The following is a 72,089-nucleotide window of genomic DNA, read 5'->3' as shown; positions in this document are numbered from 1 at the left end:
CGGAGTCGCTAATCCAGCTCTGATACCAGATGTTGAATTTTTCATATACAAAGCAAAAATCCGGGAGCAAGACAAAACTGTTTATTCAAAAATCAAAATGGCTTACAAATAGCCTTACAGAAAAACAAAAATTCTTCTGTTTTACATTCCAGAAGACATGGTCTAAGGACTAAAAATAGTCCCGAAGGAATAATTTCTTCTAACAATTCTAACAACTTTAACAAAATTAGGGTTCACTCATACCTGTTCAAATCACGGGTCACTAATCAGGTTGTTTTTTTATGACATAAAAATCGTTCCAGTTTTTCATCTACCGGGTTAAAGCCGGGGTTAAAGCCGCTTAGTGTTATGGGGGCTACTTGGTCTATAATTGTTTGTTTGCATCATTAAAGAAGAACACCCATTGTAAAGACGAGTATGGCAGCTTTTATGAGACTTTACAATAAAGCAAATGAAGAAGACTAAATATTTTTCAAATTTGATCTCAAAGAAGATTATCACAAGTTGCAGAAACATGAAATAGAGTAGAAACCCTTCGTCATAGGTATACTGCAAAAGTAAAACTATGCAAGTCAGTGACATGAATAACTGAAAATGAATTTTCTCTGCTCAATAGCCCCATTAATGGGCTGCAGCATCCAGACATGAACAATTGCTTCTGCTTCTAAAAATCTTGTTTTCATCAGCTTACTTACTTCCAAGTTAAAGAATTCCATGACAGTTTCTTTCTAGTAGCAGAGAAGAATAATTACCACCAGGCAATGAGTGTGATCTTGTCATTCATTAATCTTTGAAGGGGGGTTTTCTACTATCTAAAACATTTAAGTAACTATGGCTTCAATCACTTGATATGCCAAGAAGAAGGTTGGACGATCATATTAGGTACCAAAGAGTAAGTACCCATTTATTTTAATATAAACTGTCGACAAACTGTTAGGATCTTCCCGAGCCATGAATCTTCTCACCCTTCTTCCTTCTCTTCCCTCCAGATTGGATGTTGACGCTGGGAGAGAAACTCTATTTCTTGAACGTGGAATGGTGATGACGGAATAGAGATGATTGAGCTATGAAGGAAGCTCGACTTGGACCTCTGAGGGAGAATCCGACCTAGACCTCTGAGGGAGAATCTAACCTGTCTAAACTAGATTTCTCAATGCTTAATCTTCATTCCTCTTGTCGTCCCCATAAATAGGTTTGGGGACGAAAATACAAGTTAGACCCGTGGGTCCATTGGTTCACGCCAATTTACATCCAGACCAAACCAAACCAAATTGAAATACATGAAAAGGGAAATAACATAATTTAATTCCTACGCCTGTTGATAACTCAGGATGCTATGGAGTCCATAACATCACCCCCTTCCTGAAGAAAGAGCTTGTCCTCAAGCTCGAAAGTGGGGTATAGAGCTCTAAAAGCGGCCAAGGGCCCCCTTGTAGTGTCAATGGGGTCAGCATCTGCCCACTGAACTAGTACTTCCCAATCACCCTGAATGTGAAGGGCCTGCAACACTTGCGCGAGAGTAGAAAGGACATGCCCCTCATGTAGTGGGGGAAGAGGGGTGTGCAGTAATGGGGAGTCTCCCTGGAAGGCCTTCAGTTGGGAGACATGAAACACATTGTGGATCTTGGCCTCAGGTGGAAGTTGCAAGCGGTAGGCGACTGTGCCAATGCAGTCCAACACCTGAAAGGGACCATAATATTTCGGAGAGAGCTTGTGGCGTTTGGAGGTTGTCAGTGAAAGCTGCCTATAATGTTGGAGAGGCAGCCATACATAATCACTTGGAGAAAAGAATATTTCCCAGTGTTTCTTATCATAATATAATTTCATAGTATTCTGAGCCTCCTGGAGATGAGTTCGTACCTCACTGAGCATGGTGTCCCTTTCTACTAAAGCCTGGTCCAAGGTGGCTACCTTGGATGCACCGGCATCATACGATAAAAGTTGAGGCGGATCTCTGCCATATACAAACCCCAACCATGAGCCTATTACACAATGCCATCTGCTTATTATAGATCACAAAGTCAATAATGGAGTTAAGATAAAAAGATAGAGAAGGACAAGAGTAATGAAGTTGCCCTTAAATAATTGAAAGACATCAATAATATCATGTGCAGTGGGCATTGGGAGGGTCAAATTTCCATTTTTTCAGGGTAAAGGTTTTGGGGAGAGGGACCCTTGAAACAGATGCCAACTTTGAGTAAAAAGCAAGCATCAAAGGAAAAGCATGGAGAACCCATTTTAAAAGCAGAGAAGCCTTATCTGGAGAAACCATTCAGGAATGAGAGTGAGGGTGGTCTTTCAACTTTATCAGAATTTGGAATATTGAGATGATACATGGTGGTTGGATCCTATTGTTTTCTTGAAGCAGTTTAGGCTGAGGTTGTAGATTCTACTAGCAAAGAGTTGCAGAAGACAAACAGAAGGAACTGCATAATCAAATGCCATAGGAAGGAAATCCACGACCTAGGAAACAAGATGAGAAGATGTAAAATCTAATCTAAGTAGCTTGGAGAAACTATCAAGAACATTGAACAATATTCAAGAATTAGTCAGCAGAGATGGCATATTATCAGAACAAGAAACCTTTTGAAAGACCAGTAAACAAATTCAACATTTGAAGAACTCAGATCACTATAAAGGAAGAAGATTCGGTTTTTTAACTAATACTTACAGGAACATGAGAATCCCTGGTGTTTCTCTTGGCATCGGTGGCAGAGAAGACAGTGTAAACAAGAACAAAGGTTCCCACACTCTCAGCACCAAGGCCATCACCTTTGGTGTAGCCATGGGCAACCACGTTGGCACCACCACCAGAAACCTCGTAAGGACTCTTTCCAAAGCCCTTGACAACTCCAGCACCACAGATTGCACCCAAGCATTGCATCACAATGAAGTAGAGGGCCCTGGTGAGGGAAAGTTTTCTTGCCAGGAAAGGCCCAAAGGTAACAGCAGGATTGATGTGTCCACCTGAAAGTAAGACAACTCAGAAGCATGAGATTCAAAATCAGAAAACCAAAACATTCCCATAGTAGTCATCTTGACCATTCCAATCCGGTACAAAATTATGAGGACAGAAACAAAAACGAAAGGAAAACTGATACAGAAGAACAACAAATATATTTAGCAGATTTTAAGCCATATAGCAGAAAAAAATGGCAGAATATAAAAGAAAAAAGACAGAAAGGACGAAGTTCTTCTCAGAAAGACACAAAAAAAGGAGAATTCTAGTTCGTTGGCAGAGAAATCGTCCCAACATTCAAAAGAAGAAAACAGAAAATAAAGAGAAATTTTTTTAAATTTATCCCAAGCAGAGAAAGAAAAAATCTGAAAAGAAAAAAACAATTTTTTACCTGAGATCCCAACTGTACAGTAGACCAAGGCAATTATTAATTATTTATTTACCCGTTAACTTGAATGATAATCAAAAGCATATTAGAATGAACTTATTTCGTATATTTGGTATATGCTTCATAGACTTCATACCTATATGTGGGAGTGGCCCACGTATGACATTCATGACCAGACAATTCAATCCTCAGGGGACAAATAACCTCGGCCCTATGACAGCATGTGTGACAAGGAAAACAACGAAAGGGTACCCTCACCAAAACCGCCTAATCCTTATCTTGGTTGCCACGTGTAGACTGTGATTGTCCTACGTCACCAAAGACATTTATCCACGTGTAAATTACCCTGTGGCTTGGATTGAGAGAGGAGAAATTGGGAAGTATATGGAAAGAGATTGCAAAGGTGTTTGGTGGGTAGATAATAATGAGAAAGGATTATCTAAAATTAATTAAGTATAAGAATAATGCTAAGAGATGATGGATTAATTTATGTGAAGATGATTTTTATTATATTTTAGGCTTTGAAATATCATAAAATTGAGGTGTTAGTTGTCACAGTAATTATAAAACTCAAAATAGCGGTATTGTGCAATCACGGGTCACGAATCAAAGAAGATTATCACATGTTGGTGCAGAAACTTGAAAGAGAGTAGAAACCCGTCGTCATATTGTTGGCCTTTAGATCCCTCTAAAGGTATGCCACAAATGTAAAACTATGCAAGTTAGTGACAGGAACAACTGATAATGAAGTTTCTCTGCTCAGCAGCCTCATTAATGAGCTGCAACATCTAGACAGGAACAACTGCTTCTGCTACTAGAAATCTTGTTTTCATCAGCTTACTTACTTCCAAGTTAAAGAATTCCATGACAGTTTCTTTTTAGTAGCAGTGAAGAACAATTACCATCTGTCAATGAGTGTGATCTTGCCGTTCATTAATCTTTGAAGAGGGGTTTTCTTCTATCTAAAATATTTCAGTAACTATGGCTTCAATCGCTTGATATGCCAAGAAGAAGATTGGACGATCATATTAGGTACCAAAGAGTAAGTACCCATTTATTTTAATATAAACTTTCAACAAGCTATTACACAACGCCATCTGCTTATTACAGATCACTACTACTACTACTACTAGTAGTGGTAGTAGATGACACAAGTAGATGATTAGGGTTCGTGATTCAGTGCCGCCATGGAAGTTCAGTTCAACAAGTGCCTTCAGGTCCTCCAAAATAGAAGTGTGGGGCAATATTGGCAACATCAACCGCATTGTATCTTAACTGATAGCATTCTGGTGTTGACGTTGTATCCTAACTTATGCTCCAATGGGGAGTGGTAGATTCCCTTCTGAAGGCTATAAAAGGCAGCTTATATGAGTAATACGAAGGTGAAAGACAGTTGCATGCAGTTCGTAGATGCTCCAAGTAATCTTATTCCAATTACACCAACACCACAATGCTATCAGTTAGGAGTGGCTGATGTTGCCACGATTGGCCCACACTTCTATTTTGGAGGACCTGGGGGCACTTGTTGAACTGCACTTCCATGGCGACACTGAATTACGAACCCTAATCATCTAGTAGTAGTAGTATTAGTGATCTAGAATTAGCAGATGACGTTGTATAATAGGCTCATGGTTGGGGTTTGTCGACAGTTTATATTAAAATAAATGGGTACTTACTCTTTGGTACCTAATATGATCTTCCAATCTTCTTCTTGGCATATCAAGCGATTGAAACCATAGTTATTGAAATATTTTAGATAGTCGAAACCCCATTTCACCACATTAAAACCTGAATCATTTCCAGATGGTGATGGATGGTGCGGTCATTGGTAATTGTTCTGCGCAGCTACTACAAAGAAACTGTCATGTAATTCTTTTAACTTGGAAGTAAGTAAACGGATGAAAACACGCTTTTTAGTAGTAGCAGTTGTTCCTGTCTGGATACTATAGCTCATAAATGGGACAGTTGAGCAGAGAAACTTCATTATCAGCGTGATTGAATTGATGTAACCATTGCTTTATAGTACAGTTCAGCCCAATATGACAAAGGATTTCTACTCTATATCAAGTTTCTGCAAGTTGTGATAAACTTCTTTGAGATCAAATGACCATGAATGGGTGGAGCTCAAGGATTAACACAGGCAAAGTGATGAAATATTCATTCTTCATTTGCTTTATTGTAAGTCTGAAAAAAGCTGCTATACTCGTCTTAAAAAGGGTGTTCTCGTGATCGGTTACCCTCTTCAATGATGCAAACAAACAATTACAGGTCTGGATGACCTTAATTAACCCATATAAAGTCAGTATGATGTCATATGCTAAAAAAACAAAGGGGAGGAGAATGAAGCTCTGCCTCTCGCATCTTTTGCCAGTATGAGCAAGAGAGCCCCCCCCCCCCCCCCCCCCCTTTGTACATTTACTTTGGTGGGGGTCCACAACAAAAAACATCTATTTTTGTCTACAAAAAATTGCCAAGAAAATTATAATTTTCCACTAAAACTATTCTTGTAATTTTCTTGCTGAGAATTTTTTTTCATAATAACCCGTTGACAAAAGGTAATTATGACCAAAACTAATTTTTTTGTCACTAAATAAACATGCTGAACAGGATTATGCAAGATATCAATAACCACATTGTTATCACAGAATAAGTTCATCTCATGGTTTGGGGCAAACCATTTTTTACTTAATAGTCTCAGAAGCCAGAGAAGCTCACGAAGACCCTTAACCATCCCGCGAAACTTGGCTTCAACACTTGATAATGCTGCCACCTTTTGCTTCTTACTTCTCTATGTAACTAGGTTCCCTCCAACAAATATAAAATAGACTGAGGTGGATCTTTTATCTGAGATATTCCTTGCCCAGTCAGCACCTGTATAACCTTCTACCCTTAGGTGGTTGTTTCTTGAGAATATAAGTCTTTTCCCGGGGGAAGACTTTAGGTACCGAAGAATTTGACTCACAACATTCATATGATCTTCACTTGGATAATGCATGAATTGGATTACTACACTTACTGCATAGGTGATGTCAGATTGTGTCTGGGAGAGATAAATAAGTTTCCCATCCAACCTCTAGTACCTTCCTTTATCTGCTGGCACTTGGTTTGGGTATCCTCCAAGCTTATGATTTTGGATTATTGGGGCATTTGCAGGCTTACACTCCAGTAGTCCAACTTCAGATAATAAATATAGGATATATTTTCATTGGAAAAGGAGTATGCCTTACTTAGATCTAGCAACTTCAATTTCCAGAAAATATTTGAGTCCTCCTAGATTTTTATCTCAAATTCCGTTGCTAGTTGTTCTTGAAGTCTTGCTATTTCTTTTGGGTCATATCTTGTAAAGATCACATCGTCTACATAAACTATTAAAGTTGTTACCTTTCCCTGTTAATGCTTTAAGAATAACGTATGATCTAAGTTACTTTGTTGAAAAGCATATTTCCTCCTTGCCAAACTCAATCACTCAAACCATGATCTAGCAGATTGCTACAAGCTATACAATGTTCGTTGTAGCTTGCACACCACCCTCGCATCCGAATTTGCCATATATCCCGGAGGAACATCTATGTAGATTTCTTCTTTAAGATCTCTACGGAGAAAAGTATTTTTAACATCAAGCTAGTGTAATGGCCAATCAAGGTTAGCTACAAGAGATAGCAATACCCTAACAATACTTAATTTTTCCACTGGTGAGAATGTCTTTTGATAGTTTATGCCATATGTTTGCGTGTATCCTTTTGCTACTAGGATGTCACATCATTAAATGACAAAAAAACCCACAATTTAAAATATAACATGGCAAACCACATCATCATCCATGTAATACCTTTTATCATTGATTTATAAATTTAATTTTTTTGAAAATACGTGGCGCGAGATGACATGACATGATGAGGTGTTAATATATTTAATGACGTGGTATCTTACATGGGTAATGACGGGCCATGATGGTGATGTGGCAGTTGACATGTCAATCGACTCACCAAGTGGTGATGTGTTATGATGATGTAGCGACGCGTAATTGGTCAAAGCCTACGTATCACCTTTGATTGTTCACATGTATAGTTGACTGGTCAAAGTTGGGTACTTTTCTAAATAAGTTCAAATGGTCGCCATTTATTTAATTAAGTTTTAAAAATTGGATAAAAACCTAAAAATCTCTAAAATAAATGGGTACTTACCCTTTGTACGTAATATGATCTTCCAATCTTCTTCTTGGCATATCAAGCGATTGCAGCCATAGTTACTGAAATATTTTAGATAGTAGAAAACCCCTAATATTAAGCCATTGATAATTGTTCTTCACTGCTACTACAAAGAAATTGTTATGGAATTCTTTAACTTGGAAGAAAGCTAATGAAAACAAGATTTTTAGTAGCCGAAGCAGTTGTTCCTGTCTGGATACTATAGGTCATTAATGGGGCAGTTGAGCAGAGAAACTTCATTATCAGTTGTTCCTGTCTCTGATTTGCATAGTTTTACATTGCAACATACCTCTAGAGGGATCTAAAGACCAACAATATGACTAAGGGTTTCTACTCTATTTCAAGTTTCTGCAACTTGTGATAATCTTCTTTGAGATCAAATGACAAAAATATTCAGTCTTCTTCATTTGCTTATCATAAGTTTCATAAAAGCTTCTATACTCGTCTTTAAAAAGGGTGTTCTTCTTCAATGATGCAAACAAACAATTACGGACCAAGAAGCTCCCATAACACTAAGCAGCTTTATCCTGGTAGATGAAAATCTGGAATGATTTTTATGTCATAAAAAGTAACTTGATTAGTGACCCGTGAATTGAACAGGTCTGAATGAACCCTAATTTACCAGGTTTGGCCGCCTATAGATCCATCTAAAGTCATTATGATGTCATACCCTAAAAAAACAATCTAGTCTTGACATGTCAATGCAAAATGGTCACCGGTGCACCATGTGCAAGACATGTTGATGCTAATGAACCACTTATCCATCTTGACGTTATGCCTTTGGTTACTTAAATTAAACTATTTACTTCTTAGCACATAAACAAAGTTCTTATACAAGTAGCACAACTCTATCATCTCAGTCACCATCACATAATATCCATTCACCACAATACCGCTATTTTGAGTTCTTTTATGTGCTTCGAGCTACTCAGTATTGATTCTTGTATCGTTGGTCATGTAGTTTGAGTAAATACGATGGCTGATGGGGCCTAAACGAATGATATAAATATAAATGTGTCTATTAACATGACCTTGGTATTGGGTCTATAAATATCAATGTGTCTATAGGATGGTTGCTCATATGTTTTGTCTGAAAAATTAATATTTAATCCTTCCAAAATCTAGGATCCCCTTCATAATTTTGATTGGGCCAGTTGAATCTGGTTTCCACACCATCCAAGAATATTAAGAAAAAAATTAATGTTTCATTATCAATATACGCTTCAATGATGGAGCCTTCAAGACAAGTTTTTTTTTCATACTATATTTTTCAACCTGTGTAGAAGACTATTTGAATCAAATAAGTTAGGACAAATATGACAAAAATAAGACACATGCAATTCTATGATAAGGAACTGCTAAGTATATCTGAATTGGGTACATCCACCAATATTGCACTAAACCATACATCAATACATCTTGTGAAGGTGAATTGCTAGAAGCACTATAACATCATAGAATGCAGGTGGAAAACATTTTCCAATTGATATAATATCATACCAATGACACTCTGTAGCGTGCTCAAGTCATCAACCCTTAGCGTCTTCGGACACTTCTCCTTAAAAAGTTATCCTAACTGAATGATAAGAGTCATCACATTATTTGGTAGACAATAAGCATGCAATAGGAGACTATGTCAATGTCAACCTATAGTTTGGTCAATCCTCTTTTATTATATCAATTAGTTCATTGGTTATGCTCATGTTATGTTCATATTATTTAATTTTTTTCATCTAAACTATTAATTATTTATCTTTATAAGTTTATGTTATGTTAAATAAGTGTAGTGTGCTCATGTCATAATCATCATTCTAATTTCATTATCAGGCTAATTATTAGTTGTTTATGTTTATGAGTGTATTATGTGCATGTGTATGCTCATGTTCTTTTGTCTTAATTATATATTTCTTATGTTTATCGATGAATATTATACATGTTATAATCACATTATGCACAAATTATGAATAATTTTAAGTCTTAGCTGAGCATGATAGACACATAATCCTTCTTCACACAATCCATACAATGGTCTCATCCTACCACCCCTAGCTCCACAAAAAGATCCTCTTGCGTATTTACCATTGCACAACACTCTGATTATAATTTAATTTAATAAAATTATTTTGTATCAAATAAATAAATAAAATTAAAGAAAAATAAAGCCTTGCATAGCATGTTGAATATAATTCAATTTGATAAAAAATTCAGCATCAAAGAGACATAAAATTAAAATTAAACACTAAACTACATTACAATACGCTAATTACTCAAATCTCTCTCTCTCTCTCTCTCCCCTCCGTCCCCCCCTCCCCTCCCCTCCCCTCTCTCTCGGCTTGAACCACCCGACTGTTTGTGTTAAAATATCTCTTTCCTGGAAGGAAAGGGGAGGCCGCCACCCTTCCCTCCCCTTCTTTGTGTTGACAATGGAAGAACCCCACCTCCCAAGGTCTCCTCCCTTATTGATGCCCATATTGTGCAACGAGTGAGGGAATCATATGACCCAGTCATGACCAGGTTGGATCAGTTGTTTCATCAATTGAATCAAACAAAATGACTTGGCCAACTAGAATTTGACCATGTTTCGGTCTCATGTGTTATTGAGTCAAACATAAGGCATAGTCCAATTCAACTAGTTCAACTAGGTGGTCTAGTGTGGGTTTTGTAATGTCGAACTCTACTTATGGTGGAGTAGATCAAGAGGAAATAGATATTACTTTATATTGAATAAGTAAAATTCCTAATATGCCTAGGTTTACTATAAAAGTAGATAAACAATGCTGATAAGCTATTTTAATGCGTGAAGGATGAAATCACTAGAAATCGGTTGCCATCTTTAATTCCCTAGAAAATAAAGCAAATGTGGTCAATTAAAAAATGGTCTGCTACACTAATCTCAACTCGACTTACCAATGAAGTAGATTTTGAAACTAATCTTGATCCAATACAAAAAGGAAACAACAAGCCTGATTTCCTTTCTTTTCTCACTTGTTCAGCAACAATGGAAAAGTTTGTGTTTAAAACTCATTCATTTACTACATTGATTATATGAAGTAGCTTAATGATGCAAAATAACACAAGATATTTAGGTAGTATTCGAATAGGTTTTACTTCAATGAAATCATTTACAATAAGCACCAAGTCGTTACTAGTTTCTCATATGCAAAATTTTGTAAATTGTGTCAGCTAGACAATTAGGGACCTAGAAGTTGTTGCCACACCAAGTGTGGTTTTTCCCAATAGGTTGTTGGGATTCCTATGCTAAGAAATTCTACTTTTTGAGGAGCCCACGATAGAATATTCTTTAATGTGTGTCACCCACAATTCAAGATCTATCCCAATTCAACAGTTGGGTGTAATCTAATTCTTATGCATGAATAAGTAGCTTTCTAGTAATCTTATTCTTATACATAGATAAGTGGTTTTTCAATCTTTAACTATATGTTTTAGTGTGGAAAGTAGACTCTGAATTAAACTTTCAAAAAGGCACATCATGCTTGTTGACTTTTTTTGCATCTTAGAAGTTAAGATTGTGGAATTTAGGATCTCATGAAAGGAAATTTTGATCAACAAGGAAGAAGAAGAAGAAGAGAGAAAGAGAGGAGAAGAAGAAGGACTTGGAAGGAGAAAGTTTGGATTAAGGGAAAAGAGGTTTGCGTCAAATTAAAAATGAGGGCTGAATGAATTTGTGGAAAGAGAGGAGAGTGCTTCGATGCTCTACTTCTTAGCCAATGCCTTTATATATAGTCTTTACAATGCCCTGAGGGCTACAACTTGTTGAAATAAAAGACATAAAAATAACACATATTTACACCTCTATGTCATCTTTAAGTGAAGTATCATAATTCACACATGTGCAACTCCTTTGACGTGTGAGTTTCTTGCCTTGAGCTTGTGGCTTGAGCCCATCTTCCAACACTCCCCCTCAAGCTGGAGGAGAAAAGACATAAAAAATACCCAGCTTGCCACATATAAATGATAGGATTTTAGATGTAACGGGTTTAGTGAGAATATCAACTACTTGCTCTTGAGATGACACATGTTTGAGAGAGATTATTCCTGCTTGAAACTTCTCCCGTATAAAATGACAATCCACCTCAATATGTTTAGTTCTTTCATGAAAAACTAGATTTGAAGTAATATGAATGGATGCTTGATTATCACAATGCAGATCTATGGACCCTTTTTTATAAAAACCTAGTTTGATAAGAAAGGTCTTAACCCATAAAATTTCACTAACGGTATGGGCCATAGCTCTGTATTCGGCTTCGGCGCTAGATCTTGCAACCATATTTTGCTTCTTACTTTTCCATGTAACCAAGTTTCCTCTAACCAGAGTATAATATCCTGATGTAGATTTTCTATCATCAGGTGATCCAGCCCAATCTGCATCTGAGAAGCCTTCTATGTTGAAGTGCCCATGTTTTTTATACATCAATCATCTACGTAATATTCTCTCTAAAGCCTGCCAGTGGGTAATTTGTGGTTTGTGCATGAATTGACTCACCACACTTACAGCATATGATATGTCTGGCATAGTTACCGTGAGATAAATCAGTTTTCCCACGAGTCTTTGATATTTGCAAATATCAATATCATCTTCATTTGTGGCACATAATTTTACATTTGTATCCATAGGTGTGTCAACTGGTCTACAACCCTTCATTCATGTTTCTTCAAGGAGATCCAAGACATATTTCCTTTGAGATAATATTATCCCATGTTTGGATCGAAGAACTTCTATACCCAAAAAATATTTAAGCATACCAAGGTCTTTAGTCTTGAATTCCTGACATATCATCTTCTTCACCTCTTGTATGCTCAAAGCATCATCATTGGTTAAGATAATATCATCCGCATATATAGCCAATAATATTTTCCATTTGACCATATCTTTATAGTATACGGAATGATCAACCAAACACCGATGAAAACCAAACCGCAGAATTGTTTGACTAAATTTATCAAACCACACCCGAGGGGACTGCTTAAGCCCATATAAAGATTTTTTTAACCGGCGTACTAACTCCCCATCAACCACATAACCAGGTGGTTGGACCATATAAATTTCCTCACTTATATCACCATTTAAAAAATTATTTTTAACATCCAATTGATAGACGGGCCATGATGAGTTAGCAACAATAGACAAGATGATGCGTACCGAATTCAATTTTGCAACAGGAGAGAAGGTCTCCTCATAATCTATCCCATGGCACTGCGTATAACCCTTAGCAATGAGTCGAGCTTTAAGACGAGCAACCGAGCCATCCGGATTATGTTTTACCGAAAAAACCCATCTACAACCAACCGGTCTTTTACCTTTCAGGAGTGATGTTAAAGACCAGGTTTGATTTTCGTATAAGGTGTGCATTTCTTCATCCATAGCCGTCTTCCATCCTGGATGCCTCAGAGCCTCCTGATACGACTGTGGAATTGAAGTAGAAGAAAGAGACGCAAGGAACTGAAAACACTCGGAAGACAAGCGATGGTGAGACATAAAATTTGAGATAGGAAGTGAAGTAGTACAAGAGCGACGTTCCTTTCTTAAAGCAACAGGTCGAGTATCAAATTCAGGCCCATACATAGGAGGAGAAGGACTTACCTCTGGTGGATTCGACAACTCCACAGGTGAAGGTATGGCCGGTGCATCAGGGGATGGGTTAACTTCAAGATTAAAAGGCACAAGCGGACACAGAGTAGTAGAAGGACAAGTCCATCCTGGAGGAGCAACATGGGAGGAGTAGAAGGAGGTGTCCTCAAAGAAAGTCACATCCCTAGAGATAAACATCCTCTTAAGGGTAAGATTGTAACAGACATAACCTTTCTGGGTGCAAGAGTACCCCCAAAAATGCACCTCATAGACCGAGGATCAAGTTTATTTTTATGTGGGGATGTAACATGAACAAAACACGTACATCCAAACACTTTCAAACGAAGAGAAAAAGGATCTTCACCTTTAAATAACATAGAGTAAGGAGTTTTATGATGAAGGACTGATGAAGGTAACCTATTAATAAGAAAGCATGTTGTAAGTATAGCATGAGGCCAATAGAAATAGGGTACCTTCATGGAGTAGAGGAGGCCCCGATCAACTTCAAGAAGATGACGATTCTTCCTTTCAGCAACACCATTTTGTTAAGGAGTATAGGCATATGATGTTTGATGAATAAGCCCATTACTCTCACAAAATGATTTGAATTCATGAGACATGTATTCCTTAGCATTATCAGATCTAAGGATTTGAATTTTCTTCCCAAATTGTGTCAAGACCATAACATGAAAATTTTTAAACAAAGGAAGAATTTTTGAACGCTCTTTAAATAAATATAACCAAGTGACTCGAGTAAAATCATCAAAAAAAATGACAAAATATTTAACTTGGAAAATATTTGAGACACATAACGATCCCCATATATCAGAATGTATTAGCTCAAAAGGAGCAGTAGTTGTAGTTGTAAGACGAGGAAAACATGTACTCCTAATATGTTTACTTAATTGACAAACCTCACAACTGAAATTAGAAAGTTCTTTTAAGGACGAAAGCAAAGAACGAAGTGAAGGGGTAGACGGATGACCAAGTCGGTTGTACCAAAGTTGGGTCTCGGACGTAGTGGATAATAATGCAGCTAATGGTGGAAGAGTGAAGTAGTACAAACCCCCCTTTTCATGGTTGCCACCAATCACGTGCTTCGTAGTGAGATCCTGAAATATACAAGAAGACGGTGAGAAGTGATAGAGCAACTTAAATGTTTGGTTAATTGACTAACCGAGAGAAAATTTAAAGGAAATTGAGGAACAAACAAAACATCTTGAAGGGGAATAGATGAGGTAAGAGAGGAGGAACCTTTGCCAAGGACCTTGGTTTGGGTACCATTAGCAATAGTAACAAATTTATGAGGATAACAAGGAGACAAGGACTGCAACAAGTGTTTGTTACCTGATAGATGTTCGGAGGCCCCGAAGTCGATGATCCAAGAGGAAGAGGAAGAAGAGGAAGAAAACATATCTGAGGCAATAGTTGTAGCAGTAGATGATGAGGCAATAGATGATTCCATGAAGGACTTCATTTTCTGAAATGCAACATAGTTTTCAGCAGTAAGAGTCACATTTCCGGAGGATGATTCAGCCTTATCTTCTTGTTTCTCAACGCTAACAGAGACTGGGTTAGCCGTGGCCCAATCAAGCTTGCCATGAAGTTTCCAGCATGTTGCCACAAGGTGGTTCTGACCACCACAGTAAGTGCAAATTCGAGGCTCAGTACGGGAAGAATTCAGACCCGTTCTACCACCTCTATTTTCAACCCCTCTCAAAGTTTGACCCCCTCTCATATTTCTGCCCCGTCCTCGGTATGAGGAAGATGTACCCCGATTTCCGGAGAACATCGCCGATGGGGCATCAATAGGAGAAGGAGGGGATGTATCCGGTATCCGAAGTAATGTAGTACTAATGTCATCGAAGGATGGAAGAGCGGAAGAACTTAGAAGCTGAGTTTTGGCAACCTCAAGGTAAGGTTTAATATTCGATAAGCAAATGGCTACTGCCAAAGCTTCTCGTTGTCGTTCTTGAACGGCAATATCAGCGGAGTATGGCCGAGCTAGTTTCCATTCTTGGAGAAGGCCTCGAAACCATGCTAAAAATTCGTGAATATTATCTCCATGTCTTGTATGCAGCATATTTTGTAAGACATAATATATTTTTTGTAATGACACAGTACTTGAGTAGAGCTTAGCACAAGTGTCCCATATGTCCTTGGCGGTTTCCAAGTGAACCACATTGTTGGCCACATGCTCTTCTATGCTATTGATGAGCCAACTTATCACCATGTTATCATGCTTAACCCACTTGTGGTAGGTCTCATCTTCTTCATCAATCGGAGGAGGAAATTTAATAACGTGGCTTAAGAGGTCACGAGTAATAAGAACCCTCCGAACCGATTGTGACCAGCTCATGTAATTGGAGAGACCTCTAAGTGGAATTGTAGTAATACGGAGTATATCACTCTTATTACTATTGTGTCCACTCTCCATGATGAGACAAATCAAATGTGGAGGTCAAGGGAAGGGGCCTTCTTCAAAGAACAATTACTCAATGTAATTTGAAGGACCCTTGGACAAAATCAGTCACCAAAAAAGAGAACAAGAACCAATTTCTTTCACGAGAGCAAGCACCAAATTATCAACAAATTTGTGCCTTTAGCAAGTGAATAACATCCAGCCATCACTCAACTCCTCTTGTATTCTTAAAAACAAAGAGAAGAAGGTAGATGCAACCGATTAGGCCTTAATCCAAACTCCAACACAAACCGAGAGATAGAGAAAATATTTAGAGAAGATTTAAAGGCAAATCAAGATACTTGGAAGAAATTTATCTTCAACTCATGGGATACTTCAACGCAAAAAAAATTTAATTGTTGAAGTTCAAAAGGAACTACAAAGGGTAAATGGCTGCTGGAATGTCACCAAACATATAGTGGGCATCCAACAACATAACACAAACCCATGAGCAACATTAAGTAGGAAAAGTTACAGGAACATGTGCTGGAATTCTACCTCAAATGAGATTGATCCAAGTTACATAAAGGTAATTGAATCTCACCCATCAATCTTAATAAGACGCAAACAGCAAATGATCTTGATTACGTTTGTAATTGATTTACAAGAAGATCATGATTATGACATCAATTTAGTCATAAAAATAAATCTTCACAACATATAAAGATTTATCTTGACTTGATGGGATTCAAAGTTCAAGAAGTAGAAAAAACAGTAAAGAGGAGTATGTAAATAAGGAACGGAAATAAAATGTAAATAAGAAGAGAATGAACTTATCTCTTCATGACTAAACTCCTTCTTTTACAAATTCTTGAATAGAATCCATAATAACTTCATCAAGAGAGATCCTAAACTCCTTGCTCTGATACCATGTGGAATTTAGGATCTCATGAAAGGAACTTTAGATCAACGAGGAAGAAAAAGAAGAAGAGAGAAGGAGAGGAGAAGAAGAAGGATGTGGAAGGAGAGAGTTTGGATTAAGGGAAAAGAGGTTTGCGTCAAAGTGAAAATGAGGGTTGGACGAATTTGTGGAAAGAGAGGAGAGTGCTTCAATGCTCTACCTCTTAGCCAATGCCTTTATTTATAGTCTTTACAATGCCCTTAGGGCTACAACTTGTTGAAATAAAAGACATAAAAATAACACATATTTACACCTCTATGCCATCTTTAAGTGAAGTATCATAATTCACACATGTGCAACTCCTTTGACGTGTGAGTTTCTTGCCTTGAGTTTGTAGGCTTGAGCCCATCTTCCAACAAAGATTATTGTTTTCTTCTTCAGTATTGCCCCATTGTGTTGACTTAGTAAATCTAATTGGTTTTAAATTGGAAAAGACTGTTGGTACAAAGGCAAAGATAATGATGGACATGGAGATAAACTCTATATACGAAAGCCCAAGTCAGGTTCTTATATACTCTAAGTTGTTAATTTCTCTAGATCTGATATAGATAATTTTTATTACTGGGATAGTGTTTTTTAGTGCTTAAAATATTACTTATATCTTCCATTGATTAATTTATTATATACATCGTAAACTGTTCTAATGGGATTTATGGCTCCATGTGAAGCAATTGATGGTTACCTACCGATTACTAAAAAAGTATGAATGAGATCTCATATACTCTATGTATAATATTATTAATAATCACCACCAAGAGATGATAGTCATAATAATTGAATATTTTAAGGCAATAATCGAGCTCCAGGCTCATTAGTAATATTCACTTGGAGTTAGAACAAATTGGTGTTGAATGCTCAATATGTAGAAGTGGCCATTCAATTATTCTAACACTACATTGAGGTAAAATACTGAATTTATCAATACTAGTATTTTGGTTGTCAATGCTTAGAGTCAAATATTTCAGCCTTTCACATTAAAGCAAAATCGATCATCTCATCAAGAAATAATAAAATAGGAACTAGGGTAATCTAAAATGTAGAACTTGTATTCTTAATAACCCATAAGTAAGATTAGTCTCATGAATAAAACTATGCCATCCAAGAGAAAGGATTTCATTATGGGACAAATCTAACTATTGACTCGCTACTTCAAAAGATTTTGATCATTTGGAAGATATTGAAATATCAATGGCTAATGAGAACTACTGCTACTCTTCATTACTAACTGATGCTGGATAATTTGCATTAAGAATACCTACTAACCAATGGTATCATCCCCCTACATGCACAAATGCTTAACCAGAGTAATACACATATCATTGAACAATATGTAGAGTAAACTTCATGTCTTTTGTATGTACCATGTAGTGCAAGATTTATTAATAACATTGACATTAAATTTTGTATCAACATCATCAACATGAGCCAACGATAGTAGATCCTTGTCTAATTCCATATAATATTGTGTTTTTAAAACATCTTGAGGATGGACTAACAATCTGCAAAAGAATTATAAACCACCTAAAAACCTCGTGTGTACTTTATATTGATTGTTTTCACGTGTACCTTGATCACTTCATGTGAATGTAAATTGTAGAATTATTTTTGCATTTTGATATTAAAAGGTAAATATACTCATGGAATTAAAGAAAAATAGTTAAAATTAAGAACAAAAGTTAACAAACTTATTTACCCCCGACTTTCTAGGTTTGTTCCTCACCAATCTTAACAGGTCAGTACCTTGGGTCACGCAAACTTGTGGCTCCAAATAGGAGTTTTCATTATGCATATGATATTTGGTATTATAATCTTTCTTGTTGCACCTTCCATTGGGAAAGATTGTGGTATTGATGATGATGTTTTTTACGCTAACATGTTTTACTTCTTCCATTTTAATAAATTTGGGTAGTATGCTTGACTTCTTTCCACAAAATCCCATCATCAAAACTTCTTCATTCATGCAATTTTATTGTACTCTTCAATCTTTTCATTAATTTTGTGATGCTCCTTGGTTTCCTTCTAGATTTGATCATGAATATTTAACCCAAGGCCTTACATTAAGAAACATGTGCATATTAGTGTTAAACTAGATCTAATTCTCTTCTTTCTTGTTAGTGAATTACTCATGGTTTTTTCCCTATTCTATATCTCTTTAAGAAAAAATTGTGGTGCATATGAGAAACTCAAGCATCATATAGTGAAAATTAATGTTGTTGTAGAGCAGGTTTTGAAAAGTTTTACATGACTCTCACAGAAGAAATTCCATAAAGCAGTAATTAATATAGTAGAATCTTGCAGGAGACTCATGGGAGGATGTCTCAAAGAAGCGTTTAAGTTAAAAAGGTATTTTCGTTATTTTAGTCTTCTATTTATGTTTAGTTGTTTAATTATAATCAGACTTATCTTCACGATTATCTTCCTAAACCAGAGTATGAACTACCTTAAGATGGAAAAAGAATATGGGCAACATTTACCTAATCTTTTTTAATAAAACAACATAGGGTCCACCCTCATTCCACTCCTAGTAATGAAGTCATGGTGGTCTAACCAAAAGTTTTAAATTACATAGACACACAACAAACTCCCCTGCACACATACACAAATAAAAAAATAAAAAAATATACGTTAAATTCTAAAAATTATTTAGTAATAGTATTTTTCACATGCTAAATTAATTTTCGTAAATTTTTATTCATATAAGGAATATTTTTATTTACTATGAAACTCTTCAGTAGTCTAATAATTTAAAGCATATTTTCTTAATTTAAATTACTTTATATGATGTTTATGTTGAAATTTATAGTAATTTTATATTATAAATAAAATCCTCTTCCTTTTTTATTTTTATGTAAAGAAAATATATATTACTTAGATATTCATTATTATTTCTTTTTAGTTAAAACTTATCTTTCGTTTCGTTGTATCTTTCATGTTTCGACACCCACCAACCTTTGTACAACGCAAACCCATTAATGGATAATTTTCAACACCCAAAATTATAATTTTTTCGTAAAAAAAAAAATAATATTAAATATCTTTAAATATATTTTATGAATTAAACTTCACAACTAAAATTTTATTAATAAAAAAATAATCATTTTATTACTTGTGATTTTCTTATCAATGCACTCATGTTGAGCATGGGTTGGTTTGTGAGTTTCTAATTATAATAAAAATAAATAATAATAATAATAATATAAAAATCTTAATGTAAAAAAATCATTTCTCTTTCATATGAGAAATATTAAGAAAAAAACTCATCTAAATTACAATATCTCCAATCATTTTTATAATTATTGTGACAACTGACACCTCAATTTTATGATATTTCAAAGCCTAAAATATAAAAAATTCATCTTCACATAAATTAATCCATCATCGCTTAGCATTATTCTTATCCTTAATTAATTTTAGATAATCGTCTCTCCTTATTATCTACCCACCAAACGCCTTTGCGATCTCTCTCCAGATTCTTCCAAATTTCTTCTGCCTCAATCCAAGCCATATGGCAATCTACACGTGGGTAAACGTCTTTGCTAACGTAGGACAATCACAGTACACGTGGCAACCAAGATGAGGATTAGGTAGTTTTGGTGAGGTGTAGCAAATTAGGGTTCCCTTTCGTTGCTTTCCTTTTCACATTTGTTGTCATAGGGCTCACTTAGAGGTTATTTGTCCCTTGTAGGTTGAATTGTCTAGTCATGAATGTCATAACTGGGCCACTCCCATATGGGGTTAGTGCACCTTTGGTTCAATTTCAAGTTCAAATTCAAATTCAAGTGAATGATCTAATTAAAGTTCAAGTGAAAGTTGGTGTTAGTGAGGACGAGTTCAAGTGCAATGGAAAATAATTTTCAATGTTAGTGCCCAAAAATGAAAAATATAACCAAAACAAAAGAATGAGTAACTTGTTATAATATACTTAAAAAGAACATATATACCCAAATATATAATTAACCAAAACAAACATGGTTACTACACTAATAAACAATTTAATTTAGAATTAAAATGTACTAATATACTATTTAATTAAATAATACATTATATTAATTAATGATTGAAATTTATTGTACATTAATACAATAATTACATGTGACAATTAATTGTCCACTGATTAATTATATAAATAAAAAAATAAAAAGTAAAAATAACATAAATGAATATAATAAATAAAATTATTTATTTATTAATAACATAAGATATATTTTAAAATAAAATAATAATAATTAAACAAACGTAATTGATCAAATGCTAACTTTAATAATATTTTAATTACCACTCTTAAATCACTAATTTAATAGAGTAATAAAAATGAATATAATAATAATATATATTATTTTATAAATAAAACATGATATATTTTTACATATTATTAATTAATAATATATTTCCAGTAAATTTAAAACCATTGGTTAAATTAATTATAAAATGGGATAATTAAACCAAAATAATTGATCAAATACTTACTTTAATAATAATTTAATTACCACTATCAAATCACTAATTTAATACATTAATTAAAAAATGAATATAATGAAAAAATAAAAATATTATTTTATTAATAACACAACATGGATTTTTACGTAGTATTAATTAATAATATATTTCCACAAAATTAAAAATGATTAGTTTAATTAATTATAAAAATAGGATAATTAAACCACAATAATTGATCAAATGCTTACTTTAACAATATTTTAATTACCAGTCTTAAATATATAATTTAATATAGTAATAAAATTAATGAATATAATAAATAAATAGATATATTATTTTATTGATAGATTATTAATAACATATATATAATTAAAAATTAAAAAACATGCTTGATAATGAACCGATTTACTCGTAATAGTCCATAATTTGCAGCATAAAAGCAAACGTTTATGCCTTGGAAGATAACAATGAGTTCATGCCTTTAATATTATAATCATCAAGTCACTAGTTTAGTACATGTGAACGACAAGATACATGTTCAAAAGCAATAAGATACAACAATCAATAATCATTCCACATGCGAGTCGCTAAGGCATCTTGGTATTGTGCAGCTCATGCGGATTGTAATACACGTTGCCTCCAAATATTTGTTGATTGGTTGTCTTCATCCATAAGACTATTGCTATCGTCGCTATCTTCATCACTATTTACACCTAATTCAACCTCATCACCTCCTACACCAAACTCATCACCCGAATCATCATCTTTCGTTTCAAACATATCATTGTAATCCTCTCTACGTATATAATTATGTAATATGCAACAAACAGTTATAATTTTTATCTGGATCTTATAAGAAATTGAGCGCCTTTAAATATTTGAAATCAATCTTTTAAAGCACCAAAATTCGCTCAATAGTATTCCTCAAATATGGGTGCCTTCGGTTGAATAATTCTTCCGGTAAACTTTTTGAAATTTAACAAGAGATTTGTCTAGTGTCTTTTTCATATACAATGGACCACCAATCCCACAAGAACATGGTACATGTCTATTGCAATAGCAGAGATAGTATCTTCCAATGGCGAACAAAATACTTGTGAATGCAAACATAATTGCAATCTTTTCTTCGTATGTCATAATATCTATGGAAACCAACAAATACAATCGCCACAATCACAATTACAACTACAAAAATAGTTCATGTTTCTTCCTAAAAGTCATAAACACAAACACACCCCTATCTTCAATCATAACCTATTTTCAATCACACCTCTACACAACCATATCCATTCACACATCTATTTTCATCCACATTCCCACACTCCTACCTTCAATCACAACCTACACAATCATATCCATTCACACCCATATTGTCCACATCCATACTCATCCACTATATTCATCCACACAATAACAACACAACAATCATGAAAAAAATCTCAACCATAATGACATTTATAAAAGATCAATGATAAGTCTTACAATGTCATAATTCAAAAATCATCATTAAAATAAAAAACACTCATCCCAAAGTAGATAGTGCACTTAAAAATCCTTACTAAAATTAACGATAACAAAATTTAAGCCACTCGAGTTGGTCTTCCACGATCATCTTCATAAACATGACTTTCTTATTTGGCATCTCCAACCATTCAAGCATGCGATACTTCAACTCTATCGGCAGGTCTGAGATTTTCAAGAGAGCTTCGTACCAATCACTGTTGGTATTCACATCTTTAGACTTGATGACATCCCTAAATGCCTCAAAAATATCCTTCATTGCATCAATGAATTTGCTAGTGTCATCAGTGGACATTTCAGTTCTCTTTCTATGACGAGTTGAAGGTGACGAATTACCTCTTCGAGACTGCTCAGATGGCGACTTATTCCTGCTAAGGAATGGCGATGGAGTATCCTTACCTACATCAACATCCTCAAGCTCGTCCATTAGTGCCCGTTCTGGCTCACGGAGGAGATCATCGCCTAGATCTACGCAAATTTGACTTGTTGTCCCTGTGGCTATTGAGTTTCCTGCTACCAAAGCCAATTTGTTGTAAAGTGGGCACCCTTCACGTCTATACTTCTCAACTTCTCTATGCTCCTACAAGAAAAAAATATTTTTTAGATGTCTTATAATAGAGTTCTAGTAATGCAAAAAAAAATACAAAATATTTTGTCGTAAAACATGATTTACTGACCTTGATGTAGTCTTGCCATATAGAATGACAAGTAGTAACTCGTTGTGTAGTTGCATCCCAGTCAAACCCACTAGTGTTGAGACAACTCGTTACTGTTTGGTAAGTTTTCTTCCATGATTTTGTTCGATTCTTGAGCTACTCACAAGTTTTTTTTATTGACTATGTATTGGCATAGTCCATATACACCTCATCCTTCCAAACCCCATTGGGCAACTTGTTCCCCGTATTGACCTGCTCAACCAAGAGATCGAGCATTTTTCTGTCTTCTTCGAAGGTCCAAATGTCATATGATCGATCGTTTTTTTTTGTCTTCTTCCAGCCATATATAATCTAAATCTGAGATAGTCCTCATGAAAAAAAAAAAAAAACTTAATCAGACAACCTTAACCTGTCGTAGTAACTAGGGACACATGGAAACACAAAAAACATTGAAAAAAAATACCACGTAGTGGATATTTATAACACCCGAATCTCCTCGTCACATGGAAAGATCATTTCATAGCACTTCAAAATTATTCAACAACAATGCTATAACATTTAAAAATTAATCAAACTAATTCCATTACAGATGAGTAAAACAATGCAAAAACACACTCATCAAGTCACTAAAGACCCCTTGGTAGAGCCCCATATGACTTTGCCGCCACTACGAACCATACCTCATCAGTGATGGGGGTCATGTTTCGTTGGCTAATGGACACACTTATAGGCGACTCAGCCTAGTTTGAATTGGACTCAACCCATCCTCCATTACACAACATACCCTAAACCCTAATCCCAGAAAATACACCGTACTAAACCCTAGCCTCTTCAAAACCCTAAACCCTAATTTTAATTAACCCTAACCCTAATTCCAGAAAGTAAACCATACTAAACCAATACCCTCAACACTAAAAACCTTAAGCTCCAAACCCTAAACCCTAACCTCTCGGAAACCCCAAACTCTAAAGCCCTGAACCCTAATTTCTATTAACCCTACCTTAAGACTGAGAACCCTAAAAACAATTACCATAAACCATTAACCCAAAACCCTAAATACCCTTAACCATACCCTAAACCCAAAATTATACCCTATAAAGACAAAATTAAACCCTAAATACCATAAACCCTAACCCTAAATCCCAAAATTATGTAGTAATTAAACAATCAATACAGATATCACATACATAAATTAAAATTAAATCAAATACAACAGTAAGTTAATAAAAAAAATTAGGGTTTAGGGTTACCTTCTGAAATTTGGGGAAAACTGAAGCCCAATGGGAAAATTAAGGGAAATCGAAGTAGAATTGAAGAAATTGACGCCAAAATGGGGAAAATTGAAGGAAATCAAAACCAAAATAGGAAAAATCGAAGAAAATCAGAAGGATTTTTAGTGGAAAAGAGAGTGAGAAACGAGAGAAGGAAGCAAAAGAGAGGTAGAGGGGAGAGGGGAGGAAGGTCGGAGAGGGAGAGCAACGTTGTTGTGGGCCGAGAGCAAGAGGGAGATGAGAGAGAAAATTTCGCCGAGAGCGAGAGCGAGAGGTTGTAGCACGATGGGAGGCCGAAAGTGAAAGGGAGAAGGAGACAGTGCCGAGTGGGAGAAGAAAGCGGGAGCGAGAGGAAGAAAAAAATTTGGGAGGAAGCAAATAGTCGCGAAAGGCAGAAACTTGCGTCCCAACAAGTTCAAGCAGATGAATTAGGAATTTAGGTGGGAATCCTGATTCAGCCACTTAACACTATAGCCACTTCAAGTGAATGATTTGCTTCCCCCCCCCCCCCCCCCCCCCCCCCCCCCCTCCCCCCCCCCCCCCCCCCCCCACACACACACACACACACACTGGCCCTTGAGAAAAGTAGAGGTCACTACTTATATCGATTATTTTAAAATAAATAATTTAATGTAAAGCTTGTAAAGCTTAATATCTTATTTTAATATTAGTATTCAGTAAAATTAAAGTTATATTATATAGTATTCATATTTTATGGAGGGGAAACCCAATGCAGAATTATTTCAGTGGCAGTGCTGCTCATCTCACCTTTCGACAAAAATATTTTCACTCATAGACCAAGTTTAAGTATCTTGGTTATTATCATCAAAATTAGGATACTTGGAGGAGTCTTGAGCCTCAATTTCAATACCCTCTTGCCTTCTTCTAGGGAAGGAGAGGGGTAGTGTGTTGCCCCTTTTGTGAGACATATTCTTTTTTTATGGATTATGACATCACAATGACTTTAGATGGGTGAGTAGGCAGCCAAACCTGGTTAAATTGGGTTCATTTGGACCTGTACATGAGAGTTGAAGAAAAACTCAAGAACTTATTTGAATAAAGCCCAAATATCTTTCTGTGTCCATTGCCACTATTTCATAGAATTGGACTTAGTTTGGCACTTGACAAGTTGAAGAAGGCATAATGCAGGACCTATCCAAATACAAATTTTTTTAAAGAGTAGAAACTCGTTATAGAGAAACATCATATTAGGTACCAAAAAGTAAGTACCCATTTCTTTTAATATAAACTTTCGACAAACAATAACCATGAGGCTAGTGCACAACACCAAGATTACTACTGCTACTATTACTACTACTACTAGATGACACTGTATTTATAGTAGTAGGAAGGTGTTTATAATGACTACAATGCCCTTAGGGTTACATACTTCAAAAGAAAAAAAATATAAGAGGACATGCACCAGCTTGCATAATTATAATTTTGTGTCATCTCTATATAAGTTCTCCTTCTTTACAAGACATGACACCCCCACAAACAAAGTCTTCCAAAGCCCTCAATTATTAATCTCATCCAATAGAATCTATTTGCATTCATTGCATGCACCAAACTGAAGTGACATGGTTGAAAGCAAACCCAAGAGGTGTAAAGTTAATATTCGAGTTGGGACTTTGGATCTGCATAAAATCTGTCTCGCTCAGTTTAATGAAAACTATTTTCCTAAGTCACTACTGTTTAATTCTGTCATAAAGAACTGTTTTATTCATATAATTATGTTAAAACATCACTTGTTTTTTTATAAAACCAGTGACCACCTTTGAATGAGAGATTCGTCCCGTGACTGGTATTTTTGCATTTTGGTACATTCTGTCATATCCATGGCCGATGCGGAATACTAATGTTTGTTACCAACCAATGCTGGTAATCTGTATAAGCAAAAAGAGTCAACAGGCAGCACCAGGTAATATGTCATTTTATTTTGATGTTTTGTTCGTGTTTTGAAGAAAGACGAAAAGTTTCTTCGTAATTGTTTTGCTACCAAATCAATACTCTGTCTAATGGTACTAATGATGCCCGATTCTCTCATACTTATAGGAAGGAGCAGAGACTCCGTCGCCACGGCTCGTCTGCTGAATATTAGTTTATTCACGTTGCTGCTCATTTTGGCTTTCGTTTCCCACGGCTTCTGTGAGGTTTTCGATGTATCTGTGGAAGAGTATGTGAAGATGAAGAAATACCTTGCGTCTGTGAACAAGCCCCCGGTGACGACGATCACGGTGAAATTTTTAAATGCACGCTGTCTATTATAGCTTTCAAATGTTTAGTTACTTTTTCTGAAGGTTAATGCATTCAATTTCATTATGTGGAAATAGACCAAGGCTGGAGATGTTTTCGATTGTGTTGATATAAACAAGCAACCATCTCTGGATCATCCTTTACTCAGAAACCACACGGTGCAGGTACAAGTTTTTCTACCACTTTTTTCCACTCTCCAGCCAAGAGAAAGCAAGGTGGCCCCTACTATGGAACTCAAGTGACAATAAACGTATGGAAGCAAGTGATTAATACCCAAAACTATGAAGTATTCAGTCTCGCCCAGTTACAGGTTGCCAATCGTGGTCCTGTACTTAACACTGTTGAAGTCGGATGGCATGTAAGTAACAATTGTGCTAATCTACTCTATCATATAGGAGAGTCCTAAAAAAGCTTCCATTGATCTTTCAGTAAAGATCATTCACTGTTACCATCAACTAATGTCTCTATGGTGTGACAGGCGAATGATTACGGACCCGGAAGCTGCTATAACACTAGGTGTGGGTTCCTCCAAAGTAGACCCAAAAATAACTCCTGGAATGATATTGCCTAAGGTCTCTACATACTATGGAACTCAAGAGGAAATCACCGTTTCCGTGTATAAGAATGACACCTCTGGAGATTGATGACTCGGGTATGAAGACAGTAATGGTTATGTACCAGTGGGGTACTGACCAAATATTCTCTTCAACTCTCTAGCTAAAGATTCAAACAGGATCACTTGGGGAGGAGAAACAGCTTCTTTTGTTTTCCCTCACACAACTTATGTTCCAAAGGGGAGTGGTAGTTTCCCCTTTGGAACATAAGTAGCATATGAGTAATATGAAGGTGATAGACAGTAGCATGCAGTTCGTAAAAGCCCCAAGTAATTTTATTCCAATTATACCAACACCACAATGTTATAAATTAGGAAACAACGCGGCCGATGTTGCCACGATTGGCCAACACTTCTATTTTGGAGGACATGGGGGCACGTTTTGAAGCCCTAATCATCTACTAGTGTCATCTACTACTAGTAGTAGTAGTAGTGATCTCTAATAAGCCTCGTGGTTGTTGTGCACTAGTTGTTAAGTTATGGAGCCTAATCAACGCCTTACACTGAATCAGTACGCGGATCTACCTTTGCGGTAAGGTTGTCGTAGGGGTTGGAAGGGGGGGCGGGGAGCCCCCAAAAGGTCTATGAAATGACTATTATTTCATTAAGGCATTTTACGATTATTATTATTACTCTCGTTAGTTTGGAATTAGAGCATTTAATTTCTAACACTAGCTTCATGGTACCTAATATGATGTTTCTCTATATCAAGTCTCTACTCTTTGAAAATTTTTGTATTTGGATAGTTTCTACAGCATGCCTTCTGCAACTAATAGAGCCAGGTGCCAAACTATGTCCAATTTTGTGAAATCATGCATTTATTTGATACTATATTTATTATTGAAGTTGACATGGCAATGGAAACATAAAGATATTTGGGTTTAATTTGAATGAGGAGTTTTTCTTCAACTCTTAGGTTTGGCGGCCTACTGATCCATCTAAAGTCATTGTGATGTCATAATCCAAAAAAATAAAAAAATATATGTCTCATGAAAGGGGGCAAAACACTACCGCTCTCCTTCCCTAGAAGAAGGCAAGAGGGTATTGGAATTAAGCCTAAAGTCTCCTCTAAGTATCCTAATTTTGATGATAATAACCAAGATACTTAAACTTGGTCTATGAGTAAAAATATTTTTGTAAAAAACAAAGACATTTATGCCATTTTTTGGAAAAGGAGTCGACTCTCTATGAAGGAGTCGTGCCCATTAGTAGGCAGAAATAAAAAATGAGTCAAACACGAGTTACAGAAAGCTTCTTATAAGGTACCAGAGGGAGTAATTTAATGGTCTTCTTATAAGGATGGGACAAGGGTGTAAATAAAGACAATGATGTATGTTTGCTTGTCTTCTTTATTTTTTAGAGCTTTTAGCCCTAAGGGCATTGTAGTCATTTCAAAGTTCCTTCATGAACGATAAATAGAGGCTTAAGGCATAGGGTAAATCATTAAGTCTCCCTTCTTCCCTATCAAATTCATCCTTAGACTTTTCTCTCTCTCTTCATCTCTTTAGTCGTATCTCTCTCTTTTTTCTCCCTTCTTCCTTCTTCCACTCATTTCTTCTCCTCTTCTTCTTTCTCCCTTCTTCCTTCTTCCTTCTTCCTCTCATTTCTTCTCCTCTTCTTCTTTCTCCCTTCTCCCTTCTTCCTCTCATTTTTTCTTCTCTTCTTCTTTCTCTCCTCTCTCACCACCTTGGTTGAGGACTTTGTCATGGGATTCTAAATCCAACATTGTCAAAGCCAGTTGGAAGAGAGAGGTTTGGTAAAAATGTCAACAAGTTGGTTGACTGAGGGAATATGATGAACTTGAAGACATCTCATTCTTACTTTCTCGTGAACAAAATGATAGTCTATGCTAATATGTTTACTGCAACAGAGAAAAATATGGTTGTGGCAAAGTAAGTAACACATAAATTGTCCCATAGAAGAGTTGGAGGTCAAGTTGAGTAAATGTGCACATCTTTTAGATGATACTAATGCCAAGTGATTCAGCACATGTAGAAGACATGGCTCTGTATTCGGCTTCAGTAGTGGAGCGAGATACTGTGGGTTATTTCTTTGCAAACCAAGAGACAAGGTTGGGTGGTGGTTAGTGGGCAATTACCTCAATCTACATCAGAAAAGGCAAGGATATCTAGTGATGAGGGTTTTGAAAAGACTAACCCATAGTCTATGGTACCTTTAAGATATTGAAGAATTTTTTTAGCTAGTCTAAAGTGGAAAGTAGTGGGGGAATGCATAAATTGGGCTACAAGATTGATGGAGTAAAATATATTAGATTGTGTTAATGTTAAATATTGAAGGGCTCCTATAAGACTTCAATAGTGAGTAAGGTAAGAGTAAGGGAAACTTTGAAAATCAAGTTTTGTGTTAGTGGCAAGAGGAGTTGTCACATGTGCGCATGATTTCATCCCTACTTGAGTTAAAATATCTTTTAAGTATTGAGCTTGATAAAAAAAAATATTGGCGGGCCTTCTACGAAGTTGAAATATCACTTAGTGCTGTTTCAAAAGTTTGAAGAAGCGAGGGTTTTCCCGATGAGAATAATGTCATCTACATATAAGAAATATTTTAGAGTCCGCCGATCTATTTTATTATTTTTATATTTTTAAATATCATATATTTTAGTCTATCTTGGGAAAATATTTAAAAATTTTAACTCTTTAGTAATTAAGAAATTACTATCACGTCATCAATTAATATTTTTAAAATATATAATTACAATAAATAAATAAAATATATAAAACATTGATTTATAGTTTATTTTTCGTCTCTCATCTATTGGACAGGGTTTAGGGTTTAGGGTTTTTGACTTTTGTGAAATTATATTTATCCATATCTATTCCACTAAATTAGAGACATGTGGTGAATAGATTAATGCACATACAGGAAAAGAATGTTATTACATGTCCAATTGTAAACAAAGCTCTAAAACAAAACAACTAGTAAAATAGGAATTAAAAAAATAATATGGAATAAGACTGAAGAGACATTATAGACATTCAAATCTACATAAATTGCCACCTTCCACAAAAGATGCCTGATTCTGCAAATAATCCTTGATTTAATCTTTAAGATTCTAACTAATCTCTTTCATTTAAAAGAATAATTTTCTTCAAAAATGTTTAAGATATGATGCAAATTAATCATTTATAGGCCACAAATCAGTGCATTTTCATCTACTACATATATTTACTCAACCTTCCAGGTTCCTTCAAGCACAATCTAAAGCATCCTTTGCTCACGCTTTTCCTTTAATTTCGATGTTGATGCTTGGTAGTTACCCAGTCAAATAAATACGAGGAAGAAAAGTGTGTGCTCTTCTTCTTCTCTTTGTTTACTTTCATATCTTCTTCGACATTTTCAGAAACTCACTTTGCTGCTCAGCGAGATGTCTTCTAAGTAGCAGTTTCGTGCTTCTTTCTCTAATGTTTGGATATCATCGACGAAATCATCTAAGCTCAATCCAATTTTTATTTGTATTTTTCTATGAAATGGCATCTAATCAAGTGTTGATCCATACACAACTCTAAAATAATTTGTGGGATCATAAGTTCTTTTCACATATTAAAGTTAGAAGTAAAACTAAAGTAGAGTCGGTATTGAGCCAAACCGATTCACAAGCCGCTTGAGCTCCACTCGTGCTCAAACTTGGAATAAGGCTTATCAAGTATAAAAAGCTAAGCTCAAGATTTTACGATCTAGGCTTGTTAGTTTGTAAGTCAATTCGTTAGCATACTTTTTTTTTATGAAAATACTTTTTATCCTAATTGTTATCGATAATTGCCTCTTTAGTTGATTGATGATTGCTCTTATTTACCTCAAACCTCTAAAAAGACCGATCATTCAGCCCTTTAGGGTTCCTCAACATCCGATGTTACTGATTGTCAATGGAATAAATGCTATTGATAGAGAAATTTACTCTTTACTGTTAGGTTTATTAAATTGACTGTTATACATTAATATGCTTCATTGCAAAGTCTTAGACTCATCTACAATAATGTGCAGTTAAATGGTACTAAGCTTATCACCAAATTCTTTATATTCATTTTTTTTTAATTTATGAAAAAGAGAAAACCTTCATTGACTTGTTTTAATCAGACATGAACCAATATTTATAATAGAGGAAAATAGTAGATTCCAATTACAATTAAACTACCCTTGTCCCAATTACACCCAAACTCTAACACTTAAAGATAAGTCCTAGCATAATTAAATAACTCAATATAAATAGAAGACTGACATCACTAAACTACCTTTAATCTTGAACTCTTCTATGAGACCTGCTTTCATAATAATTTTGGTTATGTAAGACTTTTTATTATGTTAGACTCATCATGCCACTTCACGTGATCATGGTGGGTCCCACCAGCTCGTGTGATCATGGTGGATCCATATCTTGCGGGTTTGGGCTCATCTTCCAACACACTTAGATATGTGGGTTTTCCTTGGTCATGTGGGCTTGGGCTTATCTTCCAACACACACCCTCAAGCTGGGGGTGAGAGAATATCATGAACTCCCAGCTTGCTACAAATGGTGTATAGGATCTTCTCGTATACAATGGCAGTCTTCCATATCTACCAACCCCTCCCCCCCTCACGCTGGTAGTCTCTTCCACGAGGCGTAACTGGCATAAGATAAGTGAGAGTAAATCGCTCTAAGTCGTATGACATCGTTCCATACTCTAGTCATAACCCATGCTAGATGTAGGACACACTCCTATCTTTTATAGGTAGTGGGTCTAGACGCAGTGCTAAAAAATATAATAAAACTCCTCCATCACCGTGTCCCTTCACATGACACTGACTCTCAAGTGATAGGAGTAATAAATGCAAATTAAGGGGGTAATGGTTAATTACCCAAAAGATAATATTTTGGGACACATGAAATAGTCTGCAGTGAGTCCATCAGTAAATGAGGAAGTAGAACAAAATAGTAAGGTGCAATCAAGTAATAATCCAAGATAATAATTTAGCAAGAGATAGAGAATCGAGTGATGCTTCCAAATTCAAAAAAAAATTCCACCAAATTCGAGTTTAATTCAGCAGATTATGCAGCTCAAGGATTAAGCTGGCTTGCTAAACTCTTGTGCTTCCAACAATAATAGTAATGAGACTCGCACAATGGGCTCTGGCCTCTTCATATTCTCAACACGAAGGTAGTGGTAAGTTGCTGAAGATTAATGCATGTGACCATTTAGTTACTGATTTACCAACAGTAAATATTCTCGATAGAAGCAACGTGCTTATGCAACAACGATTTACTGAGACAAACTTGGCCAGAAAACTCTACTGATTTATTGATTATGCGGCAATGTGACCAGCTTGGTTAGCTATTCTCAATAGCAGCAATGTGATTCTGTAGTAACATGACCAACTTGGTCAGAAGAAATAAAAAATGAAACTTAGGAGATTAGTGGACTTAGGAGTCAAGTTCTAAAATAGAAATGGAAAAAAAACTTCCTTGAATTAAAACTACTTGCGGTAGATTACTGGATCATGAAACTGATTGAACTTCGGTCATGCAAGGACTCTTCATACCACAACAACCTTTTAGGAATAGCAACAACGTCTGTCTAGACTTGTCTTATGCCATTCAAGGACTCTTCATGCAGTAGCATCAACGATTGTCGAGACTTGTCTTCTACTGTTCAAGGATTCTTCATGCAGCAACAACGACCACGTCTCAAAGATGAAACCACCGGTGACCAATAGAACAAAAACACTGGATTATCTGGAAGATCATATGAGACAGACCCAAAAACTAACAACGTGTATTTGTTTCTACTTGTCCTCCTTGACTCCATCTCATTCAAAGACAATTAAAGTTCGTAGATGCAAAATAATCTATATTCTTCGAATGCAAATTTATCCTTAAATATATATCAGATTGACATGAAATTTTCTCTTTCATAAACTAGACTTAAATACCTTTCATCCAAGTATAATTTCTCTTCATAAAATATACTTCTTTTGAGATAAATAATCTCATAGATTTCAATCTCTGTAATCTGGCCGAACTAAGTACTCTTTCTTCTTTTGCCAGCATGACCATTAACTCTTCCAAGATCAATATCTCCATATAAAAAACTCATATAGAGAATTGGTTGAATAGGTAAGAAAATAGACTTATAGATATTTTTTTATATATAATTCTTCATATAAAGTCTAGTTCTTGATAGTATAAAATAGCTCAAGAGTTGAAGTTTTTTGTTGTTGCTCGAACCTCTCTTGCAGTCTGACCTTTGCTGCTTAAAATATCAATTTATTTTTTTATAAAATTCTATTTCCAAAATTCTTTTTGGTTTGGAAAGTAGAGTCGAATATCTTTTTCGTCAATATATAATATGCAATATTAAAATTTTAGTATAGAGGTGAAAACGCAAAGAAAACAACGGATATAGAGATTGAATAGAGAAAAAAATTGATACAAACCTAAACTGCTAGAGATAATAGATAAAAAAAAGGACCACATTATCTTTGTGGGTTAACCGATTCAACTCACAGAACCTACTTTGATACCATGTTGAATTTATGGTAAAAAAAAAAAACTTCATTGACTTGTTTTAATCAGAGTACACGAACCCCTATTTATAATAGAGGAAAGTAGTAAAGTCCAATTATAATTAAACTACCTTTGTCCCAATTACACCCAAGCTCTAACACTTAAACTAAGTCCTACCATAATTACATAACTCAATATAAATAGAAGACTAACATAACTAAAATACCTTTCAACTGAAACTCTTCTGTGAGACCTGCTTCTATAATAATTTTGCCTCTGTAAGACTTCTTATTGTGTAAGACTCATCATGCCACCTCATCTGATCATGGTGGGTCCCACCAACATGTGTGTTAATGTTGGGTCCATATCTTATGGGCTTGGGTCAATCTTCCAACACACTTGGATATGTGGGTCTTCCTTGGTCGTGTGGGCTTGGGCCCATCTTCAATAATTTTTGTATTGTTTTTTTTGTAGTTTTAAATGTATGATGAGCTTGAATCCGGCTCAAGCTCGAGTTTAAACTCATTTAGAACTTTCAAACTCGAGCTCTAGTTCAAAGTTTTAAGGTCAAACTAAACTCAAACTTACACAGGTTTGAACTTGACTCAACATGATGCCACCCCTAAACAGAAGGATGAAACACTATCCATTTGACTGAAACATGTCAAAGGCAAGGTGAAGGAATAACATAACAAAAAAAGGTCCACCCTTTTATTTGGATTGAGCTCTGATAACTTTTCGTGTAAACTCACATACCCCTAATTATTAGAGAAAACTTAGCTCACAGGTACTCCTAGGAACATCTCCATCATGTACATTTTTTTTTGGGTTTATCCTATTTTGCGATCAAAGCAACTTAAAAATAAAGAAAAAATTGAATGATATTGTTAAAATTCACTCTCAACTTATTCACCCAATAAAAAAACTATGAAATTCAAAAAACAAAATCATGAATGGGTAGCTCAATGCATGCAAATGTGATATAGTTATTAGCAATAAACAATTTATTTCAATTTGGATAGCTGATATGTATGATGTATCGGATGACCCATATCTTGTTTTAAAGTAGGCATAAGAGAACCTAAGGGTGAGTTCAATGGACAACTCGTTTCAATTTGACCCTGGTAGCGAGGGATTTTCCCTTACATTTCAAGAAGCAGGGACAAGATTGACAAAAAAGAAAAAAAGAAACTTAATTTTTTTCTCTTTCTTTGTTAACCCAAATAGAAGACAACCATATTAATGCTACCGACCTTGAATAAGACCCAAATAACCTTTATATTCCATTGATGTGTTCTTTAACAAGGTTCAAGGAAACTCTAATTAAAGGGGTTAATTATTCTTATATTCCTTAAACATGACATATAACCTCCAGTTTTTTATTAATTGCTACATATCTTATAGTATCACATAAATTACCTTTTTCAATGATCAATTATCGCTAATTTTGATTAGATAATTCTAAGTTTGACATATGAAAAAAACAAAAAAAATAACACATAGAGACATAGAAGAATGACTCCAACTCTCGGATCTAACTTGACCCATATGAAATTAATTTGGGTTGAGTTGCTCAAATTAGTTTGGTAAGTCAGGAAAATTGTTGAAATGAGCTGTAAATTATGTAATTTGTTACTGTAATTATAGGAAACGATTTGTTTCCTTGATTTGTTCCTGATTTTAAGATCAAAATTGGATTTTAATTAGGATGTAAATGTATTATAAAAAGTCTCATTGAGCAGAATAGAAATCATCAGAAAATTCTTTGTATGTGTTATTGCTTTAGTTACTCCGTTTGACATGGTATCAGAGCGAGAGATGTCGTCTGTCGTCGTCGTAGACGAAGAAGCTGTCCTATAGCCGAAGACTAGAGTAACAACTTTGTTGCCGGAGGAGAAAAAAATAGAGCTCTGCTCTGCCGTCACCTTGAACGAAGAAGACGGTGTACGTTTTATATCTTCTCCTTCAGTCGTCGCATAACACCACCGAATTCTGCCACCCGAACTCCGTGGGAACCCACCAAACCGTTGCAGAACCGCTATCGAAGCACCGGTCAGCTTTCCGGAGCATCATCAGCCCGACGAAGAGGAAGAGCTTCCTTTGTTGTAGCCATGAACAGAATCTCCGTCACAGAAGACCGGCGGAAGCTCCAAAAGCTGTCGACGCTGAGCCACCGCTCGGCCTCCCAGCAAACCAGAAGGATCACTGTGGTCGCCGAAGGAAGCTGACGACCTCTGTTTTCTCTGTGACTGCCGACGGTCCCGTCTAAACCTCATCATCGATTATCGCCAATGACCACCGACGACTGCACCACCAACCCCATTGTTGTTGTCGACCACCACACCGAAGAAAGCCGATGCTACTGCTGCCGAAGAAGAAGATGCCGACTCGATTAAATTTTTCCTAAGTTAGGAAAATTTAATAGAATGCTGGCCCGCGCTTGTTCTGGACCCAAAATCGGACCAGAACCAAACTGAATCGGACTCGAACTGGACCACAATTGTACCAGACCAGAACCGAATCGGACCAGTCAATACTGAATCGGACCACAATCAGACTGGACCTGAACCGGACCAGATCGAACCAAACTGGACCGGATCAAACCGAATTTCTAGACCGGACCAAAAAAATCCGAATCAACCTAGAGACTGACAATGGATAACTATCGTCAAATATTTGTAAAAGCTAACAACTGGATATGCACTCACCGCAGGGAAAAAGGGCATTCACAACAACGTTGTTACGAGATTATTGGTTATTAAGAGTGGTGGGACTTCTCAGAAACACCTCAAAAAAAGATTGCTGGGGAAAAACTACTGCCTACTGCAAATGTTGCCCATCCAGGTATTATCGGTAAAGCATTAATATTCTCTGCATATTCTAATAATAGAACTTGGATTCTTGATACAGGTGCATCTGATCACATGATGAGGGATTCCAATCAGTTAACATTTGTCCTACCTTCTCCTCAATCTGTTATTTCCACCGCCAATGGTAGTACCTCTCTTATTACTGGGGAAGGGTCAATTATCTTGTCGAATAATTTACATTAGATATTGTCCTTGTTGTTCCATCTCTTGAATACAATCGGTTGTTTGTTAGCTAAATTACTTCAACTCTTGCTTGTACTGGATTTTCATTGTGAAACTTGTGAACTGGCTAAGAGTCACCGTATCTCTTATTTACTGAGTTTGTATAAGAGTTCTGAACCTTTTGAGTTTATTCATTCTGATGTTTGGGGTCTTGCAAAGGTTCCCTCTATTTCTCGAGTTCGGTATTTTGTAACATTTATTGATGAATGCTCTAGAATGACTTGGGTATCCCTGCTGATAAAAAAGAGTGATGTGTGGCTAGCTTTACAGAAATTTCATCAAATGGTACACACTCAGTACCAGAAGCAGATTCGTGTTTTGCAATCTGACAATGGTATTGAGTTTGTCGATACTTCTCTTGGTAATTTTTTGAAAAATCATGGAATTGGTCATCAAACCTCGTGTACCTATACTCCCCAACAAAATGGATTTGCAAAGAGGAAGAATAGACAAATTTTGGAAGTAGTGTGTGCCTCTCTCAATGGCATGAACATGCCTCGGTTTTATTGGGGTGAAGCTGTCAAATCTGTTGCCTACCTTATCAATCGAACACCTTCTCAAGTTATAGACTTTCAAACTCCTAAAAAAAAAACTGCACTCCCTATTTTCCATTCCCCATCTTCTGAATCTTGAACCTCGGGTTTTTGGGTGTACTGTATATGTTCATATCCCAAAAGTCTTGCGAAATAAACTTGATCCATGTGCCAAATGATGTGTTTTTTGTTGGCTATTCTGATTTTCAAAAAGGATATCAGTGCTATGATCCACACACCCGAAAGCTCCATGTAATTCTAGATGCCTCATTCCATGAATTACAACCTTATAACTCGGGGGGGGGGGGGGGGGGGGGTGTCTCTCGAAATTCTCTTCAGGGGGAGAGCTCAAGTGAAGAGAATGTTCAACAAGAGAATAGCGGAGAGGCTGAGTTTACTGGGTTAGAAGCAGTGAATGGATTTCTTCACCAACTAGGACATCATGATGTGCAACAAGACTGTGCTCCCAACCATGAAGCCGAGAGTGAATCATTAATTTCTCTTGAAGAATCCTCAGAGTTGCCTCTGTTTGCACCATCAACTGAAGAATCAACCTAGAATGTTCCTCCTCAAGTAAATACCAAACTTGTGTTTGAAGAATCTATTGAAACATGTGTTCCTACAAAAAATATAACTCCTAGATATCCACAAAGATTGAATAGGGGAATTCTAAAGAAACAGTATGAACCTGATCTTGAAGCCAAGACAAAATACTCAATCAACAACTATGTGTCCTCCCATAGGTTGAGTAAATCATATGCTTTTACTATTGATCAATTATCCAGGGTTTCTATTCTTAGTAATGTGCAGGATGCATTGGCTGATCAAAAATGGAAAAAGGCGATGAATGAAGAGATGAAAGCTCTACAAAAGAATGCCACTTGGGAACTTGTTTCACAGCCTAAAGAAGTGAAGACAATTGGATGTCGATGGGTGTTCACGGTGAAACTCAAACCGGATGGATGTATTGAAAGATATAAAGCTCGACTAGTTGCAAAGGGATATACGCAAAGGTATGAGATAGACTATCAGGATACTTTTGCACCAGTAGTTAAGATCAATTCAATTCGCATTCTTATATCTATAGCAGCAAATCGAGACTGGCCTCTGCAACAATTTGATGTTAAAAATGCATTTCTCAATGGAGATTTAGAAGGAGAAGTCTACATGGAGCTACCACCCGGAGTTAAAATTAGTTCTCTAGGTCAAGGTAAAGTCTGTAAATTGAAGAAGTCATTGTACAGGTTGAAACAATCACCTAGAGCATGGTTTGGAAGATTCTTGACTACAATGAAGGAGTTTGGCTATAAGTAAAGTAACTTAGATCATACTTTGTTTATAAAATTCAAAGAAGGAAAATTAACGGTTTTAATTGTATATGTTGATGATATGGTCTTGACAGAAGATGACCCTTGTAAAATGCAAGCTTTACAGGAGTATTTAACCACTAAATTCGAAATGAAGGATCTCGAACAACTTAAATATTTTTTGGGAATTGAAGTGGCAAGATCGAAACATGGAGTCTTCCTTTCACAACGAAAATATGTGTTGGATCTTCTAGCCGAAACCGGAATGCTTGATTGTAATCTAGTAGAGACACCCATAGAAATGAATCATAACCTCGAAATTCTCCCAGATCAAAACCCAACAGACAAAGGGCGTTATCAACGATTAGTTGGAAGATTAATCTACTTATCACACACAAGACCAGGCGTAGGATATGTAGTGAGCGTTGTGAGTCAGTTCATGCATGCACCAAGTGAAGCCTCTGTTTGCACCATCAACTGAAGAATCAACCTAGAATGTTCCTCCTCAAGTAAATACCAAACTTGTGTTTGAAGAATCTATTGAAACATGTGTTCCTACAAAAAATATAACTCCTAGATATCCACAAAGATTGAATAGGGGAATTCTAAAGAAACAGTATGAACCTGATCTTGAAGCCAAGACAAAATACTCAATCAACAACTATGTGTCCTCCCATAGGTTGAGTAAATCATATGCTTTTACTATTGATCAATTATCCAGGGTTTCTATTCTTAGTAATGTGCAGGATGCATTGGCTGATCAAAAATGGAAAAAGGCGATGAATGAAGAGATGAAAGCTCTACAAAAGAATGCCACTTGGGAACTTGTTTCACAGCCTAAAGAAGTGAAGACAATTGGATGTCGATGGGTGTTCACGGTGAAACTCAAACCGGATGGATGTATTGAAAGATATAAAGCTCGACTAGTTGCAAAGGGATATACGCAAAGGTATGAGATAGACTATCAGGATACTTTTGCACCAGTAGTTAAGATCAATTCAATTCGCATTCTTATATCTATAGCAGCAAATCGAGACTGGCCTCTGCAACAATTTGATGTTAAAAATGCATTTCTCAATGGAGATTTAGAAGGAGAAGTCTACATGGAGCTACCACCCGGAGTTAAAATTAGTTCTCTAGGTCAAGGTAAAGTCTGTAAATTGAAGAAGTCATTGTACAGGTTGAAACAATCACCTAGAGCATGGTTTGGAAGATTCTTGACTACAATGAAGGAGTTTGGCTATAAGTAAAGTAACTTAGATCATACTTTGTTTATAAAATTCAAAGAAGGAAAATTAACGGTTTTAATTGTATATGTTGATGATATGGTCTTGACAGAAGATGACCCTTGTAAAATGCAAGCTTTACAGGAGTATTTAACCACTAAATTCGAAATGAAGGATCTCGAACAACTTAAATATTTTTTGGGAATTGAAGTGGCAAGATCGAAACATGGAGTCTTCCTTTCACAACGAAAATATGTGTTGGATCTTCTAGCCGAAACCGGAATGCTTGATTGTAATCTAGTAGAGACACCCATAGAAATGAATCATAACCTCGAAATTCTCCCAGATCAAAACCCAACAGACAAAGGGCGTTATCAACGATTAGTTGGAAGATTAATCTACTTATCACACACAAGACCAGGCGTAGGATATGTAGTGAGCGTTGTGAGTCAGTTCATGCATGCACCAAGTGAAGAACATATGGAAGCAGTCTATCGGATCTTGAGATACTTAAAGAGTGCTCCAGGAAAGCTTTGTTATTAGGAAAAAAAAGGGTGTCACTAACATTGAAGGATACACAGATTCTGATTGGGCAGGAGATCAGACAACCAGAAGATCCACGTCTGGTTACTTTACTTTTGTGGAAGGCAATTTTGTCACGTGGAGAAGCAAAAAATAGAAGGTTGTATCAAGATCAAGTGCTTAAGCTGAATTTCGAGGCATGACTCATGGTGTATGCGAATTGTTATGGATAAGAAATATCCTGATGGACTTAGGGATTGAATATGCTAAATCTATGAATCTCAATTGTGATAATAAGGCAGCCATCAAAATTGCGAAAAATCCGGTTCAACATGATCGCACTAAATATGTTGAAGTTGATCGCTATTTCATCAAGAAAAACTTTTATGCAAAGATTATACAATTTTCTTTTATTCCATCCGAGAGTCAGTTGGCTGATATACTCACGAAAGGAGTATCAGGGAAAGTATTTCATGGTATCATTGACAAGTTGGGCATGATCAACATCTATGCACCAACTTGAGGGGGAGTGTTGAAATGAGCTATAAATTATGTAATTTTTTACCGTAATTATAGGAAACGATTTGTTTCCTTGATTTGTTCCTGATTTTAAGATCTAAATTGGATCTTAATAAGGTTGTAAATGTATTATAAAAAGCCTCAATGAGGAGAAGAATAGAAATCATCGAAAAATTCTTTGTATGTGTTATTGCTTTGATTACTCCGTTTGACAAAACTCAGAAAAAAATGTGAGGAGTGAGTCCGACCCCTTACTCAACCCAGCCCCTCTCTAATCCAAGTCGAGTTAGACAATCCAATGTAAAAGTATTTTTGCCTTTTAATCGTATTGAAGTTAGAAATAAACCTTTCTTTCAAAAGGATTGAAAGTATGAATCATAATCAAACCCGACTAAAGCTTAGTCAAGGTTAGGGTGACGGAAGAAGAGAGAAGTGAAGGACCATTATCAAGTTAATCTTTTTGAGAGTTTCTTCATCCAATATTTATGATCAAAGTAATTAGTCAATAGTGATAAATTGAGGGGATGTGCTTAATATTAATATTCAACTTATGACCCCAATCAAAAGATTAAGGGTCTGCTTGGAACTCCATGAAAAAATAAAATAAAAAAATAAGAATTTGACCATTATTATTCCAAAAAATAGTTAATGAAAATAAGAATTTGATCATTATCTCGTTTTTACTAATTATTTTTTGAAATAATAATGGTCAAATTGTTATTTTCTTTTCTTTTATTTTCTTTTCTAGGGTTCCTAACATACCCTAAGGAAATTCAGAATTTGATTTGTCATGAATGGGCGCATCTCAATTTCTACGAATTTGATGTAGTTATTACTAATGCTTTAGTTATCCACAACTTATCCAATACGAAAAACTATTTGGTACGAAACGGCTATCTCAAAGGTTTGATCATGATCAATGGTTATCTGATCAGGTGGTTGAGATAACCGTTTATCATTATCAGTCGTTCGTATATTTCGCTCGAAATAGTCTTTTGTATTGGATCAGCCCTCTTAGTTATCAAATAACCAATTAATATAGCTTAATTATTTTGATGCATAAATTAAAAAGATCCATTCAGCTTAGTGATTGATTTTCCCTTTACACCCATGGAACAAGGACAGATTAACCCAGAAAGTTTAATCTCCGGAAAGGTGGCCATCTTCATTGCGGATATTGCTTCTCCACTTCTCCAAGTTGAAGATCAAATATACAAGATCAGTTTTAATAATCAAACTGAGACTAACCCAAATCCCATTATCTAGGAAAGAAATCAAAGCTGAAGAAACAGGAACCGAACTTTAAGCAACAAATATCAAACACAGAAATCCCAGTATTCGGACTTCATGCTAAAGGATGATAGTATCTGTAGATGCCAAAGAAGGTGTTGGTGATAGCCAGACAAATCGCCAAAATTCCAGCCGCTAATGAAACTATCGCCCACGGATTGCCGAAGTAGTCCCGATTCAGCTTCGCCCTCCACATATTCCATGGAGTCTTGTAGTATTTCATTATATCTCTGGTTAATTTCTGATACTTGTCCTTGGCATCTGATTCAACTATCAGTCCCTTGGACATCATGTTGAACATCAAAGCGATGTTCTTTTCACTGCCCAACCCATGATCGATAATCCCACTTTGATGCAGAATCTCCACGTCCTCGGCAGTGTTCACGATGAAATCCATAAAAGCAGCGTAGAAGGTGAAGCATTTCCCGAGTGCAGGGTTGGCTTGTTCGAACGCTATCAAGTTTCTCAGGAAGGTGTTTGTGTAATTGTCAACAAGAACGTGTGAGATTTCCATCACTCCGTTCTCGAATTTTATGTCCAGGAAGTTACCTCCCTTGCGTCTCTTGAATTTGATGCCTGCGTCTTGGAGCCTCTTTGCACTTGGGACGGTCGGTAATGGCCTTAGGCGATGGGAGCGGTGGTCGTCGAAGGGGTGCTTTTGCTTGACGAGAGGGAGTAGAGAGCGAGAGGAGTCGAAATTCCTTACTGGGTCGTTACCCTGATCGGATGTTACCATGAAATGGGAGTGAACTAAGTGGAGCAAGTGAAGGTGACTGGATTCTTCTGGGTGGAAGGATTTCTTGTCCTTGTCTCTGTGAATGGACGATTCCGCTTTGCTGATTGTATAATACGGGGTTTTGAAGAAGTTCACAGAGAGACTAACCAGAGAAACAGAGGAGATCGTTTTGGCGAAAGAATTGAATAATTGAAGTAAGACGAAGAAGGGGAGCTGGTTCTCTGCCAGGAGCAAATCCCTGGCTACACATCTCAGAATCCATTCAGAAGAAGAAGCAAATATGAGGTCTGTCTCGTATAATTTCTTCTCTTCCACGTGAGACTTCCTCTCCTGTGATTTGAGGAACAGCTCCAGAATGAAGCAACCATCGAGCACCAGCATCTCCCCAAACTCGTCTTCCCCAATAGGAATGTCCTCGGAGTAGCACCTCCTCGCTGATTTCTTCAATTCCTGCACACTGTTGAGGATTTCATCCAAGGTCAAACCCTCGTTCCGAGAGCAGAAGTCACGGAGATACTTCCACTTCTTCTTCTCCATCGCTAGCAACCTCTTGTTTTCCCGGTGGTAAGGACCGATGGAGAGTATCTCAGGCTCGTAAGCTTCCTCATTTGTACGGCGTATGATATGAGGCACCCGGACGATGGTGGGTAGCTCCGGATGTGACTGCTCCGCATTTGAGGAGCTGTATTTGTTTTTCATGGCAATCATCCATGACCCATCGTCGCCTTCTCCAGTACTCATCTTCGAATGCACAGCTTGCTCGAATGGTGGCTTCAGATGAAATTACAGTAGAATAAGCCCAGAATGCATTGAGAAACCAAGTGGAATCGGAGGCCTATGTATAAAAAAATGGACTCGATCGACCTATCCGGAAGAGTAGTTGAACAAGGACAGCCATCTTTATGAAATCAGTAAATGAGCAACATGGCCGGCACAAAAACCTTTCTTCTTCTAGTTTTTTAGTGGACTAAAAGTTCAGCATAAAACCTCTTCTTTTCTTACAAAGGAAATTTGAATCGACAGAAAATCCCTAATGAAAGAATCAAATAATCTTTCACTAGCCTATAAATAAGTTTGTATTAATTGTAAAATTCATTTTGATTCAATAAAATTTGTCCCTCTCTCTTTTGGTATGTGGATTAGATTCGCAAGGCTTAACCACGTAAAATTGGTTTGTACTTTTTGTTTCTTTTATCTTCAATTTCATGTTCACATCACATGGTGTCAAAGCCAAATGTTTGATTTTGGCTAGTTTTTGTTTCGCATAATTTTTGTGTATTTTCTATTATGTTGTTTTTCATTCAAATTGATTTATGCATTAGATAGATCATCCTACAACGAGCATTTTATTTCTTGTTTCATCAAATCTATTGAGAAATGGTCTATAAATTTTTTCACAGATAGTCACCGTATTTTTTAACCACTTTTTTCGTTGCAATATAGTACTTTTTTTATTTAAACTAAAGCATTTGTTTGAAAGAGGATTCAAATACAAGTATTTCCCCTCATATTTCATCAAATCTATCAAGAAATGATGGCGCACTTGAGATTTTAAATCTATAGTTCGTTTTGCATCGAGAGGAAGACGACAAGCCAGCGTGCTAGTTGGATGGCTCCCTCTACGATCATTACCATCTCATCAAAATTTTCTTTATATCATATGATACTTCCTTACACCATCAACAACGCCAAACACAAAGAAATTCACGTTCACAAGATGGAGATTCTATCCCGTAAGACAACAAGTTATATTTCCTCTTACCCCATTACAACTTGAGGGGGAATGTTAAGAGAAAAATTAAATTAAATTTAAAATTAACCTTATGTAATAATTTAGGTAAAAATAATGAAAAATCAATCTCTATCAATCAAGAGATTGATTTGCCGTGATTTTAAGAAATCACGGGAAAATCTTGATTGATTTAACGAAATTCGTAACCTTAATTAAGGAATCAAGTGATCCTTAATTAGTCCATAAATAGGCTCGTATTAATTTTAAAATTTATTCTAATTCAATAAAAAAATTCCGGTGTCGGCGACCAACTCAGAGATTACTTACAACCACTACTTTCAAGAAACAAAAAAGTACAACATAATAAATTTAGATCACTATTGGCAATGTGTTACATTTATATTGTTAAAGTGAGCATTCAATTTATTTGGTTAAATTCAATATCAATGTGTTCAACGGATAGCACTACTTAGACTGCATTTATGGATTAAATTTTGCATGAATTTATAGATGAGACAAGATTGAAATGAAGCAATGTTATAAAATTTAATTGATGTGGTGCTGATGTCAATAGATGCTTCTAGATGTCGATTTTATTGATGTGACAAAAGTTTTAGACTTTTGCTTGTGAAATCAATTTTTTTTAAATATGCATTTAAAAAAATATTTTATTTATTTTATTTTCCTCGTGTAAAAATCATAAAATTTAAGAAATTTAGCTTAAATAACAACTAATTTGGGGAATGACTAGATCACTACTTGTTTGGCTCTCGATCCCCATTAAATCAATTTTGATTATAAAAATACTTAAATAACTAATTAAAAAAATTGAGTTATTTAAATGACAAAAAAAAAGTCTCAGATGAAAATTGGTTGAACATCTATTTGACCATTAGAATACTCCATGTAAATAGACTGACTAGTACTTCAAGATTGTTTGATTGCTTGGCATCTTGAGAAGCAATTGTCCAAGTCGAGAATTTCTACAGATAGATTGTTGGCCCAAGTGGCTTCTCAAGAGGCGTGGGGGAGGAGGTAAATTGAGATTATAATTTAAAAAATTAGTGCTTAAATATAAAAATTAAATCATAGTAATAATAAAGTAAACACTACAGAGGAGACGGAGAGTTTTTGATTTCCATGTTTCACTTGCCCAAAAAAAATTAGAGATATTGGCTGTCTTTAAGCCTAGTGTAATGTCCAATTACACACAAGTCAATTTCTCCTAAAGATTATACAACTAGATTATATAGCTCTAGTATGTTTTTCCCTTCTAGATTCCAGGTTCTAGAACACCTTTCAAAGAATAAATCAAAAATACCCAAAAGAAAGAAAAACTGACACCCTTTTTAATGGAGAGACAACCTTCTCCAAAAGAGTTATCAAACCTTTTGAGCACAAGAGTTGAAGTAGAGGAGCTTGAATATTAGGAATGTTGAGCGATTTGAGAAAGGTATGTAGTTTTTGCAAAATGTATAGCTTTTTTTCTCTCAAAAAAGGTTTGTACAAAAAATTCAAATGAATAGGCTTTTTGAGTGCTTTGAATTGCCAATGAATGCTTACTTAAATGCTTCCCAATGAATTTGGGGGTTCATTATTATAAGTTTCCCAACCAAACTAGTCATTATTATAGGTTTCCCAAACTTGTTGATCAATCGAGGCATCAATGAATGAGTTTTCAACCTTTCAAAAAACTCATTGATCGACCCTTTTCCATTGCTTTATAGGATTGGTTGTGTAGTGCTCGGCATGATCGATCATGTAATAAGGTATAATTGATCATGTTGTATAAACTTATATAGTAGTATTCTGGATGATCAAGCTATGCCACACTACATTTGGGATGGTCGATCAATCCCATGTAGTTTGATCGAACATGATTTATGCCAGAGTGTAAATTTGAGTTTTAAGTCTAACCAAAATAAAACTAAGGGTTATTGTAAGTTTAAATCAGTTTTATGCATCGTTCAAATATAGTTTTAAAAAATTATATGCCCTAAACCTCCAATACTCATGTGTACCATAGAATTGAAGTTTGTTGACTATCCTCATACAATACTAGAGTTCATGAGATATTTTTTAAAGACATTGACTCTAATTTTCAAATCTCCAAGCTTTACTAGTAGGTGCTTCTTCAAAATGACTTGACATGTCGTATAGCTCGAGGCCTTGTATTAGATTTTCTAATTCTTTTGTATAAACTTTGATCTTGTATCTCTTGAAGGAAATGCATTTGAAATGTTTGAGTAGCAAAAATCAACATAATTACAGTTAAGGTTTATTATCATTACAATATGGAAGAGAGTCAATCAGATGTCGTTTGAAGTAGGGTTGATTGGTCCACAGATGTCAGCATGTACCAGTTGAAGATTCTGAGAAGTCCTTCATGTGCTTTCTTTTGGAAATGGATCTCTGCGTTGTTGTCCTTCCAAACAATTTTCACATACCGTCGAAGGAGCTGTAAATTGAGGCAGTCTATTCACCATTCTTTTCCACTAAAGAACTTTTTAAGTCATTGAAGCTTAAATGTCCATATCTAGAGTGCCAAATCCGAGTTGGATCCTCTGTAAGACAAGAAAAATATATTTCTTCTTTTTGTTGTTTCTATGCAGATAAGATGAACATTCTGTTTGAGGTCATTGCAGTCTCCATGATCAATCCTCTCTCAAGATGATAAATTTTACATTTCCCATGTTGTATGAAAATTGCAAGCCCCTTTTCTTGTAGTTGTCCAACACTTAGCAAATTAGTCTTCAGTTCTGGAACATAAAACACCTCAATGATGACCTGCACAAGTTCATTCACCAACATTCTTTTCCTATCACAACCATGCTTGAATTGTCTCCCAAACTTTACAAAATTGCTAAAACTTTCATCAAGCATGGAGAAAAGCTCCTTTTTGCCACACATATGGTTGTTGCAACCTAAATCAAGGAACCATAGCTCCTCTTTACTAGCTTCCTTGGACTCCACATATGTCATTAACAACATTTCTTCATTAACTTCTACATAATGTGTCTTTATCTTTGTCTCCTTTATTGGGCATTCATATTGAAAATGTCCAAACTTATGACAATTGTAACACTCAATGGTAGACTTGTCAAAATTTTGCCAACCTCATCCTCTCCCTCTAAATCCGCCACAACCACGTCCTCTTCCTCCTGATTGTCCTTCATAAGTAACCTTCAATGCTTGTTCTTCCACAACATGACTATTCATACGTTGTTCATGCAATATAAGACTACTTTGTAACACATCAATGAACAAGGTGTCAAGATTATTAGACTCTTCAATTAAGCACACAACATAATCGAATTTTGTAGTCATAGATCTTATAATTTTTTCAATGACCATAATATCCTCCATTTTCTCACCATGAACCCTCATATTGCTAACTATAGTAAGGGTTTGAGCAAAATATTCATTCACCGATTCTCCTAACTTCATGTTGAGCAATTTCTTTCGAAGTGCTTGACGTTGTACATGCTGCACTACTTTTGCTTCAAGAAGTCCCAAATATTCTTCGATGTATCATTGTTCAAAATAGTCTCCAAGACTGATCGATCAATGGTTTGGAAGAGATAATTCTTATCCTTCGAATCCTTCAACTTTGCATATGTAATCACCTTCTTTTGTCCTTCTGTGAGTTCTGCCCTTGATTCTGCTCTAGGGATCCCTTCTTCTATCAAGTACCAATATTCCTTTGAGTGCAGAAAATTTTTCATGATCATACACTTGTGATCATAGTGTTCATTAAGCTTTGGAATTGCTGGTTGAACAAAACTAGTTTTAGTTGTCATTCTTAAGGTTTTTTTTTTTCACTTCAAGGATTTTTTTTCTCTCCTGGAAACAAGCATCGTTCTTCTCTCCTCAAAGCAACACGAGGCTCTCCTTGTTTTTTTTTTTTAATTTCTCCTCTCCTCAAAAAGCTCTCCTCGTATTTTTTTCTTCTCTCTCCTCTAAACGCTCTCCTCGGTTTTTTTTTCTCTCTTATCTCGTCGAAACAGGCGCTGCTCCTCTCCTCGAAGCGGCACTGGAAAAATGAAGACTGATCAGCCATTCGGTCAGGCGAGAACCCAGGCGATGGCAACGTCGACGTCGGCGAAGAAATCAGAGTCGTTTCTTCCATCCGAAGTTAGGAAGCAGAAATTGGCGAAGAAGGGTTTGCGGCTGCTGCACGACTATTTTTTTTTCTTGATGTCTCTCTCGCCGTCTCTAATTTTTGGGATCTCTGGGTTTCGGGAAGCTCCGGAGGGAGCTTTTGTCGAATCAGGAGGGGTCTGCCGCTACGGTGCAGCTATTTAGTCAGCAGAGATGGCATATTATCATAACAAGAAACCTTTTGTAAGACCAGTAAACAAATTCAACATTTGAAGAACTCAGATCACTATAAAGGAAGAAGATTCGGTTTTTTAACTAATACTTACAGGAACATGAGAATCCCTGGTCGGTTTTTTAACTAATACTTACAGGAACATGAGAATCCCTGGCGTTTCTCTTGGCATCGGTGGCAGAGAAGACAGTGTAAACAAGAACAAAGGTTCCCACAATCTCAGCACCAAGGCCATCACCTTTGGTGTAGCCATGGGCAACCACGTTGGCACCACCACCAGAAACCTCGTAAGGACTCTTTCCAAAGCCCTTGACAACTCCAGCACCACAGATTGCACCCCAAGCATTGGATCACAATGTAGTAGAGGGCCCTGGTGAGGGAAAGCTTTCTGGCCAGGAAAAAGCCCAAAGGTAACAGCAGGGTTGATGTGTCCACCTGAAAGTAAGACAACTCAGAAGCATGAGATTCAAAATCAGAAAACCAAAACGTTCCCCTAGTAGTCATCTTGACCAATCCAATCCGGTACAAAATTATGAGGACAGAAACAAAAACAAAAGGAAAACTCTGAAAGGGCCTAAGTTTGTAGGAAAACTGATACAGAAGAACAGTAAATATATTTAGCAGATTTTAAGCCATATAGCAGAAAAAAATAGCAGAATATAAAAGAAAAAAGACAGAAAGGACGAAGTTCTTCTCAGAAAGACACAAAAAAAGGAGAATTCTAGTTGGTTGGCAGAGAAATCGTCCCAACATTCAAAAGAAGAAAACAGAAAATAAAGAGAATTTTTAAAAAAAAAATTTATCCCCAAGCAGAGAAAGAAAAAATCTGTAAAGAAAAAAATAATTTTTTACCTGAGATCCCAGCAAGTGCAGTAGACCAAGGCACAAATCATACCACCAAAGGCCCAAGCAATCCCCTGAATACCCACCGATGCACACTTGTTGGGAGCTCTGTTAACCCCCATCACGGTCAAGATCGTGATGTAGAGAAACAGGAAGGTAGCTATGAACTCTGCAATTCCAGCTCTCCAGAAAGACCATGACTTGAGTTCCCCTGGCTCAAACAAAGGAGCTGGTGGAGGCTCCTTGTAGTACTTGTCCTCGGTCTGTGCAGCTGTTCCAATAGGCTGCCTTTCAGAGAACTTGTTTGCTCCGAGCTTAACATCCTCTTCCTTGCCCTCCGTATCTCCTCTCTCTTGTTTCTCTCCTCAGGGGCACCAAACCGCTACTGAGAAAAGCTGTGCAGTGGTTGGAAAGATGACATAGGGAGTCTTTATAGATGAGGATTGTCAGTAGATTAAGGCCCTGATAGTGGTTTTGTCGACTTTCTTCCGCTTTAATTATGAGTTTTTGGTTATATTTTTATTCTACAAAGAAAAGAATACAGGTGGATCACGTTTGGTAGGGCCTTGACAGGCAACACTGTGAAGGACTGAAACCATTCAATTTCTCTCTTCCGTAACAAACCAGACCTGCTAGATAAAACGGAACTTTGCTACATGGTAAATCAAAACAGAGTTAAAAACTTGGACACAAACTTATGCCTGGTGGGTGGGTATTATCCATAGTTTTTCTTTTGGTGGAAAGAATCTCATTTTTTCTATGGTATAAAATACCTTCTTTCTGGTTCTTACCGACAAAGAAGACAACAATTTTAACCGGGCAAAATACAATCAAGAAGGTTATCTTTTAACTAAGAAAACTGTAGATCTGTCAAAACACAGACAAAAAAATTTCTGGGCAAAACATCCTACAGAGTCGCAAACAGTATAAGATTTTTAATCAGTTTAGATCGTCTAAAAGGATTATAATGAATTAAGGAATATCCTCATCTGTTTACAGTTTGATTAACCAGGGAGATAATATTAAAGAAACGATTTGTGGGTATTTGTGGGGTTGCATGCCAGCCCGTCTGCCGCAAATTGTTCTGGAAAGGACGCAGAGGGTTGTTGACAGAAAAGGTAGGAGGATGTGTTTGGTCCTCGTCACTCTTTGCAAATACGAAGAATAATATTATCGGTGTAAACTATTTATAGAATTATACACAAATTATAAGTGATTAGGACTCTACTATCTCTAATAAAATTAATATAAGAGGAATTTCGGTTGGAGAGAGCCAAATCCACTACAAATCTCTACTATTGTCACCATTAGGGCACCCGCACCAAAACAGCCTAATCCTCATCTTGGTTGCCACGTGTAGACTGTGATTGTCCTACGTCAACAAAGACGTTTACCCACGTGTAGCCATGTGGTTAGGATTGTGAGAGGAGAAATTTGGAAGAAACTTGAGAGAGACTGCAAAGGTGTTTGGTGGGTAGATAATAATGAGAGAGGATTATCTAAATATAATTAAGGATAAGAATAATGCTAAGAGATGATGGATTAATTTATGTGAAGGTGATTTTTTTTCTCATATTGTTGGCATTTAGATCCCTCTAGATGTATGCAGCAAATGTAAAACTATGCAAGTCAGTGACAGGAACAACTAATAATGAAGTTTCTCTGCTCAGCAGCCCCATTAATGAGCTGCAGTATCCAGACAGGAACAACTGCTTCTGCTACTAAAAATCTTGTTTTCATCAGCTTACTTACTTCCAAGTTAAAGAATTCCATGACAGAACAATTATCATCTGGCAATGAGTGTGATCTTGTCGTTCATTAAACTTTGAAGTGGGGTTTTCTACTATCTAAAATATTTCAGTAACTATGGCTTCAATCACTTGATATGCCAAGAAGAAGATTGGATGATCATATTAGGTACCAAAGAGTAAGTACCCATTTATTTTAATATAAACTTTCGACAAGCTATTACACAACGCCATCTGCTTATTACAGATCACTACTAGTAGTAGTAGTAGTAGTAGTAGTAGTAGTAGTAGATGACTAGTAGTAGATGTTTAGGGTTCGTGATTCAGTGCCACCATGGAAGTGCAGTTCAACAAGTGCCCCCCGGTCCTCCAAAATAGAAGTGTGGGCCAATCGTGGCGACATCAGCCGAGTTGTCTCCTAACTCATAGCATTGTGGTGTTGGTGTAATTGGAATAAGATTACTTGGGGCATCTACGAACTGCATGCTACTGTCTATCACCTTCATATTACTCATATAAGCTGCCTTTTTATAGCCTTCAGAAGGGAATTCACCACTCCCCATTGGCGCATAAGTTACTCCTGGGTTAACAAAAGAAGCAGTTTCTCCTCCCCACTCGATAGTGTCTGCGTAATTAGCTAGAGAGTTGAAGAGGTTCTCTGGCCAGTACCCAACTGATACATAACCATTACTGTCTTCGTACCCGAGCCACCAATCTCCAGAGGTGTCATTCTTATACACGGAAATGGTGATTTCCTCTTGAGTTCCATTGTAAGTAGAGGCAGCTAATATCATTCCAGGAGTTATTCTTGGGTGTACTTGGACGAACCCACACTTAACGTTATAGCAGTCTACGGTTGCGTAATTATCCGCCTGCCACACCATTGAGACATTAGTTGATGGTAACAGCCAATGATCTTTACTGAAAGATTAATGGGAGCTTTTTTAGGACTTACTGTAAAGTAAACGAAGAGGCGAACTTCAGTGCTGCCTCCATAATATCCTGGATATACCTGCAGTAAAGATAATCCACTCATATATGATAGAAGAAGCTAAATTTCCACAAACTGATCGAATAGATTAGAACACTTCGTTACTTACATGCCATCCGGCTTCTATAGTGTTACGTACAGGGCCACTATTGACGAACCATAACTGGGCTAGACTGAATACTTCATGGTTTGTGGTATTAATCACTGGCTTCCATACGTTTATTGTCACTTTTGTTCCATAGTAGGGGCCACCTTGTATTCTCTTCACTGCATACTGAATGACAAAAATGAAACGTAACAATTATTTGTGTAAACAATATATCTAAAGAACAAATTCGGAATTGTTTATAGGAAGGATACTTGCCTGATGTTTTACTCCTTGGCCCAAGGGCTGGTAGCCACTTCGTCCATACTTGCTGTTGTAGTTCTCCACTGAACCAAATTTTAACAAGTCCTTCATGTGGACTCTTATCATTGGAACTGTTCCCAGTGGGCAACCTTCGTCGTCTTTTTCTGTCATCATGCTAATGTAGGATGAAGGCCTGAGCTTCTTCATAGGTGGAAATGAAGGAGGTTCGAGCTGTAACACGAATTCATTTATCAAAACTCCTGTACCAGAGAGTATCAGAAACCTAAAAAAATTATAAGCAAAAGGAAAAATTTGCACCTGCACTGTGTGGTTTCTGAGTAAAGGATGATCCAGAGATGGTTGTTTGTTTATATCAACACAATCGAAAACATCTCCGGCCTTGGTCTACTTCCATATGATGAAATTGAATGCATTAACCTTCAGAAAAAGTAACTAAGATATTTGAAAACGATAATAGGCAGCGTGCGTTTAGAAATTTCACCGTGATCGTCGTCACCGGGGGCTTGTTCACAGAAGCAAGGTATTTCTTCATCCGCACATACTCTTCCACAGATACATCAAAATCATCACAGAAGCCGTGGGAAACGAAAGCTAAAATGAGTAACAACGTGAATAAACTAATATTCATCAGACGATCCATGGCTACGGAGTCTCCGTGTAGTTCCTGCAAGTATCAGATTATTGATTCTGTAAGAAAATAACTACAAGAAACTTTTCGGCTTACTGCAATGAATGAACAAAACATCAAACTAAAAAGATAAACGACCTGTAGATTACTACTAGAACTTCTTGCTATGAACACTGAATTACAAGGTAGCCTATTTATAGGAGTGGGACGCTTAATTCCTCGATATTTTCTTGGTGGAGCGAACACAATTCTGGTGGGAAATTTATTTCTGCATTAAATAGCAAGATAGAACACGCGATCCGTTTAATTTCTTCCCGGTGGTCCGAGTAACAGTAGCAATTCGCATACGGGAGTACTAAAATCTAAAAATACCTTTAACGGGACTAAGCTCTTATTGGCAGGTGGTCACTGGTTTTATAAATGGCATTTACTCACGGAACCAATCTCATTATAAAACAAAAGTGATGTTATAATAGAATTATATGAATAGAACAGTTCTTTATGAACGATTCAAACAGTAGTGAAACAGGGATCATTGTCATGATAAACCAAGGAGTTTTCGTGAGACTGAGTGAGAATATTACCTTTACACCTCTTGGGCTTTCTTTCAACCATGTGATGACAGGTTGGTGCATGCATTGAATGCAAACAGGTGAGGTTTTATTGTCGTTCAGTATGCAGAGAAGGTAACACAAGGTGGTCCTTACTACGGAAGTTACCAATGCTGGCCCTGTACGTAACACTGTACAAGTCGGATGGCATGTAAGTAACAAGTGTTCTAATATACTCGATCAGTTCGTGGTAATTTAGCTTCTTCTGTCATATAGGAGTGGATTATTTTTACTATAGGTATTTCCAGCATTTCACGGAGGCAGCACCTAGTCCTAAAAATGCTCCCATTAATCTTTCAGTAAAGATTATTTTGCTGTTACCATCAACTAATGTCTGGTGTGGCAGGCCAGGCGATGGGGGGGGGGGGGGGGGGGGGGATTTATTCTTCTTGAAGATGAAGATGAGCTTCAGCCGCATTATTCAGTTTATCTCCTGAAGTCGACAGTGGAGTGCCAGACTTCAAGTCATCTGGATGCTTAAAAGGGGGCAAGTTAACAAAACAGAAATTTGAAGTTCATCTTCATCTCTAACATGAACTTCATGTTAGTCATCTATATGAACTGTATCTTCGGACTTGGTATTAGTGTTGACGACTTCATGTGCATTGGAAAACAGTTTCCAGTGTTAGTGTCCCAACATGAGAAAAATGTTTTCGTTAAATTTAAAACTATTGATTTTATTTAATAAAAAATAGGTTAATTAAACAAAAAAGTTGTCACAGCTCAAATTATTGAAAGGAAAAGGGTCAAATTGTCAAATAAAGAATAATAATAAAAAAATATTTTATTTTCTTTTCCCTGGGTTCCAAACATACCCTTAATAGCAAATATTAAACCATTCGAATATATACAGACTCAGAATGCCAAATAAAGAATTTATCCGCTAACTGTACGTGCCATCCACAAATGGTTCGCCTTTCAACTTTCAACTTCCCTCGAGTGAAGTTGAACAAAATCTGCAATGGAGCAACTACGTCTTTTCAATCCCTCCAGTGAACACCCAGAATTTAGTGATCCATATCAACTTGGTTCAGCTCAGGGAAAGCACTAGAGCTTTGCATGTTGGCAGCATTCTTCTCCAGCATTATCAGAATCATAACATGACTCAGAAACAGGTCTAGCAACATTTAACCAAGAGTACCAAACAAAAGACCAACAAGCAGCAAGAAGATCACCATATGAACTTTTGTCAACATCCTTTCTACTCCTATGGCACAACCGAACAACCATCTATTAAACTAGACATTAAATGACTTTGGGTCCAGGGCCTAAATTATTTCTTTAATTCTAAATGAACTCTGTAAAAAAAAGCAGTGATTTTTTATTGATTGAAACAAAGCTGCAATCAAGTTTCTGCTGCATGCAAAAAGTGATACAAAATATGCTGGATTACAAAAATTGTAATGTATGTCAATATTTCCATTAATAACCTCATCTACATTCAATGAGAGGAGCTCATCCTTATGATAGAAACTAATCCAGATTATAAATAGACTCTTTAACCATCCACTTGCATTAGAGAAACTAACCTCCAAACAGGGTCCAAATTTGTCTATTGATTGTAAACAGAATATTGAACCATCTACTCGCATAAGAGAAACTAACCTCCAAACAGGGTCGAAATTTGTCAATTGATCAACACTTTTCACAACAAAGCATGATAAGCAAAATTCAAAAAATTAAACCCTATAAAGAAGAAATCGAACCATAAATACCATAAACCATGACCCTAAACCCCCAAATTATGCACGGAAATTAAAATTAAATCAAATACATCTCTAAATTAATTGGAAAAAAATTAGGGTCCTTCTGAAATTTGGGGAAAACCGAAGTTGAAGGGTGAAATCGAAGCTGAATCAAAGTAGAATAGAAGAAATCGACGCCAAAATGTCAAAAATCGAAGAAAATCGAAATCGAACGAAATCGGGAAGTATTTTGGGGGAAAAGAGAGTAGCGACAGGGAGAAGGAAGTAGGAGGCCGAGATGGAGAAGCGAGTGGGAGGCTGAAAGGGAGAGCGAGGCCGAGAGGACTTTCACAACGAGAGGAAGAAGGGAAAGGGAGGCCGATAGAGAGAAGGGAGAAGCGAGAGAGAGAAGGGAGAAGCGAGAGGTACCAGGGAGACCGGAGAGGGATGCAAAGAGAGCGAAGAAAAATTTTGAGGAAGAAATGACGAGCGACGGAGGAGACCAGGAGAGCGAGAGAGACCAATAAAAAAACGAAACGACGAGGAGATGAATGCGTAATGCGGCTGAAGTTCATCTTCATCTTACGTTGACCAACCCCCCCATAGCTTAAGTAGTGGACAAAGTGACTATAGGTTGTTTCTTCGAGGACCAAGACACTGCTCCTGAGCCCAACATAAACACATAACCTGAAGTGTTTTTCCTCTTGTCTAATTCCTCAACATAATCACTATTTGTGTAGGCAATTAATTCCTCACTTCCTTCCTTCTTGTAGAACACACCAAAATCAATAGTACCTTTCAAATACCTTAATATCCACTTTGCTGCTTGAAAATGAAGTTCATTAGGGCAATCCATGAATCTACTGATGAGACTCACCACAAACATAACATCTGGACGGGTGGCAGTCAAATACATAAGACTTCCCACAATCTGCTTTTAGAAAGTATTGTCTATACTCCATCTCCATTTTTCATGAGCTTGAATCCAGGAACCATAGGATTGCAAACTGGGTTGCACTTGTCCATGTTGAACCTCTTCGACACTTCATGAACATATTTCTTTTGACTAATAAATATGCCATCTGATCTTTGCATCACCCCAATGCCAAGAAAACATCTCATTTTTCCAAGATCAGTCATATCAAAATAAGCATCATGTTTTTTTTAAACATAGCAAACATTAACTCATCATTCCCAGTAAATATAAGATCGTCCACATCGAGACACACAATTAAGATCTTACCTTCATTTCCAGTCTTGATGAATAAAGTAGGTTCATGGTGGCATTTCTCAAATTCTTCTTTCATGAAATTGGACTCTATATGACTATACCAAGCTTGTGGAGCTTGTTTAAATCCATACAAGGCTTTTTTCAGTCTTAAAACCTTCTACTCATTGCCCTTCTGTTCATAGCCAAGTGGTTGTTCGACAAATACTTTTTCACTTAGTTCACCATGCAAAAAGGCTGACTTTACATCTAATTGGTAGATTGTCCACTCCTTTAGAGCTGTAAGAGAAATCACTAGGCAAATTGTATCTAACCGAGCTACAGGTGCAAAAACCTCAGTATAATCTACTCCATGCTTTTGAGTGTATCCCTTTGCGACCAACCAGGCTTTGTACTTATCTACTTTTCCATTCTCATTGAGCTTTGTTTTATTAACCCATTTTACCCCAACCTTCTTTGCTTCAACAAGTAAGTCTGTCAACTCTCCGTATCATTTCTCTCTATGACTTCTATTTCTACATCCATTGTTTTTCTCCACTTCATACTTTTCACAACATCACCAAATGAGACTGGATCACTGCTTGCAAACAAAACTTGGTATACAATACTTTCTTCCTCAGAGAGACCTTCTCCACTTTCGTAATCTCTCATCCAAGCTGGTGGCCTTCTGATCTTTCTGCATTGCCATTACTCCTATTTTCTTCATTTGACTCATCTGAATGATCACCCTCTATATCTTCTGTTGAATTGTCATGGTGATCAGCTTCAATGTTTCCACCATTGTTATTTATTGGGAGAGATTCTTTGTCACTTTCTCCTCAGTCCAGATCAGCCGTAATAGCTTCTTCATGACTCTTGCTCCAATCCTAACTGTTTTCTTCTTCAAAATTCACATCTTTGCTTACTATTATCTTCTGAGAAACTGGATCATACAATCTATATGTTTTTGATTCCTCACTAACTCTGAGTAGAATACATCTCACACTCTTGTCATCAAGTTTAGTCCTCTCATTATCAAGAATATGAACATATGATATGCAACCAAACACTGAAATGATCAACTGATGGTTTAATTCCACTCCAAGCTTCTTCCAGAGTCATGTTTTTAACTACCAAAGTTGGACTTCTTTTCAGAACATAAACAGTCTAATTGACTGCTTCAGGCCAGAAAGTTTTTGGAATCTTTCTTCCTGAAAGCATGCTTTGAACTATATTCATAATGGTTTGGTTTTTTCTCACTGTAATTCTGTTTTGTTCTAGAGTATATTCTGCAGTCAGTTGTCTACGTATGTTATTTTCTTTACAAAAATTTGTGAACTCGTGTGATGTAAATTCTCGTCTACAATCAGTGCGAATACATCTTATATATGAACTAGTTTCTCTCTCAACACGACTCTTATAATTCTTGAAAGTAATGAAAGCTTCTGATTTATCTACCAAGAAATAAACCCAAGTTTTGCGGCTAAAATCATAAATGAAAGTGATTAGATACGTTTTATTGCCTTTTGAAGTAGGGTTGATTGGTCCACAGATATTAGCATGCACCAGTTGAAGATTCTAAGAAGCCCTCCATGTGCTTTCTTTTGAAATGAATCTCTGTGTTGTTTTCCTACCAAACAATTTTCACATACCGTCGAATGAGCTATAAAGTGAGGCAGTCCATTCACCATTCTTTTTCGATGAAGAGTTTTTAAGCCATTGAAGCTTAAAATGTCCATATCTAGAGTGCCAAATCCAAGTTGGATCCTCTGTAAGAGAAGAAAAACATATTTCTTCTTTTGGCTGTTTTTGGGCAGATAAGATGAACATTTTGTTTGAGGTCATTGCAGTCTCCATGATCAATCCTCTCTCAGGATGATAAATTTTACATTCCCCATGCTGTATGAGAATTGCAAGCCCCTTTTCTTGTAGTTGTCCAACACTTAGCAAATTAGTCTTCAGTTCTGGAACATAAAACACCTCAGTGATGACCTGCACAAGTCCATTCACCAGCATTCGTATGTTTCCTTTTCTTATCACAGTCATGCTTGAATTGTCTCTCAACTTTACAAAATTGCTAAAACTTTCATCAAGCATGAAGACAAGCTCCTTCTTGCCACACATATGGTTGTTGCAACATGAATCAAGGAACCATAACTCCTCTTTACTAGCTTCCTTGGAGTCCAAATATGCCACTAACAACATTTCTTCATTAACTTCTGCATAATGTGCATTTGTCTTTCTCCCCTTTGCTGGGCATTCATATTGAAAATGTCCAACCTTATGACAATTGTAACACTCAATGGTAGACTTGTCAAAATTTTGCCTACCTCGTCCTTTCCCTCTAAATCCGCCACGACCTTGTCCTCTTCCTCTTGATTGTCCTTCATAAGTAACCTTCAATGCTTGTTCTTCCACAACATGACTATTCATGCGTTGTTCATGCACTAGAAGACTGCTTTGTAGCACATCAATGGACAAGGTGTCTAGATCATTAGACTCTTCAATTGGGCACACAACATAGTCGAATTTTGTTGTCATAGATCTTAGAATCTTTTCAAAATACCACAATATCCTCCATTTTCTCACCATGAACCCTCATCTTGTTAGCTATAGTAAGGGTTCGAGCAAAATATTCATTCATAGATTCTCCTAACTTCATGTTGAGCACGTCAAATTCCTTTTGAAGTGTTGATGTTGTACACGTTGCACCTGTGCCGTCCCCTTGTACTTTTGCTTCATGGACTCTCAAATATTCTTCGATGTATCCTTGTTCAAAATAGTCTCAAGGATTGATCGATCAATGACTTGGAAGAGATAATTTTTAACCTTCAAATCCTTGAGCTTTGCATATGCAATCACCTTCTTTTGTTCTTCTGTGAGTTCTGCCCTTGATTCTGCTCTAGGGGTCCCTTCTTCTATCAAGTCCCAATATTCCTTCGAGTGCAGAAAATTTTCCATGATCAAAGTGTTCATTAAGCTTTGGAATTGCTGGTTGAACAAAACTATTGTCATTCTTACTATTTTTTTCACCTCAAGGATTTGTTTTTCTCTCCTCGAAACAAGCGTCGTTCTTCTCTCCTCAAATCAACACGAGGCTCTCCTTATTTTTTTATTTCTCCTCTCCTCGAAACGCTCTCCTCCTCGTATTTTTTTCTTCTCCCTCCTATAAATGCTCTCCTCGTTTTTTTATTTCTCTCTTATCTCCGCGAAACAGTTGCTGCTCCTCTCTCCTCAAAGCAACGCTGGAAAAATGAAGACTGATCAGCCGTTTGACGGGGCGAGAACCCAAGCGATGGCAACGTCGACGCCGGCGAAGAAATCAGAGTCGTTTCTTCCATCCAAAGTTAGGAAGCAGACATCGGCGAAGAAGGGTTTGCGGTTGCGGCACGACTATTTTTTTTTCTTGATGTCTCTCTCGTCGTCTCTAATTTTTGGGATCTCTAGGTTTCGGGAAGCTCCGAACGGAGCTTTTGTCGAGTCAGGAGGGGTCTGCGGCTACGATGTGGCTATTTTTTTCTTAATGTCTCTTTCACCGTCTCTGATTTTTGGGAAGCTCCAGAGGGAGCTTTCATCGAGTTAGGATGGGTCTGCAGCCGTCTTTGATTTTCGGGATCTCTGGGTTCCGAAATTTTCTTCTCTAGAGCCGTCTCGCTCTCTCCCTCTCAAATTTCTTTTCTCTCTCGTCGTCTCTGATTTTGGGATTTCTTCCCGAACGGAATTTTCTTTTCTAGAGGGGTCTCACAAATTTCTTTTTTTTTCTTGATGTCAGACCTCTCTCCTTCTACGGCTACGGCGCAAGAAGACGAGGGGTCGCCAAAAGGAATTTTCTTCCCGGAGTCGCTAATCTAGCTTTGAAACCAGAGGTTGAATTTTTCGTATATAAAGCAAAAATCCGGGAGCTAGAAAAAAAACTGTTTATTCAAAAATCAAAATGGTTTAAAAATAGCCTTACAGAAAAACAAAAATTCTTTTGTTTTACATTTCGGAAGACATGGTCTAAGGACTAAAAATAGTCCCGAAAGAATAATTCCTTCTAACAATTCTAACAACTTTAACAAAATTAAGGTTCACTCATACCTGTTCAAATCATGGGTCACTAATCAGGTTGTTTTTTTATGACATAAAAATCATTCCAATTTTTCATCTACCGAGTTAAAGCCGCTTAGTGTTATGGGGGCTTCTTGGTCTGTAATTGTTTGTTTGCATCATTGAAGAAGAATACCCTTTTTAAAGACGAGTATGGCAGCTTTTATGAGACTTTACGATAAAGCAAATGAAGAAGACTAAATATTTTTCACATTTGATCTCAAATACGATTATTTCAAGTTGCAGAAACATGAAATAGAGTAGAAACCCTTTGTCATAGGTATACCGCAAAAGTAAAACTATGCAAGTCAATGACAGGAACAATTGAAAATGAAGTTTCTCTTCTCAACAGCCCCATTAATGAGCTACAACATCCATACATGAACAACTGCTTCTGCTACTAAAAATCTTGTTTTCATCAGCTTACTTACTTCCAAGTTAAAGAATTCCATGACAATTTCTTTCTAGTAGCAGAGAAGAACCAATTACCATTAGGCAATGAGTGTGATCTTGTCGTTCATTAATCTTTTCAGGGGGGTTTTCTACTATCTAAAACATTTCAATAACTATGGCTTCAATCACTTGATATGCCAAGAAGAAGGTTGGACGATCATATTAGGTACCCAAGAGTAAGTACCCATTTATTTTAATATAAACTGTTAGGATCTTCCCGAGCCATGGATCTTGTCACCCTTCTTCCTTCTCTTCCCTCCAGATTGGATGTTGACGCTAAGAGAGAAGCTCTATTTCTTGAACGCGGAATGGTGATGACGGAATAGAGATGATTGAGCTATGAAAGAAGCTCGACTTGGACCTCTGAGGGAGAATCTGACCTGTCTAAACTAGATTTCTCAATGCTTAATCTTCATTCCTCTTGTCATCCCCATAAATAGGTTTGGGGACGAAAATACAAGTTAGACCCGTGGGTCCATTGGTTCACGCCAATTTACATCCAGAACAAACCAAACCAAATTGAAATACATAAAAAGGGAAATAACATAATTTAATTCCTACGCCTGTTAATAACTCGGGATGCTATGGAGTCCATAACATCACCCCCCTTCTGGAGAAAGAGCTTGTCCTCAAGCTCGAAAGTGGAGTATAGAGCACTGAAAGCGACTAAGGGCTCCCATGTAGTGTCAATGGGGTCGGCATCCGCCCACTACACTAGTACCTCCCAATCGCCCTGAATGCGACGGGCCTGCAACACTTGCGCGAGAGTAGAAAGGACACATCTCTCATGTAGTGGGGGTAGAGGGGGTGTGCAGTAATGGGGAGTCTCCCTGGAAGGCCTTCAGTTGGGAGACATGAAACACATTGTGGATCTTGGCCTCGGGTGGAAGTTGCAAGCGGTAGGCGACTGTGCCAATGCGGTCCAACACCTGAAAGGGACCATAATATTTCGAAAAGAGCTTGTGGTATTTGGAGGCTATCAGTGAAAGCTGCTTGTAATGTTGGAGACGCAGCCATACATAATCTCCTGGAGAAAAGAATACTTCTCGGTGCTTCTTATCATAATATAATTTCATAGTATTCTGAGCCTCCTGGAGATAAGTTCGCACCTCATTGAGCATGACGTCCCTTTCTGCTAAAGCCTAGTCCAAGGTGGCCACCTTGGATGCACCGGGTTCATACGATAAAAGTCGAGGCGGATCTCTGCCATATACAAACCCCAACCATGAGCCTATTACACAACGCCATCTGCTTATTACAGATCACAAAGTCAATAATGGAGTTAAGATACAAAAATAGAGTAGGATAGGAGTAATGAAGTTGCCCTTAAATAATTGAAAGACATCAATAATATCATGTGCAATGGGCATTTGGAGGATCAAATTTCCATTTTTTCAGGGTAAAGGTTATGGGGGGAGGGACCCTTGAAACAGATGCCAACTTTGAGTAAAAAGCAAGCATCCAAGGAAAAGCATGGAGAACCCCTTTTAAAAGCTGAGAAGCCTTATCTGGAGAAACCATTTAGGAATGAGAGTGAGGGTGGTCTTTCAAGTATATCAGAATTTGGAATATTGAGATGAGACATGGTGGTTGGAGCCTATTGTTTTCTTGAAGCAGTTTAGGCTGAGGCTGTAGATTCTACTAGCAAAGAGTTGCAAAAGACAAACAATAGGAACTGCGGAATCAAAAGCCACAGGAAGGAAATCCACGACCTAGGAAACAAGATGAGAAGAAGTAAAATCTAATCTAAGTAGCTTGGAGAAACTATGCAGAACATAGAGCAAGATTCAAGAATTAGTTAGCAGAGATGGCATATTATCAGAACAAGAAACCTTTTGAAAGACCAGTAAACAAATTCAACATTTGAAGAACTCAGATCACTATAAAGGAAAGATTTGGTTTTTTAACTAATACTTACAGGAACATGAGAATCCCTGGCATTTCTCTTGGCATCGGTGGCAGAGAAGACAGTGTAAACAAGAACAAAGGTTCCCACAATCTCAGCACCAAGGCCATCACCTTTTGTTTAGCCATGGGCAACCACGTTGGCACCACCACCAGAAACCTCGTAAGGACTCTTTCCAAAGCCCTTGACAACTCCAGCACCACAGATTGCACCCAAGCATTGCATCACAATGTAGTAGAGGGCCCTGGTGAGGGAAAGCTTTCTGGCCAGGAAAAGCCCAAAGGTAACAGCAGGGTTGATGTGTCCACCTGAAAGGAAGACAACTCAGAAGCGTGAGATTCAAAATCAGAAACCAAACCGTTCCCATAGTAGTCATCTTGACCAATCCAATCCCGTACAAAATTATGAGGACACAAAGAAAAACAAAAGGAAAACTGATACAGAAGAACAGCAAATATATTTAGCAGATTTTAAGCCATATAGCAGAAAAAATAGCAGAATATTAAAGAAAAAAGACAGAAAGGACGAAGTTCTTCTCAGAATGACACAAAAAAAGGAGAATTCTAGTTGGTTGGCAGAGAAATCGTCCCAACATTCAAAAGAAGAAAACAGAAAATAAAGAGAATTTTGTTTTTTAAATTTATCCCAAGCAGAGAAAGAAAAAATCTGAAAAGAAAAAAACAATTTTTTACCTGAGATCCCAGCTGTGCAGTAGACCAAGGCAAAGATCATACCACCGAAGGCCCAAGCAATCCGCTGAATACCCACCGATGCACACTTGTTGGGAGCTCTGTTAACCCCCATCACGGTCAAGATCGTGATGTAGAGAAAAAGGAAGGTAGTTATGAACTCTGCAATTCCAGATCTCCAGAAAGACCATGACTTGAGTTCCCCTGGCTCAAACAAAGGAGCTGGTGGAGGCTTCTTGTAGAAAGAGGAAAAATGGATGCAATTGAAAACTCTCTAAAACCATTAGAGCTCAATTGAAGGATAAAGTTGATGACAGAGAAACTTAAAAAGCGGAATAAAAACCACCCCAAAAAAGAGCCGTAAGGTGTTAAATCGGAAAGAGAAGAAAATTATTGGGGAAGTCGGTCACGATCGCCGATTTTCGACGACACGAGTTGGTGACGGGCGATCAGAAACCAGAGAAAAGAAAAGAAAGAAGCATGAGATTAGGTTACTTGAAAGGTTGAAAGAGAGCAAAGGAGTAGAAGGTGCTATCGATCTCGATTCTCGCCTCTGTGCTGCGTTCCCTTGGCGTTGCAGGGAAGACAGGAAGACTGAAGAACTTACCAAACGGAGCAGATTGAAGTCGACTTCCTTCCCCATTTTCGCTCAATCTCCACTGCTGAATCCGAAATCCCGACTTATTACCCATCTCCCCCCCTCAGAGGCTCAGACGAAACGGCCTGAGATCAACCGAAGATAGCAACGTAGCCACACAATACCGACGGAAAACATGAAGGGGCAGATTTTGTTGCGCATAGAAAGAGCAATAAAGAAAGAAAATTTCCTATTCAAAAGGGCATACAAGAGAAGCATAGAAAGAGCAAAAATGGACGCAATTGAAAACTCTCTAAAACCATTAGAGCTCTATTGAAGGATGAAGTTGATGACAGAGAAACTTAAAAGTGGAATATCTTAGTTGTGTATGTAATTAGGTAATTTTACTTATTTATTGTTTTACTATTTATCAAAATCAAATGGAATAAGATAATACCTATTGTTTATCGATAACGTAAGGGTATTCTTGTAATTTTATATACTTAGGAAGATGTTGTTATTTATTTTATTGAATAATTTTTTACTACCATCATATATTATAAATATGTTCTTATTTTTTAAAAATTTCAAGAATTTTATATATTATTAATTATTTATTTACCGGTTTACTTGAATGATGATCAACAGCATATTAGAATTAACTTATTTCATATATTTGGTATATGCTTCATAGACCTCGTACCTATATGTGGGAGTGGCCCACGTATGACATTCATGACCAGACAATTCAATCCTCAGGGGACAAATAACCTCTGAGCCCTATGACAACATATGTGACAAGGAAAGCAACGAAAGGGCACCCTCACCAAAACCGCCTAATCCTCCTCTTGGTTGCCACGTGTAGACTGTGATTGTCCTACTTCAGCAAAGACATTTTACCCATGTGTAGATTGCCATGTGGCTTGGATTGAGAAAGGAGAAATTGGGAAGAATATGGAAAGAGACTGCAAAGGTGTTTGGTGGGTAGATAATAATGAGAAAGGATTATCTAAAATTAATTAAGGATAAGAATAATGCTAAGAGATGATGGATTAATTTATGTGAAGACGATTTTTTTTCATATTGTTGGCATTTTGGCATTTAGATCCATCTACAGGTATGAACAGTGACATGAACAACTGAAAATGAAGTTTCTCTGCTCAGCAGCCCCATTAATGAGTTGCAGTATCTAGATAGGAACAACTGCCTCTACTACTAAAAATCTTGTTTTCATCAGCTTACTTACTTCCAAGTTAATGAATTCCATGACAGTTTCTTTCTAGTAGCAATGAAGAATAATTACCTTCTGGCAATGAGTGTGATCTTGTCGTTCATTAATCTTTGAAGAGGGATTTTCTTCTATCTAAAATATTTCAGTAACTATGGCTTCAATCTCTTGATATGCCAAGAAGAAGATAGGACGATCATATTAGGTACCAAAGAGTAAGTACCCATTTATTTTAATATAAACTTTTGACAAGCTATTACACAACGCCATCTGCTTATTACAAATCACTACTACTAGTAGTAGTAGTAGTAGATGACACAGGTAGATGATTAGGGTTCGTGATTCAATGCCGCCATGGAAGTTCAGTTCAACAAGTGCCTTCAGGTCCTCCAAAATAGAAGTGTGGGCCAATATTGGCAACATCAGCCGCGTTGTATCCTAACTGATAGCATTCTGGTGTTGGTGTTGTATCCTAACTTATGAGCCAATGGGGAGTGGTAGATTCCCTTTTGAAGGCTATAAAAAGGCAGCTTATATGAGTAATATGAAGGTGAAAGACAGTAGCATGCAGTTCGTAGATGCTCCAAGTAATCTTATTCCAATTACACCAACACCACAATGCTATCAGTTAGGAGCAGCTGATGTTGCCACGATTGGCCCACACTTCTATTTTGGAGGACCTGGGGGCACTTGCTGAACTGCACTTCCATGGTGGCACTAAACACGAACCCTAATCATCTAGTAGTAGTAGTAGTAGTAGTAGTGATCTAGAATTAGCAGATGGCGTTGTATAATAGGCTCATGGTTGGGGTTTGTCGACAGTTTATATTAAAATAAATGGGTACTTACTCTTTGGTACCTAATATGATCTTCCAATCTTCTTCTTGGCATATCAACCGATTGAAGCCACAGTTATAGAAATATTTTAGATAGTTAAAACCCCATTTCACCACATTAAGACCTGAATCATTGCCAGATGGTGATGGATGGTGCGGCCGTTGGTAATTGTTCTGCACAGCTACTACAAAGAAACTATCATGTAATTCTTTTAACTTGGAAGTAAGTAAACGGATGAAAACACGATTTTTAGTAGCAGAAGCAGTTGTTCCTATCTGGATACTGCTCATAAATGGGACCGATGAGCAGAGAAACTTCATTATCAGCGTGATTGAATTGATGTTAGCATTGCTTTATAGAACAGTTCAGCCCAATATGACAAAGGATTTCTACTCTATATCAAGTTTCTGCAAGTTGTGATAAACTTCTTTGAGATCAAATGACCATGAATGGGTGGATCTTTTATCTGAGATGTTCCATGCCCAGTCAGCATCTGTATAACTTTCTACCCTTAGGTGGTTGTTTCTTGAGAATATAAGTCCTTTCCCGGGGGAGGACTTTAGGTACCGAAGAATTTGACTCACAACATTCATATGATCTTCACTTGGATAATGCATGAATTGGATTACTACACTTACTGCATAGGCGATGTCAGATTGTGTATGGGAGAGATAAATAAGTTTCCCAACCAACCTCTAGTACCTTCCTTTATCTATTGGCACTTGGTTTGGGTATTCTCCAAGCTTATGATTTTGGATTATTGGGGCATTTGCAGCTTACACTCCAGTAGTCCAACTTCAGATAATAAATATAGGATATATTTTCGTTGGAAAAGGAGTATGCCTTACTTAGATCTAGCAACTTCAATCTCCAGAAAATATTTGAGTCCTCCTTGATTTTTATCTCAAATTCCGTTGCTAGTTGTTCTTGAAGTCTTGCTATTTCTTTTGGGTCATATCTTGTAAAGATCACATCATCTACATAAACTATTAAAGTTGTTACCTTTCCCTGTTGATGCTTTAAGAATAACGTATGATCTAAGTTACTTTGTTGAAAACCATATTTCCTCATTGCCAAACTCAATCGCTCAAACTATGCTCTAACAGATTGCTACAAGCCATACAATGTTCGTTGTAGCTTGCACACCACCCTCGCATCCGAATTTGCCATATATCCCGGAGGAACATCTATGTAGATTTCTTATTTAAGATCTCTACAGAGAAAAGTATTTTTAACATCAAGCTAGTGTAATGGCCAATCAAGGTTAGCTACAAGAGATAGCAATACCCGAACAATACTTAATTTTTCCACTGGTGAGAATGTCTTTTGATAGTTTATGCCATATGTTTGCGTGTATCCTTTTGCTACTAGGATGTCACATCATTAAATGACAAAAAAACCCACAATTTAAAATATAACATGGCAAACCACATCATCGTCCATGTAATACCTTTTATCATTGATTTAAAATATTTATAAATTTAATTTTTTTTTGAAAATACGTGACGCGAGATGACATGGCATGATGAGGTGTTAATATATTTAATGATGTGGTATCTTACATGGGTAATGACGGGTCGTGATGGTGACGTGGCAGTTGACATGTCAATCGACTCACCAAGTGGTGATGTGCTATGATGATGTAACGACGCGCAATTGGTCAAAGCCTACATATCACCTTTGATTGTATACATGTATAGTTGACTGGTCAAAGTTGGGTATTTTTCTAAATAAGTTCAAATGGTCACCATTTATTTAATTAAGTTTTAAAAATTGGGTAAAAACCTAAAAATCTCTAAAATAAATGGGTGCTTACTCTTTGGTACCTAATATGATCTTCCAATCTTCTTCTAGGCATATCAAGCGATTGAAGCCATCGTTACTGAAATATTTTAGATAGTAGAAAACCCCTAATATTAAGCCGTTCATAATTGTTCTTCACTGCTACTACAAAGAAACTGTTATGGAATTCTTTAACTTGAAAGAAAGCTGATGACAACAAGATTTTTAGTAGTTGAAGCAGTTGTTCCTGTCTGGATACTACAGGTCATTAATGGGGCCACTGCGGAGAGAAACTTCATTATCAGTTGTTCCTGTCTCTGATTTGCATAGTTTTACATTGCAACATACCTCTAGAGGGATCTAAAGACCAACAATATGACTAAGGGTTTCTACTCTATTCCAAGTTTTTGCAACTTGTGATAATCTTCTTTGAGATCAAATGACAAAAATATTCAGTCTTCTTCATTTGCTTATCATAAGTTTCATAAAAGCTTCTATAGTTGTCTCTAAAAAGGGTGTTCTTCTTCAATGATGCAAACAAACAATTACAGACCAAGAAGCTCCCATAACACTAAGTAGCTTTATCCTAGTAGATGAAAATCTGGAATGATTTTTATGTCATAAAAAACAACTAGATTAGTGACCCGTGAATTGAACAGGTCTGAATGAACCCTAATTTACCAGGTTTGGCCGCCTATAGATCCATCTAAAGTCATTATGATGTCATAACCTAAAAAAACAATCTAGTCTTGACATGTCAATGCAAAATGGTCATCGGTGCACCATGTGCAAGACTTGTTGATGCTAATGAACCCCTTATCCATGTTGACGTTATGCCTTTGGTTACTTAAATTAAACTATTTACTTTTTAGCACATAAACAAAGTTTTTATACAAGTAGCACAACTCTATTATCTCAGTCACCATCACATAATATCCATTCACCACAATACCGCTATTTTGAGTTCTTTTATGTGTTTCGAGCTGCTCAGTATTGATTCTTGTATCGTTGGTCATGTAGTTTGAGTAAATACGATGGCTAATGGGGCCAAAACCAATGATATAAATATAAATGTGTCTATTAAGATGACCTTGGTATTGGGTCTATAAATATCAATGTGTCTATAGGATGGCTGCTCATATGTTTTGTGTGAAAAATTAATATTTAATCCTTCCAAAATCTAGGATCCCCTTCATAATTTTGATTGGGCTAGTTGAATCTGGTTTCCACACCATCCAAGAATATTAAGCAAAAAATTAATGTTTCATTATCAATATACGCTTCAATGATGTAGCCTTCAAGACAAGTCTTTTTTCATACTGTATTTTTCAACCTGTGTAGAAGACTATTTGAATCAAATAAGTTAGGACAAATATGAAAAAAATAAGACACATGTAATTCTATGATAAGTAACCGCTAAGTATCTCTGAATAGGGTACATCCACCAATATTGCACTAAAGCATACATCAATACATCTTGTGAAGGTGAATTGCTAGAAGCACTATAACATCATAGAATGCAGGTGGAAAACATTTTCCAATTGATATAATATCATAACAATGATACTTTGTAGCATGCTCAAGTCATCAACCCTTAGCGTCTTCGGACACTTCTCCTTAAAAAGTTATCCTAACTGAATGATAAGAGTCATCACATTATTTGGTAGACAATAAGCATGCAATAGGAGACTATGTCAATGTCAACCTATAGTTCGGTCAATCCTCTTTTATTATATCAATTAGTTCATTGGTTATGCTCATGTTATGTTCATATTATTTAATTCTTTTCATCTAAACTATTAATTATTTATCTTTATAAGTTTATGTTATGTTAAATAAGTGTAGTGTGCTCATGTCATAATCATCATTCTAATTTCATTATCAGCCTAATTATTAGTTGTTTATGTTTATGAGTGTATTATGTGCATGTGTATGCTCATGTTCTTTTGTCTTAATTATATATTTCTTATGTTTATCGATGAATATTATACATGTTATAATCACATTATGCACAAATTATGAATAATTTTAAGTCTTAGTTGAGCATGATTTCCTATGGTTCTATACTCATTGCTATCATTATAAAATAGACACATAATCCTTCTTCACACAATCCATACAATGGTCTCATCCTACCACCCCTGGCTCCACAAAAAGATCCTCTTGCATATTTACCATTGCACAACACTCTGATTATAATTCAATTTAATAAAAATATTTTGTATCAAATAAATAAATAAAATTAAAGAAAAATAAAGCATTACATAGCATGTTGAATATAATTCAATTTGATAAAAAATTCAGCATCCAAGAGACATAAAATTAAAATTAAACACTAAACTACATTACAGTACGCTAATTACTCAAATCTCTCTCTCTCTCTCTCTCTCTCTCTCTCTCCTGCCCTCCCCTCTCTCTCGGCTTGAACCACCCAAGTGTTTGTGTTAAAAAATATCTCTTTCCTGGAAGGAAAGGGGAGGCCGCCACCCTTCCCTCCCCTTCTTTGTGTTGACAATGGAAGAGCCCCACCTCCCAAGGTCTCCTCCCTTATTGATGCCCATATTGTGCAACGAGTGAGGGAATCATATGACCTAGTCATGACCAGGTTGGATCAGTTGTTTCATCAATTGAATCAAACAAAATGACTTGGCCAACTAGAATTTGACCATGTTTTGGTCTCATGTGTTATTGAGTCAAACATAAAGCATAGTCCAATTCAACTAGTTCAACTAGGCGGTCTAGTGTGGGTTTTGTAATGTCGAACTCTACTTACAGTGGAGTAGATCAAAAGGAAATAGATATTACTTTATGTTGGATAAGTAAAATTCCTAATATGCCTAGGTTTACTATAAAAGTAGATAAACAATGCTAATAAGTTATTTTAATTCGTGAAGGATGAAATCACTAGAAATCGGTTGCCATCTTTAATTCCCTAGAAAATAAAGCAAATGTGGTCAATTAAAAAATGGTTTGCTACACTTATCTCAACTCGACTTACCAATGAAGCAGATTTTGAAACTAATCTTGATCCAATACAAAGGAAACAACAAGCCTGATTTCCTTTCTTTTCTCACTTGTTCAGCAACAATAGAAACGTTTGTGTTTAAAACTCATTCATTTACTACATTGATTATATAAAGTAGCTTAATGATGCAAAACAACACAAGATATTTAGGTAATATTCGAATAGGTTTTACTTCAATGAAATCATTTACAATAAGCACCAAGTCGTTACTAGTTTCTCATATGCATAATTTTGTAAATTGTGTCAGCTAGACAATTAGGGACCTAGAAGTTGTTGCCACACCAAGTGTGGTTTTTCCCAATAGGTTGTTGGGATTCCTATGCTAAGAAATTCTAATTTTTGAGGAGCCCACGAGAGAATATTCTTTAAT

General features: G+C 36.7%; 3 protein-coding genes and 2 pseudogenes across 3 annotated transcripts; all 5 read right to left on the bottom strand.

Annotated features, from left to right (window-relative positions):
• Positions 1-22,508: 22,508 nt before the first annotated feature.
• LOC137938480 (uncharacterized) lies at positions 22,509-23,822 on the bottom strand. Its single transcript, XM_068783432.1, has 2 exons — positions 23,802-23,822; positions 22,509-23,045 (listed from the first exon to the last, which is right to left on the bottom strand). The coding sequence occupies exons 1-2, from the start codon at positions 23,820-23,822 to the stop codon at positions 22,509-22,511; spliced, it is 558 nt and encodes a 185-aa protein (XP_068639533.1).
• Positions 23,823-42,036: 18,214 nt separating this feature from the next.
• LOC137938885 (UPF0481 protein At3g47200-like) lies at positions 42,037-43,731 on the bottom strand. The gene has a single exon (XM_068783979.1). The coding sequence runs from the start codon at positions 43,724-43,726 to the stop codon at positions 42,305-42,307; it is 1,422 nt and encodes a 473-aa protein (XP_068640080.1). The 5' UTR covers positions 43,727-43,731; the 3' UTR covers positions 42,037-42,304.
• A 5,308-nt stretch (positions 43,732-49,039) lies between these two features.
• On the bottom strand, positions 49,040-50,492 carry LOC137938479 (probable aquaporin PIP1-5; annotated as a pseudogene).
• A 1,306-nt stretch (positions 50,493-51,798) lies between these two features.
• LOC137939069 (protein neprosin-like) lies at positions 51,799-53,782 on the bottom strand. The gene is made up of 7 exons (XM_068784245.1): positions 53,769-53,782; positions 53,484-53,666; positions 53,300-53,386; positions 52,997-53,212; positions 52,742-52,906; positions 52,597-52,653; positions 51,799-52,513 (listed from the first exon to the last, which is right to left on the bottom strand). The coding sequence occupies exons 2-7, from the start codon at positions 53,640-53,642 to the stop codon at positions 51,989-51,991; spliced, it is 1,209 nt and encodes a 402-aa protein (XP_068640346.1). The 5' UTR covers positions 53,643-53,666; positions 53,769-53,782; the 3' UTR covers positions 51,799-51,988.
• A 1,262-nt stretch (positions 53,783-55,044) lies between these two features.
• On the bottom strand, positions 55,045-65,156 carry LOC137938632 (aquaporin PIP1-3-like; annotated as a pseudogene).
• Between the last annotated feature and the right edge of the window lie 6,933 nt (positions 65,157-72,089).

The sequence above is a fragment of the Aristolochia californica genome, unplaced genomic scaffold, assembly GCF_029961685.1.
Source record: "Aristolochia californica isolate CCGP_79_NKW_82.1479 unplaced genomic scaffold, dmAriCali1.0.hap1 SCAF_8, whole genome shotgun sequence".
NCBI classification, from domain to species: domain Eukaryota; kingdom Viridiplantae; phylum Streptophyta; class Magnoliopsida; order Piperales; family Aristolochiaceae; genus Aristolochia; species Aristolochia californica.
The sequence above is the reverse complement of the archived record's forward strand: the minus strand, read 5'-3'. Positions and strand labels throughout refer to the sequence as shown.

Coding starts and splice junctions, on each gene's coding strand:
- LOC137939069 (XM_068784245.1), bottom strand. CDS start 53,642: ATGGATCGTCTGATGAATATTAGTTTATTCACGTTGTTACTCATTTTA. Junction 53,213..53,299: donor TCAGAAACCACACAGTGCAG/GTGCAAATTTTT, acceptor TTCGTGTTACAG/CTCGAACCTCCTTCATTTCC. Junction 52,907..52,996: donor GCCAAGGAGTAAAACATCAG/GCAAGTATCCTT, acceptor TTTGTCATTCAG/TATGCAGTGAAGAGAATACA.
- LOC137938885 (XM_068783979.1), bottom strand. CDS start 43,726: ATGAGTACTGGAGAAGGCGACGATGGGTCATGGATGATTGCCATGAAA.
- LOC137938480 (XM_068783432.1), bottom strand. CDS start 23,822: ATGACCCCCATCACTGATGAG. Junction 23,046..23,801: donor TGACCCCCATCACTGATGAG/GTATGGTTCGTA, acceptor TTTTTCTTGTAG/GAGCATAGAGAAGTTGAGAA.